This window comes from Phalangium opilio, unplaced genomic scaffold (genome assembly GCF_054372755.1).
Source record: "Phalangium opilio isolate 3A_F unplaced genomic scaffold, DU_Popi_V2 ptg000082l_1, whole genome shotgun sequence".
NCBI lineage: Eukaryota > Metazoa > Arthropoda > Arachnida > Opiliones > Phalangiidae > Phalangium > Phalangium opilio.
In genome coordinates, this window is record NW_028324189.1 from 16635953 (window position 1) to 16708041 (window position 72089).

Sequence of the window (72089 nt, forward strand, 5' to 3'; positions counted from 1 at the left end):
AAGAGTACTATAACATATCCAAAGGAGATCCCAGTATCTCTTGTAGAACAAGAGTTATGAGCCTCCAAAGCTTAGTGCAAAAATCATAAGTAACATAATAAAAATAAGTGAGACGATACCAAAGTTGACGAACATTTTGCTTAATATCTCGGCCCTTGTTTGTCGTAGCTCAATGTTTTTAATATGGTTAGATGGGCGACAATTTGGACTATAACATATCCTAAGGACATCCCCGTATCTCTAGTAGACACAGAGTTATGGGCCTGCAAAATATAGTCTAATGCATTTCCTATGGACGGGTTTTTTGTTTACGTTTAGCTTAATTACTCGGCCCCTGTTTGTCGTAGCTCAATATTTTTAGTATGGTTAGATGGGGGACAATTTGGACTATAACATATCCTAAGGACATCCCCGTATCTCTAGTAGACACAGAGTTATGGGCCTGCAAAGTATAGTCTAATGCATTTCCTAAGGACGGGTTGTTTGTTTACGTTTAGCTTAATTACTCGGCCCCTGTTTGTCGTAGCTCAATGTTTTTAGTATGGTTAGATGGGGGACAAATTGGACTATAACATACTCAAAGGACATCCCCGTATCTCCAGTGGAAACAGAGTTACGAGCCTGCAAAGTATAGTCTAACTCATTTCCTATGGAGGGGGTTTGTTTCTTTACGTTTCGCTTAAGTACTCGGCCCCTGTTTGTCGTAGCCCTAAGTTTTTAGTATGGTTAGATGAAAGACAAATTGGACTATAACATATCCTAAGGACATCCCGGTATCTCTAGTAGACACAGAGTTATGGGCCTTGCAAAGTATAGTCTAATGCATTTTCTATGGAGGGGTTTGTTTGTTCACGTATTGCTTAATTACTTGACCCTGTTCTTTCGATTAAAAATAATAACATATCTTTAGTGTAGCGGTTATCGCATCCGCCTCACTCCCGGAAGGCCACAGGTTCGAAACCGCGAAGTTTTTTTTTTGCTTGGAACATGCAAAGACCTTTATAATTATCCGAACATTTGTGTCAAGGTCACATTATTTACATCCCCGTATCTCTGGTAGAACCAGAGTTACCAGCCTCCAGAATTTAGTCTAATGTATTTCCTATGGAGGGGTTTGTTTGTTTACGATTAGCTTAATTACTCGACTACTGTTTGTCGAAGCCCTAATTCTTAGTATGGCTAGATGGGGGACAAATTGGTCTATAACATACTCAAAGGACATCCCCGTATCTCCAGTAGAAACAGAGTTACGAGCCTGCAAAGGTTATTTTCAAAAATCAAAAGTAACCATCTAACAATAAGTGAGACAAAAAATAAGTTGACGACGATATTGAGGTAGCCTCAAGTTTAAAGTATCCTTGTATGGGAAGCAAAGAGTACTATAACATATCCAAAGGAGATCCCAGTATCTCTTGTAGAACAAGAGTTATGAGCCTCCAAAGTTTAGTGCAAAAATCATAAGTAACATAATAAAAAAAGTGAGACGATACCAAAGTTGACGAACATTTTGCTTAATATCTCGGCCCTTGTTTGTCGTAGCTCAATGTTTTTAATATGGTTAGATGGGGGACAATTTGGACTATAACATATCCTAAGGACATCCCCGTATCTCTAGTAGACACAGAGTTATGGGCCTGCAAAGTATAGTCTAATGCATGGCTCTCGAAGTTGGGGACGCAAGCTAGATGGGGTGTATCTTTTTCCCCCCCTTGCTTTGGCTTCCCGCTCGCGTTTTTAACTTCACACACGCTAGCTTGGGTCCTCATCGATGCGGAGTATCACACCTCCTCGGTGGTGAGAGCTGGTTAACCACTACGTTGTGTGGGCTAAGCGGATACGCGCCCTTCCCAAGCCAAGGTGTTGAGGCATCGTGCCGAGGGCTGCATGGTACTGGGGAAGTAAAACTTCGGTATCGCTAACGATCCCCTCGGGGCACCGGGCGACACCCCGTTGTATCTAGCCTTCCACCCGGGTGGGGGACTACCGGGTGGTGACCTTTTACTTGCCCCCTTACTCGTGGGATTCCCATGGATAAACTAAATCAAAACAACTCTAACACTACCAAACCTACGGTGCAGGGGTCTGCTCAAGGCAGAACCCACACTGATACCACTTCACAAGGGCTTGTATCCAGCGAAACTCGTGACGATTTATCGTTGCGTGTGTCTGGCAAGCCCTCGAAAAGTACCTTGCGTCGTCGTCTCAAACGACGGATTGCTCGGCAAAAGGTCAAATCGGGGTCTGAAACGGCCTCCACCGCCGCTGGGGGTGCGATGGCTCGTGACAACCCAATGAAGAGGCCCAGAGCGGAGGATTCGACTCCCTCACCAAGTACCTCGCAGGCGGCGTCGAAAAAGGCTAAGTCCTATAGTGACGCCGCCAGCTCAGAAAAGATGGCCATTGTCAAAAAAGGCTATCCGACGGCGGTCATCACGGAGGAAGACGTGGGCCCAATTCAGAAGGCGATTCTAAGGGCGCTGGATGGGATACCTTCGGGGAGCCCTCTACCGCGCCTTGCGAACTTTAGCCTGACGACCGGGGCCCTAGTATACTCCTGTGAGGATTCGTTCACTGGGCAATGGTTGAAGGACAACTTAGCCTACTCGGTGGTGGGGGATGCGGTGCTCTCAGTAATGAGAGCTAGCGAACTCCCCAAGCCGTTTAAGGTAATGTTCCGCACCAAGGACCAGATCACCAAGGAGCCGGCGGTGCTGTTTCGGCGCCTAAAGGTCCTTAATGCAGGTTTTGCCACTGAACGCTGGAAATGTATCCGGACGTACGTGGACAGGGCCGTACGGTACTGGGTACTGCTAATTGATGGCTCCTCATTGGAAGCCATTAAGAATGCTGGTTTCGTGGGCTATACTGGAGTGGACAAGGGTTCCTTCAAACTCCTTCAGAACACGGAAACCACTAAAACCACTGTAGCCGAGTCTGCGGCGGGGGGTGGGACTAGCGAGATGGGGGATCTCGCGGAGGAGCTCTCTGGTGTCGCTCTAGGCACAGAGGGGGAGGGGGGGTGGCTCATTCGGAAGTCTGTTCTTCCATGGATGAGTCCACCCTACTGGAAGAATCGGATGGGACCCTTCGGGGTTCAGCCGATGAGCGTTCTAGTGGTCCTGGTGAGGGGGAGGATCTTGGGACTGGGAGCTCGCCTGTCGGGGGGGGAGGTGCCATTAGCCCTCTCGGGACCGATGAGGTGTAGCTAGGTCCCTTCTGAACCCCTCTCTTAGGGACCATGGGGACGCTACGTGCAATTCAAATCAACTTGCACCATAGTAAGGCGGCCTCTGCGGTACTCTGCAGGAGGTTTGCTATAGAGGGTCTTGATCTGGCCCTCATACAAGAACCGTGGATTTGCCATGGCAAAATCCTCGGTCTTGACGCGGCGGGGTCATTATTCTATGACCAAACTGCTGCTAGACCTAGGGCGTGTATTTTGGTTCGGAGGGATCTTTGTTGTATCTCTCTACCGCTGTACACATCCCAGGACACGGCGGCCGTGAATCTAGTCCTGGCCACTGGGCATGCCAAGTTGACTATCACGGCTGCCTCCGCATACTTTGCCCACGACGCGGACTCTCTCCCGACAATTGAGGTGATCAATTTGGTCAATCAATGTGAAAAGAGAGTAGACAAACTAATCATTGGCTGCGATGCCAATGCTCATCACATCACGTGGGGCAGCTCTGACTGCAACAAGAGGGGTGATGATTTACTAGAATATTTAGTTGGTTGTAAACTCTATATTCTTAATCAAAACAATGAACCTACTTTTGTTACTTCTAATAGAAGGGAGGTCATTGACCTCACGCTAGCCACAGAAAACCTCGTGTCTTCCGTGTCTAACTGGCATGTGTCAAATGAACCGTCTCTGTCGGATCATAGGCACATCTGCTTTACTGTCGCGATTACTTCTGTCCCGGCGGGGACGGAGATACGCAACCCAAAACGGACTAATTGGGCCGGCTATAGGGAAGACCTAATCCTACGCTACGGAGGGGGTCACACTCTTAAACTTACTTCACCTAAGGATCTTGATCGGGCTGCTGGTGATTTACAGTGCTCCATCATGGAGTCGTTCCACCGGAACTGCCCACTTAAGACCGTCAACCGCTCGAGGCTTGTCCCTTGGTGGAACGCGGATCTCAGCCGGCTTCGTAAATACACGCGCAGGCTCTTTAACAAAGCCAAGCGCACGGGTGACTGGGCTGGATACAGGCAGTCCCTTAACGCCTACAACAGGGCCATTAGAGCTGCTAAGAAGGACTCCTGGCGGACCTTCTGTGAGCAAATCTCCAATGTCCCTGCCACGGCTAGGGTCATGAAGATTCTAGCGCACGACAGCACACATCGACTTAATGCTATTAAGCTACGGGAGGGTGTGTACACTAAATCTGGGGCTGAGACTCTCAAGCATATGCTGGAGGTCCATTTTCCTGATTCTACTTTTATTAATCCAACAAACCCTGACTCTCTCTACCCTGTCCTGCACAGGGCTAAGAGGGAAGACTGGCTTGTAGCCAGACAGGTTGTCACGATTCCCAAGCTTCGGTGGGCTGTCAACTGTTTTGAGCCCTACAAGTCTCCGGGACCCGATGGGGTCTTCCCTCTGCTTTTGCAGGAGGGCTTAGACCACATCGCCTCTCCGCTATGCAAGATCTACAGACTTTGCATTGCTCTCGGTCACATACCTCGTGACTGGAAACGCTCTAGGGTCATCTTTATTCCCAAGCCCGGGAAGGCTTCCTATCTCGAGGCGAAAGCATTTAGACCCATATGCCTGACCTCCTTCTTCCTCAAAATTCTGGAGAAGTTGGTGGACAGGTACATCAGAGACGAGGTACTTTCGATAACTCCTCTCTCTTCTTCACAATTTGCCTACCAAAAAGGCAAATCCACTGAGACGGCCCTTCACGGCCTTACGAATTGCCTGGATAGGGCATTCGAGTTTCAGGAAATTTCACTGGCTGTCTTCCTCGATATCGAGGGGGCCTTTGACAAAGTCTCTAGCTCGGTTATTACTGAAGCTGTTGAGAGATTTGGCATCAGCGCCACTCTTGGCCGCTGGATCAAGTCCATGCTTACCGACCGCGAGGTGTCGGCGTCCCTCCTTGGGGACTCTCTAGGGGTGACTACCAGCAGGGGCTGCCCTCAGGGTGGAGTGCTCTCCCCCCTGTTGTGGTGCCTGGTGGTGGACGAGCTCCTGGGGAGGCTCGGGGGTGCTGGGGGCTGTTGCTGCTTCGGGTATGCGGACGATGTAGCGATAGTCTTTACGGGGAAGTTCCCGGATACTGTTACCGCGCTTATGAGATCTGCTCTCTCTAGCGTGGAGCAATGGTGTCAGGCGGTTAACCTCACCGTTAATCCTGATAAAACTGTCCTTGTTCCTTTTACGAGGAAGAATACTAAGGATCTGTTCAATGATATCTCTTTCTTTGGCCAGGTCCTGACAAAGTCCTCCGAGGTGAAATACCTGGGGGTGACTTTTGATTGTAGACTCACATGGAAGCCGCATCTTGATCGGTGTATTAAGAAGGCCAAGATGCTCTTCTGGAGGACCAGGAGCTCTGTCGGCCAGACTTGGGGCCTCAACCCCAAGGCTGTACACTGGCTCTATACTGGGATCATCAGACCCATACTATCTTACGGGGCACTTGTCTGGTGGACAAGGGTCCGGCTTAAGACGGTGCAGGCTGCCCTGCGCAAGCTTCAAAGGCTTGCCTGCATTGGTGTTACGGGGGCCATGAGATCGACCCCAACTGCTTCCCTGGAGGTGCTCCTTGACATGCTTCCTCTTCATCTCTTCATTGAGGAGGAGGCTGTCATGGGAGCCTACAGGCTCAACATTAGTGGCTGTTGGGTTCCAAGACTTTGGGATTACAGCCATACGAAGCTCTTTCGGGAGTACGCCGCACTTGAGCCGTCGCTTACGATGTGCTCTGACAAAACCGTTACCAGTTTTGATTTCACTAAGCCATTCAGTATCCACTTCCCCAGTCGGGCAGAGTGGACTAACCTGCTGCCTCTTGGCACTGGGGGTGAAACCATTTGGTTCACCGATGGCTCCAAGACTGATTCCGGCGCTGGCGCCGGCTATTACTGTCAAACCACAAGGGTCGGCTTTTCTGCTTGCCTGGGCACCTTCGCTAGTGTGTTCCAGGCTGAAATTGCCGCGATCTGTTATTGCGCAGATTACTGTATTAACAAAGGGTATACCGGACGGACTGTGAGAATTTATTCTGACAGTCAGGCTGCCCTGAACGCTCTGAACCAGTGTCAGATTTCTTCTCAACTGGTGCGTAGCTGCCTCGACCTGCTAGCGCGACTGGCATCCTGCAACAGGGTTCTGCTGTACTGGGTGCCAGGGCATAGCGGTTATTATGGCAATGAGCAAGCCGATAGATTTGCGAAAAGGGGTGCGGAGGCCAAGCTCTTGGGGCCGGAGCCGGCCGTCCCCATCCCTTACAGGCACGTCAAACGGTGTCTGCATGACAGGTTGACTGTCATACAAAATCAGCTCTGGCACAGCATGGAGGGCCAGAGACAGACAAAGTTGTTTGTCGATGGTCCCTGCAGGTCTCGTGCTAGGGACCTAATTTCGCTCGGCAGATGGGATATTAGGCTGGCCACCGGTCTTTTGACCGGGCATTGCCGGCTTAATAGGCACCTCCATCTGATGGGTTTTGCCGACGACCCTCTCTGTAGGTCGTGTCAGGAGATGGAAGAAACATCCGCCCACGTACTTTGCGAGTGCGACTACTTCGCCTCGCTTAGATTAGAATATTTTGATTCACACACCCTGGAACCCTTGAGGGTCTCCTCTCTCACGGTGGAGCGAATTCTTCGCTACGCTGCAGCTACAGGCCTATTCAAGGCCTGATTACGAGGATGCACAATATGCCTTTGGCATCGGTGCTAGGGCGCGTACCCTCCTCATCAACAATAATAATAATAGTCTAATGCATTTCCTAAGGACGGGTGTTTGTTTACGTTTGGCTTAATTATTCGGCCCCTGTTTGTCGTAGCTCAATGTTTTTAGTATGGTTAGATGGGTGACAAATTGGTCTATAACATACTCAAAGGACATCCCCGTATTTTTAGTGGAAACAGAGTTACGAGCCTGCAAAGTATAGTCTAACTCACTTCCTATGGAGGGTGTTTGTTTCTTTACGTTTTGCTTAAGTACTCGGCCCCTGTTTGTCGTAGCCCAAAGTTTTTAGTATGGTTAGATGAAGGACAAATTGGACCATAACATATCCTAAGGACATCCCGGTATCTCTAGTAGACACAGAGTTATGGGCCTTGCAAAGTATAGTCTAATGCATTTTCTATGGAGGGGTTTGTTTATTCACGTATTGCTTAATTACTTGACCCTCTTCTTTCGCTTAGAAATAATAACATATCTTTAGTGTAGCGGTTATTGCATCCGCCTCACTCCCGCAAGGCAACAGGTTCGAAACCGCGAAGTTTTTTTTTTGCTTGGAACATGCAAAGACCTTTATAATTATCCGAACATTTGTGTCAAAGTCACATTATTTACATCCCCGTATCTCTGGTAGAACCAGAGTTACGAGCCTGCAAAGTTTATTTTCAAAAATCAAAAGTAACCTTCTAACAATAAGTGAGACAAAAAATAAGTTGACGACGATATTGAGGTAGCCTCAAGTTTAAAGTATCCTTGTATGGGGAGCAAAGAGTACTATAACATATCCAAAGGAGATCCCAGTATCTCTTGTAGAACAAGAGTTATGAGCCTCCAAAGCTTAGTGCAAAAATCATAAGTAACATAATAAAAATAAGTTAGACGATACCAAAGTTGACGAACATTTTGCTTAATATCTCGGCCCTTGTTTGTCGTAGCTCAATGTTTTTAATATGGTTAGATGGGCGACAATTTGGACTATAACATATCCTAAGGACATCCCCGTATCTCTAGTAGACACAGAGTTATGGGCCTGCAAAATATAGTCTAATGCATTTCCTATGGACGGGTTTTTTGTTTACGTTTAGCTTAATTACTCGGCCCCTGTTTGTCGTAGCTCAATATTTTTAGTATGGTTAGATGGGGGACAATTTGGACTATAACATATCCTAAGGACATCCCCGTATCTCTAGTAGACACAGAGTTATGGGCCTGCAAAGTATAGTCTAATGCATTTCCTAAGGACGGGTTGTTTGTTTACGTTTAGCTTAATTACTCGGCCCCTGTTTGTCGTAGCTCAATGTTTTTAGTATGGTTAGATGGGGGACAAATTGGACTATAACATACTCAAAGGACATCCCCGTATCTCCAGTGGAAACAGAGTTACGAGCCTGCAAAGTATAGTCTAACTCATTTCCTATGGAGGGGGTTTGTTTCTTTACGTTTCGCTTAAGTACTCGGCCCCTGTTTGTCGTAGCCCAAAGTTTTTAGTATGGTTAGATGAAAGACAAATTGGACTATAACATATCCTAAGGACATCCCGGTATCTCTAGTAGACACAGAGTTATGGGCCTTGCAAAGTATAGTCTAATGCATTTTCTATGGAGGGGTTTGTTTGTTCACGTATTGCTTAATTACTTGACCCTGTTCTTTCGATTAAAAATAATAACATATCTTTAGTGTAGCGGTTATCGCATCCGCCTCACTCCCGGAAGGCCACAGGTTCGAAACCGCGAAGTTTTTTTTTTGCTTGGAACATGCAAAGACCTTTATAATTATCCGAACATTTGTGTCAAGGTCACATTATTTACATCCCCGTATCTCTGGTAGAACCAGAGTTACCAGCCTCCAGAATTTAGTCTAATGTATTTCCTATGGAGGGGTTTGTTTGTTTACGATTAGCTTAATTACTCGACTACTGTTTGTCGAAGCCCTAATTCTTAGTATGGCTAGATGGGGGACAAATTGGTCTATAACATACTCAAAGGACATCCCCGTATCTCCAGTAGAAACAGAGTTACGAGCCTGCAAAGTTTATTTTCAAAAATCAAAAGTAACCATCTAACAATAAGTGAGACAAAAAATAAGTTGACGACGATATTGAGGTAGCCTCAAGTTTAAAGTATCCTTGTATGGGAGCAAAGAGTACTATAACATTTCCAAAGGAGATCCCAGTATCTCTTGTAGAACAAGAGTTATGAGCCTCCAAAGTTTAGTGCAAAAATCATAAGTAACATAATAAAAATAAGTGAGACGATACCAAAGTTGACGAACATTTTGCTTAATATCTCGGCCCTTCTTTGTCGTAGCTCAATGTTTTTAGTATGGTTAGATGGGGGACAATTTGGACTATAACATATCCTAAGGACATCCCCGTATCTCTAGTAGACACAGAGTTATGGGCCTGCAAAGTATAGTCTAATGCATTTCCTAAGGACGGGTTTTTTGTTTACGTTTAGCTTAATTACTCGGCCCCTGTTTGTCGTAGCTCAATATTTTTAGTATGGTTAGATGGGGGACAATTTGGACTATAACATATCCTAAGGACATCCCCGTATCTCTAGTAGACACAGAGTTATGGGCCTGCAAAGTATAGTCTAATGCATTTCCTAAGGACGGGTTGTTTGTTTACGTTTAGCTTAATTACTCGGCCCCTGTTTGTCGTAGCTCAATGTTTTTAGTATGGTTAGATGGGGGACAAATTGGACTATAACATACTCAAAGGACATCCCCGTATCTCCAGTGGAAACAGAGTTACGAGCCTGCAAAGTATAGTCTAACTCATTTCCTATGGAGGGGGTTTGTTTCTTTACGTTTCGCTTAAGTACTCGGCCCCTGTTTGTCGTAGCCCAAAGTTTTTAGTATGGTTAGATGAATGACAAATTGGACTATAACATATCCTAAGGACATCCCGGTATCTCTAGTAGACACAGAGTTATGGGCCTTGCAAAGTATAGTCTAATACATTTTCTATGGAGGGGTTTGTTTGTTCACGTATTGCTTAATTACTTGACCCTGTTCTTTCGATTAAAAATAATAACATATCTTTAGTGTAGCGGTTATCGCATCCGCCTCACTCCCGGAAGGCCACAGGTTCGAAACCGCGAAGTTTTTTTTTTGATTGGAACATGCAAAGACCTTTATAATTATCCGAACATTTGTGTCAAGGTCACATTATTTACATCCCCGTATCTCTGGTAGAACCAGAGTTACCAGCCTCCAGAATTTAGTCTAATGTATTTCCTATGGAGGGGTTTGTTTGTTTACGATTAGCTTAATTACTCGACTACTGTTTGTCGAAGCCCTAATTCTTAGTATGGCTAGATGGGGGACAAATTGGTCTATAACATACTCAAAGGACATCCCCGTATCTCCAGTAGAAACAGAGTTACGAGCCTGCAAAGTTTATTTTCAAAAATCAAAAGTAACCATCTAACAATAAGTGAGACAAAAAATAAGTTGACGACGATATTGAGGTAGCCTCAAGTTTAAAGTATCCTTGTATGGGAGCAAAGAGTACTATAACATTTCCAAAGGAGATCCCAGTATCTCTTGTAGAACAAGAGTTATGAGCCTCCAAAGTTTAGTGCAAAAATCATAAGTAACATAATAAAAATAAGTGAGACGATACCAAAGTTGACGAACATTTTGCTTTATATCTCGGCCCTTCTTTGTCGTAGCTCAATGTTTTTAAAATGGTTAGATGGGGGACAATTTGGACTATAACATATCCTAAGGACATCCCCGTATCTCTAGTAGACACAGAGTTATGGGCCTGCAAAGTATAGTCTAATGCATTTCCTAAGGACGGGTTTTTTGTTTACGTTTAGCTTAATTACTCGGCCCCTGTTTGTCGTAGCTCAATATTTTTAGTATGGTTAGATGGGGGACAATTTGGACTATAACATATCCTAAGGACATCCCCGTATCTCTAGTAGACACAGAGTTATGGGCCTGCAAAGTATAGTCTAATGCATTTCCTAAGGACGGGTTGTTTGTTTACGTTTAGCTTAATTACTCGGCCCCTGTTTGTCGTAGCTCAATGTTTTTAGTATGGTTAGATGGGGGACAAATTGGACTATAACATACTCAAAGGACATCCCCGTATCTCCAGTGGAAACAGAGTTACGAGCCTGCAAAGTATAGTCTAACTCATTTCCTATGGAGGGGGTTTGTTTCTTTACGTTTCGCTTAAGTACTCGGCCCCTGTTTGTCGTAGCCCAAAGTTTTTAGTATGGTTAGATGAATGACAAATTGGACTATAACATATCCTAAGGACATCCCGGTATCTCTAGTAGACACAGAGTTATGGGCCTTGCAAAGTATAGTCTAATGCATTTTCTATGGAGGGGTTTGTTTGTTCACGTATTGCTTAATTACTTGACCCTGTTCTTTCGATTAAAAATAATAACATATCTTTAGTGTAGCGGTTATCGCATCCGCCTCACTCCCGGAAGGCCACAGGTTCGAAACCGCGAAGTTTTTTTTTTTGCTTGGAACATGCAAAGACCTTTATAATTATCCGAACATTTGTGTCAAGGTCACATTATTTACATCCCCGTATCTCTGGTAGAACCAGAGTTACCAGCCTCCAGAATTTAGTCTAATGTATTTCCTATGGAGGGGTTTGTTTGTTTATGATTAGCTTAATTACTCGACTACTGTTTGTCGAAGCCCTAATTCTTAGTATGGCTAGATGGGGGACAAATTGGTCTATAACATACTCAAAGGACATCCCCGTATCTCCAGTAGAAACAGAGTTACGAGCCTGCAAAGTTTATTTTCAAAAATCAAAAGTAACCATCTAACAATAAGTGAGACAAAAAATAAGTTGACGACGATATTGAGGTAGCCTCAAGTTTAAAGTATCCTTGTATGGGAGCAAAGAGTACTATAACATTTCCAAAGGAGATCCCAGTATCTCTTGTAGAACAAGAGTTATGAGCCTCCAAAGTTTAGTGCAAAAATCATAAGTAACATAATAAAAATAAGTGAGACGATACCAAAGTTGACGAACATTTTGCTTAATATCTCGGCCCTTCTTTGTCGTAGCTCAATGTTTTTAGTATGGTTAGATGGGGGACAATTTGGACTATAACATATCCTAAGGACATCCCCGTATCTCTAGTAGACACAGAGTTATGGGCCTGCAAAGTATAGTCTAATGCATTTCCTAAGGACGGGTTTTTTGTTTACGTTTAGCTTAATTACTCGGCCCCTGTTTGTCGTAGCTCAATATTTTTAGTATGGTTAGATGGGGGACAATTTGGACTATAACATATCCTAAGGACATCCCCGTATCTCTAGTAGACACAGAGTTATGGGCCTGCAAAGTATAGTCTAATGCATTTCCTAAGGACGGGTTGTTTGTTTACGTTTAGCTTAATTACTCGGCCCCTGTTTGTCGTAGCTCAATGTTTTTAGTATGGTTAGATGGGGGACAAATTGGACTATAACATACTCAAAGGACATCCCCGTATCTCCAGTGGAAACAGAGTTACGAGCCTGCAAAGTATAGTCTAACTCATTTCCTATGGAGGGGGTTTGTTTCTTTACGTTTCGCTTAAGTACTCGGCCCCTGTTTGTCGTAGCCCAAAGTTTTTAGTATGGTTAGATGAATGACAAATTGGACTATAACATATCCTAAGGACATCCCGGTATCTCTAGTAGACACAGAGTTATGGGCCTTGCAAAGTATAGTCTAATACATTTTCTATGGAGGGGTTTGTTTGTTCACGTATTGCTTAATTACTTGACCCTGTTCTTTCGATTAAAAATAATAACATATCTTTAGTGTAGCGGTTATCGCATCCGCCTCACTCCCGGAAGGCCACAGGTTCGAAACCGCGAAGTTTTTTTTTTTGATTGGAACATGCAAAGACCTTTATAATTATCCGAACATTTGTGTCAAGGTCACATTATTTACATCCCCGTATCTCTGGTAGAACCAGAGTTACCAGCCTCCAGAATTTAGTCTAATGTATTTCCTATGGAGGGGTTTGTTTGTTTACGATTAGCTTAATTACTCGACTACTGTTTGTCGAAGCCCTAATTCTTAGTATGGCTAGATGGGGGACAAATTGGTCTATAACATACTCAAAGGACATCCCCGTATCTCCAGTAGAAACAGAGTTACGAGCCTGCAAAGTTTATTTTCAAAAATCAAAAGTAACCATCTAACAATAAGTGAGACAAAAAATAAGTTGACGACGATATTGAGGTAGCCTCAAGTTTAAAGTATCCTTGTATGGGGAGCAAAGAGTACTATAACATATCCAAAGGAGATCCCAGTACCTCTTGTAGAACAAGAGTTATGAGCCTCCAAAGTTTAGTGCAAAAATCATAAGTAACATAATAAAAATAAGTGAGACGATACCAAAGTTGACGAACATTTTGCTTAATATCTCGGCCCCTGTTTGTCGTAGCTCAATGTTTTTAGTATGGTTAGATGGGGGACAATTTGGACTATATCATATCCTAAGGACATCCCCGTATCTCTAGTAGACACAGAGTTATGGGCCTGCAAAGTATAGTCTAATGCATTTCGTGTGGAGGGGTTTGTTTGTTTACGATTAGCTTAATTACTCGACTACTGTTTGTCGTAGCTCAATGTTTTTAGTATGGTTAGATGGGGGACAAATTGGACTATAACATACTCAAAGGACATCCCCGTATCTCCAGTAGAAACAGAGTTACGAGCCTGCAAATTATAGTCTAATGCATTTCCTATGGAGGGGGTTTGTTTCGTTACGTTTTGCTTAAGTACTCGGCCCCTGTTTGTCGTAGCCCAAAGTTTTTAGTATGGTTAGATGAAGGACAATTTGGACTATATCATATCCTAAGGACATCCCCGTATCTCTATTAGACACAGAGTTATGGGCCTGCAAAGTATAGTCTAATGCATTTCCTATGGACGGGTTGTTTGTTTACGTTTAGCTTAATTACTCGGCCCCTGTTTGTCGTAGCTCAATGTTTTTAGTATGGTTAGATGGGGGACAAATTGGACTGTAACATACTCAAAGGGCATCCCCGTATCTACAGTAGAAACAGAGTTACGAGCCTGCAAAGTATAGTCTAATGCATTTTCTATGGAGGGGTTTTTTTGTTCACGTATTGCTTAATTACTTGACCCTGTTCTTTCGATTAAAAATAATAACATATCTTTAGTGTAGCGGTTATCGCATCCGCCTCACTCCCGGAAGGCCACAGGTTCGAAACCGCGAAGTTTTTTTTTATAATTATCCGAACATTTGTGTCAAGGTCACATTATTTACATCCCCGTATCTCTGGTAGAACCAGAGTTACCAGCCTCCAGAATTTAGTCTAATGTATTTCCTATGGAGGGGTTTGTTTGTTTACGATTAGCTTAATTACTCGACTACTGTTTGTCGTAGCCCTAATTCTTAGTATGGCTAGATGGGGGACAAATTGGTCTATAACATACTCAAAGGACATCCCCGTATCTCCAGTAGAAACAGAGTTACGAGCCTGCAAAGTATATTTTCAAAAATCAAAAGTAACCTTCTAACAATAAGTGAGACAAAAAGTAAGTTGACGACGATATTGAGGTAGCCTCAAGTTTAAAGTATCCTTGTATGGGGAGCAAAGAGTACTATAACATATCCAAAGGAGATCCCAGTACCTCTTGTAGAACAAGAGTTATGAGCCTCCAAAGTTTAGTGCAAAAATCATAAGTAACATAATAAAAATAAGTGAGACGATACCAAAGTTGACGAACATTTTGCTTAATATCTCGGGCCCTGTTTGTCGTAGCTCTATGTTTTTAGTATGGTTAGATGGGGGACAATTTGGACTATATCACATCCTAAGGACATCCCCGTATCTCTAGTAGACACAGAGTTATGGGCCTGCAAAGTATAGTCTAATGCATTTCCTATGGACAGGTTGTTTGTTTACGTTTAGCTTAATTACTCGGCCCCTGTTTGTCGTAGCTCAATGTTTTTAGTATGGTTAGATGGGTGACAAATTGCACTATAACATACTCAAAGGACATCCCCGTATTTTCAGTGGAAACAGAGTTACGAGCCTGCAAAGTATAGTCTAACTCATTTCCTATGGAGGGTGTTTGTTTCTTTACGTTTTGCTTAAGTACTCGGCCCCTGTTTGTCGTAGCCCAAAGTTTTTAGTATGGTTAGATGAAGGACAAATTGGACCATAACATATCCTAAGGACATCCCGGTATCTTTAGTAGACACAGAGTTATGGGCCTTGCAAAGTATAGTCTAATACATTTTCTATGGAGGGGTTTGTTTGTTCACGTATTGCTTAATTACTTGACCCTGTTCTTTCGATTAAAAATAATAACATATCTTTAGTGTAGCGGTTATCGCATCCGCCTCACTCCCGGAAGGCCACAGGTTCGAAACCGCGAAGTTTTTTTTTTGATTGGAACATGCAAAGACCTTTATAATTATCCGAACATTTGTGTCAAGGTCACATTATTTACATCCCCGTATCTCTGGTAGAACCAGAGTTACCAGCCTCCAGAATTTAGTCTAATGTATTTCCTATGGAGGGGTTTGTTTGTTTACGATTAGCTTAATTACTCGACTACTGTTTGTCGAAGCCCTAATTCTTAGTATGGCTAGATGGGGGACAAATTGGTCTATAACATACTCAAAGGACATCCCCGTATCTCCAGTAGAAACAGAGTTACGAGCCTGCAAAGTTTATTTTCAAAAATCAAAAGTAACCATCTAACAATAAGTGAGACAAAAAATAAGTTGACGACGATATTGAGGTAGCCTCAAGTTTAAAGTATCCTTGTATGGGGAGCAAAGAGTACTATAACATATCCAAAGGAGATCCCAGTACCTCTTGTAGAACAAGAGTTATGAGCCTCCAAAGTTTAGTGCAAAAATCATAAGTAACATAATAAAAATAAGTGAGACGATACCAGAGTTGACGAACATTTTGCTTAATATCTCGGCCCCTGTTTGTCGTAGCTCAATGTTTTTAGTATGGTTAGATGGGGGACAATTTGGACTATATCATATCCTAAGGACATCCCCGTATCTCTAGTAGACACAGAGTTATGGGCCTGCAAAGTATAGTCTAATGCATTTCGTGTGGAGGGGTTTGTTTGTTTACGATTAGCTTAATTACTCGACTACTGTTTGTCGTAGCTCAATGTTTTTAGTATGGTTAGATGGGGGACAAATTGGACTATAACATACTCAAAGGACATCCCCGTATCTCCAGTAGAAACAGAGTTACGAGCCTGCAAATTATAGTCTAATGCATTTCCTATGGAGGGGGTTTGTTTCGTTACGTTTTGCTTAAGTACTCGGCCCCTGTTTGTCGTAGCCCAAAGTTTTTAGTATGGTTAGATGAAGGACAATTTGGACTATATCATATCCTAAGGACATCCCCGTATCTCTATTAGACACAGAGTTATGGGCCTGCAAAGTATAGTCTAATGCATTTCCTATGGACGGGTTGTTTGTTTACGTTTAGCTTAATTACTCGGCCCCTGTTTGTCGTAGCTCAATGTTTTTAGTATGGTTAGATGGGGGACAAATTGGACTGTAACATACTCAAAGGACATCCCCGTATCTACAGTAGAAACAGAGTTACGAGCCTGCAAAGTATAGTCTAATGCATTTTCTATGGAGGGGTTTTTTTGTTCACGTATTGCTTAATTACTTGACCCTGTTCTTTCGATTAAAAATAATAACATATCTTTAGTGTAGCGGTTATCGCATCCGCCTCACTCCCGGAAGGCCACAGGTTCGAAACCGCGAAGTTTTTTTTTATAATTATCCGAACATTTGTGTCAAGGTCACATTATTTACATCCCCGTATCTCTGGTAGAACCAGAGTTACCAGCCTCCAGAATTTAGTCTAATGTATTTCCTATGGAGGGGTTTGTTTGTTTACGATTAGCTTAATTACTCGACTACTGTTTGTCGTAGCCCTAATTCTTAGTATGGCTAGATGGGGGACAAATTGGTCTATAACATACTCAAAGGACATCCCCGTATCTCCAGTAGAAACAGAGTTACGAGCCTGCAAAGTATATTTTCAAAAATCAAAAGTAACCTTCTAACAATAAGTGAGACAAAAAGTAAGTTGACGACGATATTGAGGTAGCCTCAAGTTTAAAGTATCCTTGTATGGGGAGCAAAGAGTACTATAACATATCCAAAGGAGATCCCAGTACCTCTTGTAGAACAAGAGTTATGAGCCTCCAAAGTTTAGTGCAAAAATCATAAGTAACATAATAAAAATAAGTGAGACGATACCAAAGTTGACGAACATTTTGCTTAATATCTCGGGCCCTGTTTGTCGTAGCTCTATGTTTTTAGTATGGTTAGATGGGGGACAATTTGGACTATATCACATCCTAAGGACATCCCCGTATCTCTAGTAGACACAGAGTTATGGGCCTGCAAAGTATAGTCTAATGCATTTCCTATGGACAGGTTGTTTGTTTACGTTTAGCTTAATTACTCGGCCCCTGTTTGTCGTAGCTCAATGTTTTTAGTATGGTTAGATGGGTGACAAATTGCACTATAACATACTCAAAGGACATCCCCGTATTTTCAGTGGAAACAGAGTTACGAGCCTGCAAAGTATAGTCTAACTCATTTCCTATGGAGGGTGTTTGTTTCTTTACGTTTTGCTTAAGTACTCGGCCCCTGTTTGTCGTAGCCCAAAGTTTTTAGTATGGTTAGATGAAGGACAAATTGGACCATAACATATCCTAAGGACATCCCGGTATCTCTAGTAGACACAGAGTTATGGGCCTTGCAAAGTATAGTCTAATGCATTTTCTATGGAGGGGTTTGTTTATTCACGTATTGCTTAATTACTTGACCCTCTTCTTTCGATTAGAAATAATAACATATCTTTAGTGTAGCGGTTATCGCATCCGCCTCACTCCCGGAAGGCCACAGGTTCGAAACCGCGAAGTTTTTGTTTTTGCTTGGAACATGCAAAGACCTTTATAATTATCCGAACATTTGTGTCAAGGTCACATTATTTACATCCCCGTATCTCTGGTAGAACCAGAGTTACGAGCCTGCAAAGTTTATTTTCAAAAATCAAAAGTAACCTTCTAACAATAAGTGAGACAAAAAATAAGTTGACGACGATATTGAGGTAGCCTCAAGTTTAAAGTATCCTTGTATGGGGAGCAAAGAGTACTATAACATATCCAAAGGAGATCCCAGTATCTCTTGTAGAACAAGATTTATGAGCCTCCAAAGTTTAGTGCAAAAATCATAAGTAACATAATAAAAATAAGTGAGACGATACCAAAGTTGACGAACATTTTGCTTAATATCTCGGCCCTTGTTTGTCGTAGCTCAATGTTTTTAATATGGTTCGATGGGGGACAAATTGGACTATAACATACTCAAAGGACATCCCCGTATCTCCAATAGAAACAGAGTTACGAGCCTGCAAACTATAGTCTAATGCATTTCCTATGGAGGGGGTTTGTTTCGTTACGTTTTGCTTAAGTACTCGGCCCCTGTTTGTCGTAGCCCAAAGTTTTTAGTATGGTTAGATGGGGCAATTTGGACTATAACATATCCTAAGGACATCCCCGTATCTCTAGTAGACACAGAGTTATGGGCCTGCAAAATATAGTCTAATGCATTTCCTATGGACGGGTTGTTTGTTTACGTTTAGCTTAATTACTCGGCCCCTGTTTGTCGTAGCTCAATATTTTTAGTATGGTTAGATGGGGGACAAATTGGACTATAACATACTCAAAGGACATCCCCGTATCTCCAGTGGAAACAGAGTTAGGAGCCTGCAAAGTATAGTCTAACTCATTTCCTATGGAGGGGGTTTGTTTCTTTACGTATTGCTTAATTACTTGACCCTGTTCTTTCGATTAAAAATAATAACATATCTTTAGTGTAGCGGTTATCGCATCCGCCTCACTCTCGGAATGCCACACGTTCGAAACCGCGAAGTTTTTTTTTGCTTGGAACATGCAAAGACCTTTATAATTATCCGAACATTTGTGTCAAGGTCACATTATTTACATCCCCGTATCTCTGGTAGAACCAGAGTTACGAGCCTCCAGAATTTAGTCTAATGTATTTCCTATGGAGGGGTTTGTTTGTTTACGATTAGCTTAATTACTCGACTACTGTTTGTCGTAGCCCTAATTCTTAGTATGGCTAGATGGGGGACAAATTGGTCTATAACATACTCAAAGGACATCCCCGTATCTCCAGTAGAAACAGAGTTACGAGCCTGCAAAGTATATTTTCAAAAATCAAAAGTAACCTTCTAACAATAAGTGAGACAAAAAGTAAGTTGACGACGATATTGAGGTAGCCTCAAGTTTAAAGTATCCTTGTATGGGGAGCAAAGAGTACTATAACATATCCAAAGGAGATCCCAGTACCTCTTGTAGAACAAGAGTTATGAGCCTCCAAAGTTTAGTGCAAAAATCATAAGTAACATAATAAAAATAAGTGAGACGATACCAAAGTTGACGAACATTTTGCTTAATATCTCGGGCCCTGTTTGTCGTAGCTCTATGTTTTTAGTATGGTTAGATGGGGGACAATTTGGACTATATCACATCCTAAGGACATCCCCGTATCTCTAGTAGACACAGAGTTATGGGCCTGCAAAGTATAGTCTAATGCATTTCCTATGGACAGGTTGTTTGTTTACGTTTAGCTTAATTACTCGGCCCCTGTTTGTCGTAGCTCAATGTTTTTAGTATGGTTAGATGAAGGACAAATTGGACTAAAACATATCCTAAGGACATCCCGGTATTCTAGGAGAGCGATAGCTCTCTTAGATAAGACTTCATACCGACTTCAATGTATAAGGATGGTTTTTTGATTGGTTATAACTTTCTTTGTATCGTATTAACTGCTTTGAAAAAATTCCACAGAACTACAATTCGGGCCCTAAATATGTGGTTAAAATTTCAAAAAGATCCATCCATTAGTTTTTCTTATAAAAAATAAAGTTGCTAAGGGTGGTTTTCATTTCCATAAAAATAATCATAGATTTTGACGAAAACCTCGAAATTTTCCCATAGAAATAACATGGGAAAATATTTTACAGATAACCATCTTGTTGTAGCCGTCATGATATAACTATACGTTTGTTTGATTTGAAAACGGTTTTAAACGAAAGCCTCATATTTAGTATTTGTGCTTTCCAGCTTTGTGATTAATTTTAAGTTTAAGTATGTTTAATTTTAAATTTTCAAAATTACCCCAATCTGCGTTATTTAAGCATGGATAGACTGATTTACTAGAAAATATCAGCGCGACCAAAATTGGCCTTTTTTTGCGTTTAGTTGCGTCATATTAATCCGATTGTTTTTTCTTGATGCCTTTTGGTTGAAATGGCCTATCGGTAGTGAGATAAGACTGCTCTAATATTGCCGCCGTGACAATATTACCCAGTTTGTGGCGGCCGCCATTTTTTTAAGGGGGAAAAATTTGAGAGTGCGTCCTTTTTCGTTGTCATTTTCATATTTTTTGAGGATTTGCTGATGGATGGATTTTAAATATAATATAAAGTAGGTTTCAAGCTTTAATATAAGCCTAATTTCTTAATTTTCCACCTTTTTATTGTCCCACAATCTATTCCTAAACTTGCCACTTTTTTTAAGGCGGTGAAACCCGTGAAATTGCGCTAAGCCTTGGTTGCTTCAGCCTCGAAAACAGCTGTAGTATGTTATTTACTAAAATAAAAATGTATGCGGTCAGTGTGTTGTTTTTGCCTTTTAATGTAATCGTGGTGCGCGTGGTGAATTAATTTCTCTAAGCCTTGGTCAAAACAATTTCCATAGTACGCACGGTGCACCAGGCCTGTCAATCTTATTTCCCATCCTGGTTTCCTCATATTATATGCTCTGTCTTCGAAGTCTGCTTTGTATTATGCTATGAATTTATGCTTTATTTATTTCGTAAGCATAGGTAACAGACTAACAGTAGTGATAGTTAAAGATGCCGTTATTTATTTGCTCAAATCAGGGTTCCATTGTAATAATTAAAACCTTGTATTCTACCTAAATGATTAAAATGTTTCATTTGGTAATGCTTTATGAAAAACCACGCTTACTACAGAAGATTTATACACATATTCCTCACCAACGTAACACGTTTGTTTACCTAGTAAACTATTAAATACAATAAATACTATTGCCATTAACGGTGATTTTCTGGAAAGTACTGACAGCAAACCTTATTTTCTTAATAATTAATAGTTTACATATTTATAAATTAACTCAAACACACTTTTAACAAGTTATATTAATTGTGGTTATATGTAATATTTGATGGATGAAGCTCAGTTTCGAACAAAACCATTATTAGTGAGCCATCCAACAAATAATGGTTTGGAACTAATAATAATAATAATAGAAAGAAATGATTAACGCAAGTTGATAAAGAAATTAATAATCTTTTGATTAATTTTGTTTGGAAGGAAATGATTAACGCAAGTTGTTAAAGAAATTAATAATCTTTTGATTAATTATGTTAGGAAGGAAATGATTAACGCAAGTTGATAAAGAAATTAATAATCTTTTGATTAATTATGTTAGGAAGGAAGGAAATGATTAACGCAAGTTGATAAAGAAATTAATAATCTTTTGATTAATTATGTTAGGAAGGAAATGATTAACGCAAGTTGATAAAGAAATTAATAATCATTTGATTAATTATGTTAGGAAGGAAGGAAATGATTAACGCAAGTTGATAAAGAAATTAATAATCATTTGATAAATATCATGGGAAGAATATAACACTTCTTTTCCCCTTCTGAGACCGATATGGGAACTCATGACGGAGACAATAGCTTTTAGACCAAACTACATTTTAAATGGATAGGAAGCTTTGACTGTGATTGGATTTGGGAATATTTTGAGCTAAATAATAGTAATTCTACCCAAATGATTAAAATCTTTAATTTATTAGGTAAGGCTTTATGAAAGAAAACTATTTCTACAGAAGATATCCACATATTGTTCGCCAATAATAATAATTCTGCCCAAATGATTAAAATATTATTTTTGGTAAGGCTTTATGAAAGAAAACGCTTTCTACAGAAGATATCCACATATTCTTCGCCAACATAACATCTTTGCTTACCTTGCAAACTATTAAACATATGAAAAAGCACTAAGCCAACCAAAAAACAATGGTTTCAAACTAAATAGACCATTGTGAGTAAGTCAAAATGATAAATAATATCCCGGCTTGCTGCAACTATATTTCCTTCATTTCATAATAAAATACTTGCGTCAGTTTGGGCACTTTTTCTTGTTCACTACAAACTTATATAAAGATAGTTTTTGTTGGAAAGTATCATTGTTTTAAAATAAATGTCAAATTGGCTTAACATTAGTGTTTTCTTTGCTAAGTGCAGATTATTAAAACTTAACACCTCAACAACCTCGATTTTTTTCTATAATTCTTGAATGAAGTTCACAGAAAACCTATTCTCAACATATTCTTTTATTTTTCATAGTTTTTAAATTTTATTACATTTTAAATAAATATTTTTTGTTCAAACATTTTAAATGTTTTTGGTTATTATATTTATATTTTTTTGCTTAATACATTTTAAATATTTTTAGTTTATATTTATATTTTCTTGTTTATTACATTTTGGGTTTAATAAAATTTATATATATTTGGTTTAATACATTTTATATATTTTTCGTTTAATACATTTTAAATAATTTTTTTTATTACATTTAAAATTGTTTTGTAGTTTTTTACATTTTAAATTTTTTTTGTTTTATTGCATTTTAAATATATTTTTAGATATTTTTTGGTTGACCAAAATAAAACATTCTAAATGTTTTTTTTAAGTCAAAGATTAAAAGTTTTTAGAGATTTGTGCCCTTAATGGCCAAAGCCCCTTCCTTCCCGGCGGAAGACCCTTCCTTTCCAGCTGTAGCCACTTCCATGCCAGCCGTAGCCGCTTCATTTTCAGCCGTAACTGCTTCATTTTCAGCCGTAACTGCTTCATTTTCAGCCGTAACCGCTCCATTTGTGGGTAGAGCCACATCCAAAGATATATTGGCAACATCAGTTGCCAAAGTTCCAAGGTCACCTTGTGTTTGTTCAATTCCGTCTAAAAAATACAGAATGTTTCAAATAGGATATCAAAACATATTTAAATAAAGAAAAATTGTGTTACCTTTTTTTTCTGGGCAATCACGGATAAAATGCCCTGGTTTTTTGCAATTATAACACGTGCGCGGCTTACCACGCCAATAAGGTTTATTATTTTGAGTGCGCCGTCCCCCTCTACCTCTGCGTCCACCTCCGCCCCCATAATTAATTATCTTCACTCCCGTCATAGATCCACTAAAAGTCATATTCGACATTTTCTAACAAAAAATTAATTATTGATTATCTGCTCCAGTAAATTGTTAAACTAGATTATGATATTAAACATTCAAGTTCTTAACAATATTTTTAGCTTAAAAACTATATATTAAAATTTAAAAATTAAAAATTTTTAGCATGGAACTTACTTCAGATGTGGTTAGCTGAACCTTTTTGGCAGTTATGATTTTGAAATGATTTTTTTTAAAAAAAGCCGCTCTACAGTGCTGCCCCCAATAATTCGTCTTCAGCGCTAGCTATGTTATAGCGTTTTCCTTTGGGTCCTCGCGGAGCGCTCCCAAGGAGCAATAAAAATGGTAGTAGTAGTTTCCAGCTTCGTTAAAGACTGTTTTTGAAGAATAGGATCTCCTAGTTTTATTCCTCCATGGGAGCGCTCCGCGAGGACCCAAAGGAAAACGCTATAAGTAGTGGTCTTTAGAACTTTCGTAACCGACCAATCAAAATTGTTTTTGCTGGTTTGCAATACATAGTTTCCTTCTCGGTGTCGGGCTGCCAGATTCTTAGTGAGTCTGACGTAGCAGACGACAAATGAGTTTTCCTTTAAAATCCTCATAGAGCGGCACAGGCTTAGCAATTTTAATTAATATTTTAGTTAAAAATGGTTTATTGTTCGGTTTTTAAATGTAAAAGTCGCACGGAAAAAGATAAGGGGATTTCGTTTTACTCTTTTCCTGGTGTAAATAAGAAATATGGGCCATATATTGAAGAACTTTCGCGTAAAAGAAGGCAGGCTTGGGTTAACGCCCTTCATCTTGAAAAATTTTTTTCAACTTTTGATCTAATACAGAAATGGCCTAGAATATGTAGTCGTCATTTTATTTCAGGTAAGAAATACTAAAATTAAAGAAATGGTACAAGTTTTAAAATTTTTTCATTAATACAATGTATTTTAATTTAGGAAAACCATCAAGTTTGGAAGATGAGACACACCCTGATTGGGTTCCATCACTATTCCTGGGATATAGAAGTGTGCAAAGCTTAAGATCTCCAAAATCTAGACTAGATTTACATAATCGGTCTTTAGAGCGTTCTAAGAAGAAGAGAGAATTGGAATCACAAAGTGAAAATGCGATGTCAATGTCATCATTGGGAAATGATCTCTTCGTTTCTGTGTTAACGGAAGATAGTCAAGATGAGTCTGTGTTAACGGTAGACAGTCTAGATGATTCTATGATTATGGAAATAAGCATTCTTGAAGACAGTATTGAAGATTCTGGAAGAGCTGAAGTTCCTTGTCAATGCGTACCACTTTTTTTAAATGCATCTGTTCAAGCTAATGTTGAAATGGTGGAGGCATCGAGTCAGACAAGCAATAATAATTATAATACATACAAAACTGCCGAAACTCAAACTGATCTAACCATAGAAGATATAAATTTTTATGAAGACTTCAAAAAATCCAGAATGGATGAAGAATTCATTCAATCAAATGAAACGAGGACCGTTTATTATACTTGCCTTCCATCAATTCTGTAGTACCATTTGATTAGATTTACGATGTTCATAGTATATTTTTGCAAATTTTAAATTTTTTATTGCGCAATTAAGGTGGAAGGAATAAAAAATATCACAAATTAAGTTTTATCACTTTTTCTTTCCTGGTCTACATCTACCTCCTTTTTTGGGTTGGTTTTTAGAACAGTCTGGACAATACCAATATTTTGTACTTGGGGCCTTTGTAATTTTTAAAGATATGTAATGAAAGTTATTATGAAACTATTTCTATCACAGTTCTCGTTATCACAAGCTATCATTCTCCCCTCTTCCCTTTTACCGCAATAACAATACTTTTTATTGACCAGTTTTTACAATTGTGGCTAGAGAGTTCACTGGAATTTCTCTAATGCCATTACAGGAAACATTTTTTCTAAAATGCTTACAAACCAATTCTAATAATATGCACTTGTAAAAAATTTTTGTAAATTTTTGAATTATTTCTTTCCAAAGTTCAGAGTCAGGTAAAATTCTTTCAATTTTGACTTCATTCAGTGTCCAAATGACAAAAATCACAATAACTTCTATCACGGATCATCATTTGGGTTTGTACTTGATAATAGTAAGCGTAACTAGAGGACAGTTTATACTTCTTCGTTTGTTAACAATATTCCAAGCATGAAGATTTCGTAGTTGCATACTCTTCTATTTTTATTTCTCTTACTGAATAAGGGCATTTGATTTCTAATAATCCAAGACCGCAGCATTCGCAAGAAATTTTGTTATCAGGTGAAGCCCCCATGAATGGGAATCTGACATAAAACACAGATTTGCAGGATCATGTTTTGAAATTTCCAAAAATATTCAAACAAACATCTCACCTCATGTCATTGTTTTCAAGCAAATTGCTTTAATTTTTAAACCGTTTTCTTCCCTTTTATCATGACTGCATACTTATACTTTAAGACTTGGGCTCTTTCCACTAACATCTCTTTCTGCCACTTTCTACAAACTCTATATACTCCAAAATTTTCTCCAAAAGGAGAATAAACGTTTGTTCACTAACGTTCAATTCCATGATATAAATAATTTTGCCCGTTAAAACCTAAAAAACTACCCTTATGTGATAGGTTTAACCAAGGTTTAACTAGTAAAACTTCCTTACATATAGCCGCCATTTTGATTTTTAATAGGGCCCCTTCCAGACTTAGAAATAAGGATAATTTTTAAACTAGTCCTTGGGACCAGTGACCCCCTAGTGTCCTAAATAATAAACTGGTCTCCGGAGTGGTCCCAGCCTTTGTTCTCCTATAGATTTGCAATTAATAAACTGGTCCCGAGGACCAGTAACCCCCACTTTTTGAATTAAAAAACTAGTCCAAGCAATTAATAAACTGGTTTTGGACCAGTGGACGTGTGCTATTTCTAAGTCTGGCCCCTTCCCCCTCTTTAAAGTTCACTTTTTTTTTGGCTTTTCCCCCTTACCACACCCCACTCGATCACGCAAGCTGCACGGACTTGCGTGATCGAGTGGGCTGTGCCCTTACGAACCTTGCCCTCTTCAAAGTTCACTTTTGGCGGCAAATTTCCGAAGCCAGGCTTAAGGTTCGTATTCCTCTATTAAAAACCTGTATTTAATTATATCTATTACTTCAAATTATATTTAGAAGTATTTTATGGGTTAATAAGTTGGTTATTTAAACCAACTTCATACATCGTTTGTGCTCAATTATTTTTTTCTTTCCAATTTTCCTTTTGTTAAAGTTAATGATAAGCCTATTTTTTATTACTCACATTTCATTATTACCTTCATTATTGAAATCTGAGTGTTTTGCAAAGGGTTCTTTGTGTACCTTTGCAATTTCAAAGGGTTCTTCTTTGTGTACCTTTGCAAATTCTAGGGTTTCTTTGTGTACCTTTGCAAATTCAAAGGGTTCTTCTTTGTGTACCTTTGCAAATTCAAGGGTTTCTTTGTGTACCTTTGCAAATTCAAGGGTTTCTTTGTGTACCTTTGCAAATTCAAGGGTTTCTTTGTGTACCTTTGCAAATTCAAGGGTTTCTTTGTGTACCTTTGCCAATTCAAAGAGTTCTTAAAAAGTTCCTTGTGAACTGCTGGGTGTAACAAACATATTCGCAAAACCCGTTGCAATATATTATTAAATACATTATTGTGACAGCCATTCTTGACTATTTAAAATGGTTACTCGAGAACAAGCTAAGCGGAAAAAAAATATCCTTCTAATGCGAAAAATTAGAACAGAAGCTAAGTTGAAATTGGAAACTGAGAGGAAAGCTTTGCAAAAGAAGCAAAATAATCAGCTTCACTTTAAAAAGTACTACCTGAAAAACAAGGAGTACTTCAAGGAAAAAAACGCAAATACTCAAGTTGCTCGTAAATCTGGCCTTGGTATTGCGAAAAAAACAAATTGGACTAAACCACGTGGTGGCACTACTAATGTGGGTTCCCAATCAAAAAAATAAAAAAAAATATATGAAACCCACTAAACAAGATAAGTTTGGTTTTGCGAAAAAGCTTCTCAATGCGGGAATTTTCAAAACGAAAAACAAAAAAATTATAGCTGAAAGCTATAAAAGGTTTCTGGTCAAACGTCTAACTGAAAGACTGGCGGCGTCAGAGTCTTTCAACGGTGAGACTAAAAAACAACGCACGAAGTCTATCTCTCACAAGCTAAAATGCCAAGTGCTAGCTGGTAGAATATTGCATTTCAAAAGGCAATTATATTCAGCTTACCACGCCCAAGTAACGAGAATTGTTAGTGAATTTAAGGATTTTGTCAAAAAAATCAAAGAAATTGGGTCAGTCACTTGTGACAATTTGACGGAAGTTGTGGGTGGGAAAAGGCTTCACAGTAGCATGAAAGAGGCCTATTTCCATGAAACTACCTATTATCCGATTGGAAATAATGGTAAAATATTGAAAAATGACGATGAGTCACATTACGGCAAAATTTTTCAATTGGATTCTGATGGTCGTGTACGAAAAGTTCTGAGAGACCGTGCTACCAGTTCGACTAAAGAATTGTTTGTTGACGAAATGGGAAATATCGTTGACATGAAAAACAATAACGCAACTAGTAATGTTGAAATAGTTTTACAAGTTAATGAATCGGGAGATGTTACGAATCTCTTCAACATTGTTGAAACTGAAGAGAAGAATCCAAAAGCAAATTTTGTGATCAATGAAGGTGGGTTTATTGATACCAAAAACAAAACTGTATATTGGGAATGCAGTGATATTTGTAATGTTCGAACTCGAGCCATTGCAAAAGTACTAGCTTTCGTAAACGCAGTTGCAAATGCGAATGAAAAATCTTTGACTAAAATTTTTGACTCTGATTTGGACCTTTGCGAATTAAGAAAAGAATTTTGCCAAAAATCAAACGTGTCTATACCACCAGATGGAGACGAAATAGTGGTGAGAATAGTTCCGTTCCTAGGACACACTGCTTACTGCGCTGATAGCGAAGAGTGCCAAAGTTATTTGCGTGCTTTCGCTGAACTGGCTCCTCACTATTCGGGAATTAGAAATATTCTGAATAATATTTATCACATCAAAGCGTTACTCAACGCGTTAACTAAAATCTCAACTGAAATTGAAAGTGGTGATTACGAGTCTGTGACGAATGTCATGGCGGAATTAAGGAAAACCCTTGCTACACGTGGGAAAAATTTAAATAAGGAACAAAACGATGCTCCTGAAGGAAGCGTTAACGCTCCTCGGCCGAGTCTCGATGAAAGTGAAATCTTGAGTCTTTACGAGAATCAATTCGCTCGGGCAATGCTAAACACCAACGAGTTTCACGACACGCCCTGCGACTGCTGTTTAAGATTATTGAAAAAATCTGATTTAAGAGCAGTAGAAAAATTGGTAAACAGTGCTGTTTTTGAGAACGAGGCCTATCTGATTTTAAGAGCTGGCTGGATAATGAATAATTCGGACGCTAGAGAAGCGGACACGCTTCTATGTCGTTACTGCGCTACGGATTTGGGAAAGGGTAAAGTTCCCATTAGATGTTTCCTGAACAACTTGGCAGTTGACAATCCTCCGCCAGATGTCACCAATTTAAACATGTTCGAGAAAGTTTTAATTCAACTTGTGAAGGCCTTCCACACTGTGGTGCGGTTAGGCACTAAAACCAATTCCAACGTGAAGTTTGGTACGGTTAAAGCTTTAAAGGGAAGAGTAATTTATCTTCCAATTCCAGTGGAAAAAAATTTGAAGATGATTCCCAAGACGTTGCCCAAAAATCACGAACTGCATATCTTGGTGAACGGCCTTCCCACTGCGGACAAAAAGGTTTGGCAGCAGGTTGTTTGCCTCGAAAAAGTGTTGAAAGCATTCAGTGTGCTGAAAAAGATAAACCCTTTTTACAAAGACATTGATATTTCGACAATGAATGAGGAATATATTTGTGGCACGCAAGAAATTGATGGAAATGGAAATTCATTGACTCCCGAAGAATTACTGAGCGTAACAGATCCACTTGCGTTAATTAATGATGGATCTGATGCGTTGACACGCGCTCCCGCTGCGCTTCAAACAGAAGGGCCAGCGGATAGTAGTCACGACGTCCAAGGTGACCAAAACGCTTCGAACATACAGGAGCAGGATGAAAATCAGTCTAGCCTTGCCCCCGGCGACGCCTAAAAAATTTTAACACAGCCCGAGGCTTTGTTGCGAAAACTATCTGAGGGTGAAGCCAATGATCTGTACGATCATTACTCTATTCATCCAGTGAACGTTCAACCACCGAAAGATTTACTTGGCGCTTACCAAATGAAGCGCGTCGAAGCCGAGCCAGTTAGCACTTGGGACAAAAACTTGGAATACATGAGCTTTGTTCATTTGTTCCCCAAGGGTCGCTTTGGCAAGCAAGATGATAGACCATTTGGGAAAATAACGGAAACTGAGTATCGTTTATCCCGTCTTTTGAACAAGAGTCCAATTTTTAGACGAGATTACGCCTATCTGTTCCATTCTTATCAAGAATGCGAAATGAAAGCGATTTCTAGCAGTTTGAACTACGTTCTTCGTGTAAAAAAACCCATGCCTATTGGGGTTGAAAATTTGCTCAGTCGCGTTGAATCTGGCGATAAAGAACTTGATAGTAATTTAGCTACTTTCTTGGGTCATATTCGAGGAACTAAGGACTACTGGTATAAAGTTCTTAGAAACGTTTTAGCGATGATTCGGGAATTTGGTCCTCCCACCTGGCTTTTAACTTTTAATCCGGCCGAGTACGATGATATGGAACTGCACGATCACTTGAGAAAAGTGAATTCAGACGTTCCAGGAGTAGAGTCGATGACGGTGGCTGAATTGTTGAATTTGGATCCGCTTAGCGTAAATTTGCACTTTCACAACAAAGTGAGGTCGCTGCTAAACAACTTTGTCTTGTGTAAGCAGAATCCAGTTCTTGGCATGATAGAACATCATTTTTGGCGGGTTGAATACCAATCTCGTGGTTTACCTCACTATCACATGCTTTTGTGGGCCAAGGACGCTCCAAAGATTGGAACTTCTTGGGCCGAGACTATTTTGGATTACGTGCAAAAACACGTCACGTGTTCGATGCCAAGCGCATCGGTAAGTCCAGAATTGCACCGGCTGGTAAAAAAATTTCAATTTCACAAATGCACCTCCAGTTGTTATAAGAAGGTGAAAAATTCTAAAAAAGGATTGAAAGTGTGTCGTTACGGTTTCCCTCGAAACGTAACAAACATTGCTACTATGAATTCTGTTAGATCAGTTACTCGTCACCGTAAAATGAAAAAGGTGCAGAAACGACTGTACGACTTGCCGAGAAAACAGCACGAAGTTTTAATCAATGATTACAATCCCACGCTACTTTTGGCTTCCAAAGCCAACATGGATTTGCAATTTGTCGCTGACAAATCGGAAATAGTGGCAAACTATGTCACGGCTTACGTGACAAAGGGAGACCGGGCTGACATGGACCAAACTTTTGCCGAGTTAGGCAACTAAAGTTTGTCCAAAAAATTATTTGCCTATAGATTGAAATCTTTGACGTGCAAGCAAATAGGAATTTATGAAGCTCTCGATATGATGCTGGGCCAAGACCTTTACAACAAGTCTGACAGCACTAAATTTATAAACACTAACTTGAAAGAAAACCGATCGAGAATTTTGAAAGGTTTCAAGGAACTCGCTCGTTTGAGGGAAACTGACCCCGAAAGCAAGGACACTTGCCAAAAAGGGTTCGTCGACGACAAATATCCGAATCGTCCTGACAGCTTGGAAAATCTAAGTTTGCGGGAATTTGGTCAGTTTTACGATTATGCGATGCGCTCTGAGGGTGTCGAGAAAAATGCGAATGTAATCCAGTTGAAAAACAATCTGGGTTTCATGAGAAAGAGAATTAAGCCGTACATAATAGAGCACTTTATTCACGACCCGATAGAGGAGAAAGAACAGTATTGTCACGCTCTACTCATCCTCTTCAAACCGTGGCGTGACGAAACTGAGCTATTGGGCGATTTTGAAACATACGCCGATGCTTTCGAAAACTCGCTTTCGGTGTTAAAAGACATGAGAGAATATCACGAGAAGCTGTCGGTTTCCAAAGAAGTTGAAAAGAAACGGAAGGCTTCTAAAAAGGCGAAAGAGCCAGAAACCATAGTCTCGGAGACTGAAAGTGAGGACGATGAAAATGCCCTACAAGGGAAAGAAATTGTTATCGAAACTGAACACGCGATGGCTGATGTGGAAGCTGCCATGGAAATCAATTTCGAGACTGATGATGACAATGTGGCGTTACTAAACTCGGATCAAAGGCGAATATATGATCACATCATGGATCACTTCTCCCAAGAGGGAGAAAAATCTGGAAACAAGTGCCTTTTTGTGTCGGGACCTGGTGGCACTGGCAAATCGTTTCTTATCGACACTCTCGCTAACGCCGTAAGGCGACGCTTTCAAAATCCTGCTAGCGTGGCAACTGCCGCGCCAACGGGTTTGGCAGCGTTGAATGTTAATGGCGTAACGTTACACAGATTACTAATGTTGCCGGTAGATCATGGGCGTATTGCCGAATACCATTCCCTAAGTTCTGACAATATGAGCATTATGAAAGAAACTTTGGGAAATTTAAAACTGTTAATTATTGATGAAATTTCCATGGTCTCGTCGGTGTTACTGACTCACGTTCACTTGAGGCTGAACGAATTTTGGGAAATGAACCAAACATTTGGTGGAGTTGTATTTATCCTTGTTTTGGGAGACTTTTTCCAATTGCCTCCGGTTCAAGGAAATCCCGCGTTCATCAAAATCACTTCCGAAGAAGCCAGACTTAGATTCAATTGCATCGGAGGAAGTGATCTTTGGAAGTTTTTTAAATACGATGAACTAACGCAAAATGTTAGACAAGCCAACGACCAAATTTACGGCGACATTTTAAGCAGAGTTAGAATTGGGAATATTTCTAAAGCTGATGTTGCAACCTTAGAAAGTAGATTGGTTGCTCGAGGAAAAAACATCGAGGTGGCTATGGACCTTTTCATTAAACTGTCCAATGAAGGGTTTCGCCCAATTTGTTTGATGCCTAAATTAGCCATGTGCGAAAAATTCAACGGCGAAATGCTGCGAAAAAACGGCGTGAAAGTTGAAGTCATTCCTTGCCAGGATAGACTCGCTGACTATGGCAAAAAAATGAATAAAAACATTTTGAGGAGACTTCAAAGTCTAAAAAACGAACCGTCCAAAACGGACGGTTTGGAGAGCGAGTTAATTCTTTGCGTTGGCTGCCGTATAATGGTCAGAAGGAATATCAGTTTTGAAAAAGGCGTTGTAAATGGTACGATGGGTTTCGTAACTGGATTCAAGAAGGACGAACAAGGAAACGTTGTTGGTATTTTTCTCAGAGTAGATCGCGAACCGAATAACGACAACGACAACGCTAACACTGACTTTTTAGTTGAAAAAATTAGCGTCAAATTTTTGCTCATGACAAAGATTTACGTTAAGCGCTCCCAGTTTCCCGTCATCCTGGCATACGCAATTACGATACACAAAAGCCAAGGCATGAGTTTAAAATGCGCCATTATGGATTTGGGTCCGAATTTATTTGGAACGGGCATGGCGTACGTCGCTTTATCGAGAGTGACGTCCTTAGCCGGACTCCATCTATTACAGTTCGATCCGACTAAAATTAAGGCGGATGGACGAGCCATAATGGAATATAACAGGCTTCGCAAAAAATATAGGCCAGATATGCCTCTTTTGGAAATAACGGAGTCGAAAGAAAGTAGAGGTGGGAAAAGAAGTGCGCCTACACTATCTAAAAGCCTTTTAGAAGGCGAGGAAGTGAGATGTGAAGAAACACCGAAGAAGAAAAGGAAAGCCCAACAGAGTTTGGATAGTTTTCCCTTGAAAGGTTTAGCTAACGATGATCAAGTAACGTGCTATTCCAATAGCGTTTTGCAACTACTCTTATTAGTGCCGGAATTAAGGGAATTGGTTAAATCTTACAATGGATCATTCGTTGAAAAACCAGTTTTACGTTGCCTCCATGACACGATAAACGACATCGAGAGTTCTCAAGGAAGTTTCAGTCGTAAAGGGTTGGAACTGAGAATGGCTGTCGGAAATCATTTTACGCAAAACGATCAACAAGACGCCAGTGAATTTTTGATGGTGCTCTTGACGACACTAAGTCAAGAAATGGAAGCCGATTACTCTAAGGCTCTAAAAGATCTTTTTTGGTCAAAGTCGCGAAACGTTACCAAATGCCCCAAATGTCAAGTTGAACAAAATTCGGAAAATATTGTTGAAAGCAACATTTTCAATCTTCCACTAGAAAACCGAGATAAAATTGATTGAAATCTCTAGAAAAAAGGATGAGATTAACAGAGATGCGGTGCGTATTTTGTAACAACCCAAAAATACAAGAGCGTGATGTATTGATATCCAGCGGGAAGTACGTATTTTTGTGTCTTCTCCGTGGCGATTACAAAGATGGTCGTCCAGTTAAGATTTCGACCAAAATATCAAGTTTTGAAAATCAAAATGTCACTTTGAGCAAGATGCTTTTTAAAACTAAAGGGGTGATTATTCACAAAGGTCAATCGTTGGCCGAGGGACATTATGTGAACTTTGTGAGAAAAGACAACGGCTGGTACGAGGTCAGTGATGCAATGATCAGAAAAAGGGAGAGATTCGTCAGTAACTTGACTGACGTCACTGTTCTGCTCTTGGAAAGAGTCCAGACACATTAAAGGATCTAACGTGATTGAAGAATCCATATCAAATTTACCCCGGGTAAAGCTAAAAATTTCAATATTCGTACCAGAAAGGAGCATCATATCTGTCAAAGATATACTAATAGTTTCATATTCCCTTTAAAGTAATTTATGCTTGGGTAAGATTGGTGGCCCTAGACTAGAGCATGTGTAAGGTTTACAATGGTTTGAGATTAATTTTGATGTTGCCCAGACTATAATAACCGTGAATGGGAGAGGAGGGAGGATTGTAGGGCCATGCTATTGTTATGAAAAAAGGCGATGATTCTTGCATTAATTTGTAAATTTTCTAGTGAAGGGTTTTTAATACTCTGTATTAGTCTTGCCCCAATGGTATTTTATGTAAAAACAAGTTAAAAACGTAGCCCCTGTTGGTAATTCTATGTGATTAAATATAATTCTTTAATAAGCTGGTGATACTATTGAGACAAACTCATATTATCAGTTAACATTGAACCGATTTTTAGAACTGAGATTTAGACACTCGTATCCAAGTTTTAAATAAATACTGATTAAACTTAATATATTCGAAGAGTTTTCTAAATATCAGTTTCGCATTTTCCATTTTTTTTCTCTTTTAAGCGCGCTATATTTTTTTACATTAAGACGCCCATAAATTTTTTGCATTAACAATTTCAAACCGTTCAAAATAATCCACGAGATTTTATAAACTAAATTAATTTAATCTAATATTATACTGTTTTAATTTAAACCCCCCTGTAGCGAAGATTTTGTGTTTAAATATTATTTATTAATATAACCTTTTCTTTGTATAACTTATCAATAATGTGTACCCGACCCAATCTAATACCACTTACAAAAATCCATTTTTAAACTATTTAATGGCCATATGAACTAATTAATTTGTCCCACTAACTAATATCCTACTATTGTTGGAGAATTTGTTTTTATAAAGTTTGAGAATTATTTCCCCAATTGCGTTTACCAATATATATATATATATTACATTACCCTTGTAAATAAAATAACTAAACCATTTTTTTTTACAATTAATATTCCAGGAAGTTTTGCATATTCTCTATGTGTTTCTCACCAGCTGGAGTAGTCTGAGTGACGGGTGCCATTGAGTAAAACCAACAGGGGTAGAATTTGCAAAACTTCTCGAATAGCTTTTTTTTCTTCAAAATTTAATAACCTTTTCATTGTCCCTTTGGTAACCCACGCGCAAAACAATAATTCTCATGTTCTAGCAGCACTGTTTCCAAACTTAAAGCTAAGAGTTGCCTAACAAAATTTTAAAAAATTGACCCTCAAAATCTATTTTTAAATGAACATATAATAGCCAGTAAATAGTAAAGTTTTCTTTCGCCTCCTCCCCCTCCGCCCCTTTACATAACTAATATAACGAAGAACAAAATTATTTCGACATAAATGCTACAAGCAGTGCATATTTTCAACTTTGAAACATGCAATTTAAAGACTATTTTCGTACAATTATAAGCGTATTGTATCAACACGTGCCAGCTGCTAAGCTTCAACAGAAAGATAATTCATCATAGCCTTTACCAGTATAATAAAAGGTTAAAACTACTCTGCTAAAAAATATGATCATCATCATTATAAAAAACAACACCACAAGGCTTCGATAGACAGATCAAGAAATATAAATATTCAACTTCTATGCCGAAACAACAGACACTTTAGACTGGCGTGTTCAAAGAATGAGAGCGACTTTGGATTAAAAAAACCAAAGTTATCAAAGAAATAACCTTCGTATTGGTTGAGCGAGTGTCTATAGAACGTCAAGCTGTACCAAGGCCAAACAATACATGTCAATTATTTGGTTTCCCTGCATAATTATATAACGGCTTGGCAAGCCTTGCCTTCAAGTTCATCAACACAATAGAAGTTCACAATAGATATGAATTCGCAAAAAAAAACTTTTTTGAACAAAAGTTGCTTCAACGTTATTAAAATTTAGAACAGCAATGGTTTGTTACTAAAATTATGTACTCCACTATGTTGGGAGTTTGGGCGCACTCCTGTAAGCCAAGCTTCTGGGCGACAAAGTTTTGAGGGAATAAGGGACTTGTCAGCATGCCTACCCTACAGGAACTGACTACCCCGTGTCCGCGGGTGGTGAAATACCCCAAATCCCCCCTCCTTCACCACCCGATTAAACCTCAAGTACTTCACTCGTAACTCTAAAAAACCCAACTGTGATTAACCGCATAATCATCTTGGACTCCATCGAAACGCCTTGTGAACGTTATTTTACGGACGTTTACCAAACAAAACAAGCTCGATGGAATTAGTAAAATAAAGCTGCCAATTAATGACGTCAAGCAGTAATGCTATCTGAGTTCAAAAGTAAAAAATATATAAAAAAATAAAATGGACTGGAGATGTCGCTAACAAAACAAAATCACGCGCGATGGAGCTAGTAAAAAGCTACCGATTAATGACATTAACCACTAACGCCATCTTAGTTCAATAGTGAAGCACAAGGCTCCTCATTAACTGTCAATTGAACTGCAGACTCTACATCAATAAAACAAAACCAAGCACGATGGAACCAGCAAAAAAAGCTACCAATTTATGACATTAACCACTAACGCCATCTTAGTTCAATAGTATTAAATATTGAAAAAATAAAAATCAACTGGATTGAAGATGTCACTAACGAAATACAACGCGCTTCATTAACTCTCTGAGCTAAACTGCAGATTCTACACCAACAAATCACTACCCTTTTTAAAAAGCATCTTTGAGTATATTAGCAGTATTTTAACAAACTCCCCTTTCCCTTTTTTATACCTAAAATAATTTAACATTAAAACCCATGCTTACTATTTTTCTGGCTATTATATATTCTTAATTTTACAGTCCTAGGATTAAATGTGTATAAATATTTTTTCATCATTGAATTATTCACTTGAGAGATTAACAAAATGATTATTGGTGCTCTAACGTTAATGTTGAACTTTTCCCACTTTTTAAGTCCAACCTTCACGTATGACTGTCTTTGAACATTTTTTTTAATCCCTCTCATGTATTCATAGTGAAACTTACATTTTAGATTCAGTTAAAATTAATTATAGTTATTCATAGCTTTTCCCTGTTAAGGTCTATTTTTTGCCAGCCAGGACGCAATCACTAATTATTCTCAAAAGCCTTTCTGGTGTCAAAAATAATTTTCCTTCTAAAGCTATGAATGAAACCCTTTAAAAAAAACGCAACTATTAGCTTTGAACGTGAAAAACCAAATTTTTATTTACTGGAAAATAATTATAATGAATACCATAAATAAATAACAACCAGGGAAATTCAATTCCAAATTGCGTGCTATAAATAAACGTAGCAATTATCAATCCATATGTGTTTTTAAAATAAATCTTTAGCACATTCCAATAAAATAATCATGCGTGTTTAAACCTTGACAAAAAGTTTAACCAAAATATTCTTAAAGCAATTTATTGTTTTAATGACTTTTAAGTAATTACTGAACAGCCATAACTTTAAAAAATTACAATTTATATTTTAACTATTATATAAAATAAATAATATTATTAACCCTAACTTTTGTCATCAATAAACTACTGTAACTCTCATTTGACTTTATTTATCAAAGGTAAAATAGTTACCATTAGTTTCATAAATACTAGTAAATAATTTGTTGGTCCTGGTATTTCCTATATTCAATGATAAATCTAAGCACAGTTCCATTGCCAGACTACCCTAGTATGCTAGCTAATCATTTATCATCTATCCCAATGGCTAAATCCAATTAAGATTGTACTTAAGGACATAGCTAAAAATAAAATATGCCAAACTACCACACTATACAGAAGAGAAAATCTTTTTAAGACGCGCCAAAGGAGGGGCCCTTTGCATTAAAACTGAATGGCTAAATGTATTCCTGTTATTGTATATCAAATTATTATGAAATTGCCATCTTTTCCAAAATACTACAAAATATTATATTGCCAAATTATTGCTAGTTGTCTTATTTAATCATGTCATTTTTAACAAAAAAATTTACCATTTTATTTTCTTAAATTAGGTTAAAGTTAGAGCACCACAAAAGATGGTATTCTATGTGTTGAATCTTGTGTAAAGGTTAAGAGAAATATCCGTTCTGAATAAGATGTTGTTGACACAATGACATTGGAAATGGGGTTCAAAATTTGCCTGAAAGCAACTGGTATATTCTGGTCTGGGTTCATCACAAATAGTCAAACTAAAATCTTTGTCATGACATCACACCCTCGTATATCTTACTTCATCAGCTCAAATTAAGATTAAAAATATTGATGTGACGTCCCCTTAGCTACTAGCTCTCAGTCTATTGAATGACAAACTATTTCCTTTTCTGCAGCATGCGGGAATGAGCACTGAAATAAATTTACCACCACATGTACGCAAAATTAATAAAAATTAAGACCGAAGTAACAGATATTAATCAAAACGCGTCTTGGATTTAACCAAGACCTAAAAAGTATCGATAAGAACAAGGTTAATCACTTGACTGAATGCGCAGATATTGAAACTTTTTTTTAATTAAAACTTACATGCTTAAGAAAGTATGTTCCATCACCCTATTCCATTGAATAAACTTACTTTACTGGTAGTAAATTTTTTCCCTCTCAATAATTTGAAAAATTTACTTATCTCGGGTTTTCGAGCACAATTCCATTCCCCGAAAACATTTTATAACTACATTTATTATCACTTTTAAGAGTTTTCGTGTGGAAAAATACCTTATAACTAGTAACTACACGTAACAATGACAAAACGATTTAGGGTAGTCTGCTTTAGCTTCTGCTGCGCCCGATACGAACAAGGAAGGAGGATGTATAATTGTATACCCCCTTGATTGAAGTACGCCTTGTGCCATTCTCATGCCTTGTCTTTCGCTGGCCTCGTCACCAAGGCAATAGCCCACTCAATTGCGCGTTAAGCTGCTCGAGAATTCTGTGTGAATTACTTTTTAAGGTATTCGTCAGCAAATAGTAGTTGTTTTTGAGAGCATTCCTCGCCTTGAAATAGGACAACTACGAAATAATTCGACCAAATTGAAGTTTAAATATTCGAACAAATCTTATTTTATAAATATATTCTACCATTTCAATTTCTATAAAACTGTTCTACCAAATGCATAAAGAGTGCTACCAGAAGTCTCTGGGGCTAGTAGAAATACAACATTTACTATAGGAAGATTCGCAGCGACAAGTTTAAAAATCCCATATTCCTTTAAAAACCGTTAATGCATTATCCTTGTTCCTGAAGATATACAGACTAAGTGGCAGAGTCGAGCCACAGCGTCGTAGATCACGCGACTCGGTGAACGCAGGCTATTTTTCAAAATAACCAAGTCATAATTTTCAGGCTACGACCACGCTTAAGTTAACAATTACAACAAAGAAAATCAAAAAATTACGAATATCATGCACGCCCCTACTGCTTGCGAACCATAGAAACGCCATGGCAGAACCGTTTGACCACTGTCTGTCGTACACTGTAAAAAAAAGGGGTTCTTCGAGGGTTTTCAATAGAACTCTTACGTTCTAGTTGGAACGCTACTGGTTCCCAGACGTGGTTGAAGGTTCACAGTAGAACAGGAAGGTTCTTAGGAGATCGTATCTAATTAAAAGGGTTCTTGTAATAACGTGTGGGGTTTTAATAGATCCTTGAATGTTCTTGAAAGAACATTCGGGTTCTTGAAAGATCTTTGAACGTTCTTGAAAGAACATTTGGGTTCTTGCGAGAGCCTTCACGGTTCGTGAGAGAACATTCAGGTTCTCGATAGATCCTTGAGGGTTCGTGAAAGAACATTTCGGTTCTTGATAGATTCTTGAGGGTTCATGAAAAAAATACGGGTTCTTGAAAGATCCTTAAAGGTTCGTGAAAGAATACTGTTAGAAAAAAAGGTTATTCATGGGTATTTGGAAATACCTTGAGGTGTTTATTTACTCTTTTTAGAGTGTTTTGTAACTGAGATGGTGTTTTCTCCGTAAAAAGGTGCTAGTTGACTCTTTATAGGTAATTTTTAATGGAATTGGCGATTCACTGGTACTTAGAAACACCTTTAGGTTTTATTAACTCTTCCAGGTGTGCTGGGTGTTTTTGTTTCAGTTGGAAGGTGTTCTATCAATCGGTGCTTAGAAAAACGGCACGGTGTTAATTGACCCTTATTGAAATGTTTTTAAACGGAAATATAAGCCGCGTTTACACGAGCTTGCACAACCGTTGCCAACGCATTGGAAACGATTACACAACCGTTTATAACCGAATCAATTCCGAATCGCATTGTTGTTTGACATAAAACTGTTTGAATGGTGGGCATAAACACTTTTGGGCTTTACTTAACACTTTTTTGCTCATATGGTGTGTTTTTAAGTTAAAGGTTTTTCGATATGAACTTAGATCGTGAAGGGTGAAGAGAGAAATCATCTATTAATTCTACCTGCATAGTGAAACATTCCAAAAATATCCCAAAGATTTTAATAATCAAAATTAATTTATAATTCTTCGGACTACCTTATACTAAATATTTGAAGGAACTCACACTTATTTTGATTTTTAATTCATTGGGAAATAATTCTCGGAGAGTTCAATATGCTGGAATGTCTTCAAATTAGAGGAATTCATAAAATTACTAGAATTTTCCCTTAACACAGGTTTTTACCTCTCCGAGTGACGATGACGTCACGAAGAGGTATAACACTGGACGTGTCTGTGTGTGTGTGTGTGTGTCTGTCTATCACCGCGTTCGCAGTTGGCAAATCAGAGCAACCGTGTTCGCAATTTCCGGACCGCTTTCGCAGTTAACAGAAATTAGGAAAATTCTACTTCATTACGCTATCTCCACACTTGTCTTTCGTATGGTATATACCACATACACGCAAATCTGTACTTATTGGCCTCTGACAACACCATTGGTCTTCTGTGTATACCACATACAGTCCAATCTGGAACATTGGCTTCTACTACATTATCATCGTTGGGGTTAAGATGTACGCGCGATCGGCTACGGTTACGAGAAACGATTAGCCTCCCAATGGCAGGGCTTCCACCAAATGCTAACGCAATTGCTCTTATTTTTATCATTTGTGAATGAATCGCTTTATATACCCTAAATTTCCAAAAATTGTGAAAACGCTATACGCTAGAAGTCAAACGTCAACAATAGCTATGTTTAAATTCATTTTAAGAATAATGTTTCTTAAAACGGCTTAACTAGAATTAAGGTAAAATACTGACGATTAAAAAAATTAATATCAGTTATATTTATTTAATTATTTAAGATAATCTTCTTTTCTTTGGAACGGCACAAGTGAAAGTTTATATAGAACGAGTAATGAAGATAGCATATAAATAGAAACACAAGGTTAATATAAAGCGAGTAGGATGAATTGATCTCTTACAAAATCATAACATTTTCTTATTGCTGAATATTAAATGAAAATATGTTAAATATGTTTCGGCATTACGATTCCTTTAGTAGTTTTGTAGCTATAAAGCTCTGTTTCATTTCAATATTCCAAGAAATTATTTTATATTAATATTTCAAATTTGGTGTTTACTCTTTAATTCAGCTTTACTACATTTATATATAGTGTAAACTTATACTTTATGGTGAAGTGTTTTTAAAGAGTCACCAAGAGAGAAAAATTGAATATCATTGTCATGATTGCAACCTAACATTGTTAAAATAAGAACCTCTCTATGAGGTGGTCATATGCTATAGGGAGTGAGCGTTTGTCAGGGAGGGAAAGAACATCCGACGTCATTTTACACCTCTACTTAGGGGAGCGTTTGAAGGCGCGATGCTGAAATTCCCCCGTTAGGGGGATGGAATCGAGATAAGAGATATAAGCCTGTGACGTGGCAAGAATGGGTTTGCCCTCTCCCCATAATATATTTCCAACGGATTTGAAACAAACGAGGGTTCTGAGTCAAAATAAATCAGGTTCAGATTTGATCTAAAGCGGAGTCAGAGTCGAGCTACACGGGTTCTGGGTTGACTGCAACACGGTTCTTAGGCTAACTCGACAGGGTTAAGAGTCAAACTCGACAGGGTTCAGAGGCAAAATCGATAGCGTTCAAAGTCGAACTACACAGCGTTCTGATTATAACTAAACAGGGTTCAGAGGCAAACTCGACAGGGTTCAGAGTCGAACTACACAGCGTTCGGATTATAACTAAACAGGGTTCTGGGTCGAACTAAACCGGGTTCTGGGTTTAACGCAATACAATTCTTAGCCGTACGAAGCGGGGTTCAGAGTCGAACTCAACACGGTTCTCAGTCAAACTACACATGGTTCCGATTACAACTGAACAAGGTTCTGATGCACACGCCACATGATTCAGGGAGGAACCTAATACGGTTCCAAAAGAAACTAACTTGGTTCAAAGAAAAACCCCAGCTCGGATCGTAGATGAACTCTTTAGGGCTTTATGGAGAACTCATATCAAAGAGTTCTTTGTAGATCAAAAAAGGGTTTAAAATAGGGGACAAGCGTTAAGAACCCTTTTCTCGGCAAAGTAGAACCTTTTTTTCTTAGAGTGTACCGCTGCTATAGACCCTTTTTACGTAAAAAAGAGATGTCAATTCTTAGTATCGGGACATATATGAGGGGGGGGGGTTTCACCCCTTCGCCGTCTCTGCTCTATTTATGATCTTTCCATCGACTCGACTCACTCGAGCGAGATGGAAGGCAAAGTTTTACCCCCGTGTCTTTCCATGTCGAAGTGGTCTATTAACATAAGTCAGTTTAAAGGGGCTGTTCGGACAGTGGGACAAACGACGATCTTCCTCATAGAGATTAACATAGCGGGTGGGTAAAAAAGGAGAGGGGGTCGGACAGCCCCTTTAACCAAGAGCAAAAATCATAACGTCCCCATTGAATGTGCTGCCATTGTTGAAATTTGCACTAAAATTAACAAAAGGTTTCACTATGGAGCGTTCAGGGCATGAACGGGGATATGTTAGCAACCTATTGACGACACAATGTCATACACGTACTCTCTTAAAAGTGATAATAAATGTAGTTATAAAATGTTTTCGGGGAATGGAATTGTGCTCGAAAACCCGAGATAAGTAAATTTTTCAAATTATTGAGAGGGAAAAAATTTACTACCAGTAAAGTAAGTTTATTCAATGGAATAGGGTGATGGAACATACTTTCTTAAGCATGTAAGTTTTAATTAAAAAAAAAAGTTTCAATATCTGCGCATTCAGTCAAGTGATTAACCTTGTTCTTATCGATACTTTTTAGGTCTTGGTTAAATCCAAGACGCGTTTTGATTAATCTCTACACTCTAAGAAAAAAAGGTTCTACTTTGCCGAGAAAAGGGTTCTTAACGCTTGTCCCCTATTTTTAAACCCTTTTTTGATCTACAAAGAACTCTTTGATATGAGTTCTCCATAAAGCCCTAAAGAGTTCATCTACGATCCGAGCTGGGGTTTTTCTTTGAACCAAGTTAGTTTCTTTTGGAACCGTATTAGGTTCCTCCCTGAATCATGTGGCGTGTGCATCAGAACCTTGTTCAGTTGTAATCGGAACCATGTGTAGTTTGACTGAGAACCGTGTTGAGTTCGACTCTGAACCCCGCTTCGTACGGCTAAGAATTGTATTGCGTTAAACCCAGAACCCGGTTTAGTTCGACCCAGAACCCTGTTTAGTTATAATCCGAACGCTGTGTAGTTCGACTCTGAACCCTGTCGAGTTTGCCTCTGAACCCTGTTTAGTTATAATCAGAACGCTGTGTAGTTCGACTTTGAACGCTATCGATTTTGCCTCTGAACCCTGTCGAGTTTGACTCTTAACCCTGTCGAGTTAGCCTAAGAACCGTGTTGCAGTCAACCCAGAACCCGTGTAGCTCGACTCTGACTCCGCTTTAGATCAAATCTGAACCTGATTTATTTTGACTCAGAACCCTCGTTTGTTTCAAATCCGTTGGAAATATATTATGGGGAGAGGGCAAACCCATTCTTGCCACGTCACAGGCTTATATCTCTTATCTCGATTCCATCCCCCTAACGGGGGAATTTCAGCATCGCGCCTTCAAACGCTCCCCTAAGTAGAGGTGTAAAATGACGTCGGATGTTCTTTCCCTCCCTGACAAACGCTCACTCCCTATAGCATATGACCACCTCATAGAGAGGTTCTTATTTTAACAATGTTAGGTTGCAATCATGACAATGATATTCAATTTTTCTCTCTTGGTGACTCTTTAAAAACACTTCACCATAAAGTATAAGTTTACACTATATATAAATGTAGTAAAGCTGAATTAAAGAGTAAACACCAAATTTGAAATATTAATATAAAATAATTTCTTGGAATATTGAAATGAAACAGAGCTTTATAGCTACAAAACTACTAAAGGAATCGTAATGCCGAAACATATTTAACATATTTTCATTTAATATTCAGCAATAAGAAAATGTTATGATTTTGTAAGAGATCAATTCATCCTACTCGCTTTATATTAACCTTGTGTTTCTATTTATATGCTATCTTCATTACTCGTTCTATATAAACTTTCACTTGTGCCGTTCCAAAGAAAAGAAGATTATCTTAAATAATTAAATAAATATAACTGATATTAATTTTTTTAATCGTCAGTATTTTACCTTAATTCTAGTTAAGCCGTTTTAAGAAACATTATTATTAAAATGAATTTAAACATAGCTATTGTTGACGTTTGACTTCTAGCGTATAGCGTTTTCACAATTTTTGGAAATTTAGGGTATATAAAGCGATTCATTCACAAATGATAAAAATAAGAGCAATTGCGTTAGCATTTGGTGGCAGCCCTGCCATTGGGAGGCTAAACGTTTCTCGTAACAGTAGCCGATCGCGCGTACATCTTAACCCCAACGATGATAATGTAGTAGAAGCCAATATTCCAGATTGGACTGTATGTGGTATACACAGAAGACCAATGGTGTTGTCAGAGGCCAATAAGTACAGATTTGCGTGTATGTGGTATATACCATACGAAAGACAAGTGTGGAGATAGCGTAATGAAGTAGAATTTTCCTAATTTCTGTTAACTGCGAAAGCGGTCCGGAAATTGCGAACACGGTTGCTCTGATTTGCCAACTGCGAACGCGGTGATAGACAGACACACACACACACACACAGACACGTCCAGTGTTATACCTCTTCGTGACGTCATCGTCACTCGGAGAGGTAAAAACCTGTGTTAAGGGAAAATTCTAGTAATTTTATGAATTCCTCTAATTTGAAGACATTCCAGCATATTGAACTCTCCGAGAATTATTTCCCAATGAATTAAAAATCAAAATAAGTGTGAGTTCCTTCAAATATTTAGTATAAGGTAGTCCGAAGAATTATAAATTAATTTTGATTATTAAAATCTTTGGGATATTTTTGGAATGTTTCACTATGCAGGTAGAATTAATAGATGATTTCTCTCTTCACCCTTCACGATCTAAGTTCATATCGAAAAACCTTTAACTTAAAAACACACCATATGAGCAAAAAAGTGTTAAGTAAAGCCCAAAAGTGTTTATGCCCACCATTCAAACAGTTTTATGTCAAACAACAATGCGATTCGGAATTGATTCGGTTATAAACGGTTGTGTAATCGTTTCCAATGCGTTGGCAACGGTTGTGCAAGCTCGTGTAAACGCGGCTTATATTTCCGTTTAAAAACATTTCAATAAGGGTCAATTAACACCGTGCCGTTTTTCTAAGCACCGATTGATAGAACACCTTCCAACTGAAACAAAAACACCCAGCACACCTGGAAGAGTTAATAAAACCTAAAGGTGTTTCTAAGTACCAGTGAATCGCCAATTCCATTAAAAATTACCTATAAAGAGTCAACTAGCACCTTTTTACGGAGAAAACACCATCTCAGTTACAAAACACTCTAAAAAGAGTAAATAAACACCTCAAGGTATTTCCAAATACCCATGAATAACCTTTTTTTCTAACAGTATTCTTTCACGAACCTTTAAGGATCTTTCAAGAACCCGTATTTTTTTCATGAACCCTCAAGAATCTATCAAGAACCGAAATGTTCTTTCACGAACCCTCAAGGATCTATCGAGAACCTGAATGTTCTCTCACGAACCGTGAAGGCTTTCGCAAGAACCCAAATGTTCTTTCAAGAACGTTCAAAGATCTTGCAAGAACCCTAATGTTCTTTCAAGAACATTCAAGGATCTATTAAAACCCCACACGTTATTACAAGAACTCTTTTAATTAGATACGATCTCCTAAGAACCTTCCTGTTCTACTGTGAACCTTCAACCACGTCTGGGAACCAGTAGCGTTCCAACTAGACCGTAAGAGTTCTATTGAAAACCCTCGAAGAACCCCTTTTTTTTACAGTGTAGTAGACACAGAGTTATGGGCCTGCAAAGTATAGTCTAATGCATTTCCTATGGACGGGTTGTTTGTTTACGTTTAGCTTAATTACTCGGCCCCTGTTTGTCGTAGCTCAATGTTTTTAGTATGGTTAGATGGGGGACAAATTGGACTATAACATACTCAAAGGACATCCCCGTATCTCTAGTAGACACAGAGTTATGGGCCTGCAAAGCATAGCCTAATGCATTTCCTTTGGACGGGTTGTTTGTTTTAGTGTAGCGGTTATCGCATCCGCCTCACTCCCGGAAGGCCACAGGTTCGAAACCGCGAAGTTTTTTTTTGCTTGGAACATGCAAAGACCTTTATAATTATCCGAACATTTGTGTCAAGGTCACATTATTTACATCCCCGTATCTCTGGTAGAACCAGAGTTACGAGCCTGCAAAGTTTATTTTCAAAAATCAAAAGTAACCTTCTAACAATAAGTGAGACAAAAAATAAGTTGACGACGATATTGAGGTAGCCTCAAGTTTAAAGTATCCTTGTTTGGGGAGCAAAGAGTACTATAACATATCCAAAGGAGATCCCAGTATCTCTTGTAGAACAAGAGTTATGAGCCTCCAAAGTTTAGTGCAAAAATCATAAGTAACATAATAAAAATAAGTGAGACGATACCAAAGTTGACGAACATTTTGCTTAATATCTCGGCCCCTGTTTGTCGTAGCTCAATGTTTTTAGTATGGTTAGATGGGAGACAATTTGGACTATAACATGTCCTAAGGACATCCCCGTATCTCTAGTAAACACAGAGTTATGGGCCTGCAAAGCATAGTCTAATGCATTTCCTTTGGACGGGTTGTTTGTTTACGTTTAGCTTAATTACTCGGCCCCTGTTTTTCGTAGCTCAATGTTTTTAGTATGGTTAGATGGGGGACAAATTGGACTATAAAATACTCAAAGGACATCCCTGTATCTTCAGTAGAAACAGAGTTACGAGCCTGCAAAGTATAGTCTAACTCATTTCCTATGGAGGGGGTTTGTTTCTTTACGTTTTGCTTAAGTACTCGGCCCCTGTTTGTCGTAGCCCAAAGTTTTTAGTATATTTAGATGAAGGACAAATTGGACTATAACATATCCTAAGGACATCCCGGTATCTCTAGTAGACACAGAGTTATGGGCCTGCAAAGTATAGTCTAATGCATTTTCTATGGAGGGGTTTGTTTGTTCACGTATTGCTTAATTACTTGACCCTGTTCTTTCGATTAAAAATAATAACATATCTTTAGTGTAACGGTTATCGCATCCGCCTCACTCCCGGAAGCCACAGGTTCGAAACCGCGAAGTTTTTTTTTTGCTGGGAACATGCAAAGACCTTTATAATTATCCGAACATTTGTGTCAAGGTCACATTATTTACATCCCCGTATCTCTGGTAGAACCAGAGTTACGAGCCTGCAAACTTTATTTTCAAAAATCAAAAGTAACCTTCTAACAATAAGTGAGACAAAAAATAAGTTGACGACGATATTGAGGTAGCCTCAAGTTTAAAGTATCCTTGTATGAGGAGCAAAGAGTACTATAACATATCCAAAGGAGATCCCAGTATCTCTTGTAGAACAAGAGTTATGAGCCTCCAAAGTTTAGTGCAAAAATCATAAGTAACATAATAAAAATAAGTGAGACGATACCAAAGTTGACGAACATTTTGCTTAATATCTCGGCCCCTGTTTGTCGTAGCTCAATGTTTTTAAAATGGTTAGATGGGGGACAATTTGGACTATAACATGTCCTAAGGACATCCCCGTATCTCTAGTAAACACAGAGTTATGGGCCTGCAAAGCATAGTCTAATGCATTTCCTTTGGACGGGTTGTTTGTTTACGTTTAGCTTAATTACTCGGCCCCTGTTTTTCGTAGCTCAATGTTTTTAGTATGGTTAGATGGGGGAAAAATTGGAATATAACATACTCAAAGGACCTCGCCGTATCTACAGTAGAAACAGAGTTACGAGCCTGCAAAGTATAGTCTAATGCATTTTCTATGGAGGGGTTTGTTTGTTCATGTATTGCTTAATACTTGAACCTGTTCTTTCGATTAAAAATAATAACATATCTTTAGTGTAGCGGTTATCGCATCCGCCTCACTCCCGGAAGGCCACAGGTTCGAAACCGCGAAGTTTTTTTTTTGCTTGGAACATGCAAAGACCTTTATAATTATCCGAACATTTGTGTCAAGGTCACATTATTTACATCCCCGTATCTCTGGTAGAACCAGAGTTACGAGCCTGCAAACTTTATTTTCAAAAATCAAAAGTAACCTTCTAACAATAAGTGAGACAAAAAATAAGTTGACGACGATATTGAGGTAGCCTCAAGTTTAAAGTATCCTTGTATGGGTAGCAAAGAGTACTATAACATATCCAAAGGAGATCCCAGTATCTCTTGTAGAACAAGAGTTATGAGCCTCCAAAGTTTAGTGCAAAAATCATAAGTAACATAATAAAAATAAGTGAGACGATACCAAAGTTGACGAACATTTTGCTTAATATCTCGGCCCCTGTTTTTCGTAGCTCAATGTTTTTAGTATGGTTAGATGGGGGAAAAATTGGAATATAACATACTCAAAGGACCTCGCCGTATCTACAGTAGAAACAGAGTTACGAGCCTGCAAAGTATAGTCTAATGCATTTTCTATGGAGGGGTTTGTTTGTTCATGTATTGCTTAATACTTGAACCTGTTCTTTCGATTAAAAATAATAACATATCTTTAGTGTAGCGGTTATCGCATCCGCCTCTCTCCCGGAAGGCCACAGGTTCGAAACCGCGAAGTTTTTTTTTTTTGCTTGGAACATGCAAAGACCTTTATAATTATCCGAACATTTGTGTCAAGGTCACATTATTTACATCCCCGTATCTCTGGTAGAACCAGAGTTACGAGCCTGCAAACTTTATTTTCAAAAATCAAAAGTAACCTTCTAACAATAAGTGAGACAAAAAATAAGTTGACGACGATATTGAGGTAGCCTCAAGTTTAAAGTATCCTTGTATGGGTAGCAAAGAGTACTATAACATATCCAAAGGAGATCCCAGTATCTCTTGTAGAACAAGAGTTATGAGCCTCCAAAGTTTAGTGCAAAAATCATAAGTAACATAATAAAAATAAGTGAGACGATACCAAAGTTGACGAACATTTTGCTTAATATCTCGGCCCCTGTTTTTCGTAGCTCAATGTTTTTAGTATGGTTAGATGGGGGAAAAATTGGAATATAACATACTCAAAGGACCTCGCCGTATCTACAGTAGAAACAGAGTTACGAGCCTGCAAAGTATAGTCTAATGCATTTTCTATGGAGGGGTTTGTTTGTTCATGTATTGCTTAATACTTGAACCTGTTCTTTCGATTAAAAATAATAACATATCTTTAGTGTAGCGGTTATCGCATCCGCCTCACTCCCGGAAGGCCACAGGTTCGAAACCGCGAAGTTTTTTTTTTGCTTGGAACATGCAAAGACCTTTATAATTATCCGAACATTTGTGTCAAGGTCACATTATTTACATCCCCGTATCTCTGGTAGAACCAGAGTTACGAGCCTGCAAACTTTATTTTCAAAAATCAAAAGTAACCTTCTAACAATAAGTGAGACAAAAAATAAGTTGACGACGATATTGAGGTAGCCTCAAGTTTAAAGTATCCTTGTATGGGGAGCAAAGAGTACTATAACATATCCAAAGGAGATCCCAGTATCTCTTGTAGAACAAGAGTTATGAGCCTCCAAAGTTTAGTGCAAAAATCATAAGTAACATAATAAAAATAAGTGAGACGATACCAAAGTTGACGAACATTTTGCTTAATATCTCGGCCCCTGTTTTTCGTAGCTCAATGTTTTTAGTATGGTTAGATGGGGGAAAAATTGGAATATAACATACTCAAAGGACCTCGCCGTATCTACAGTAGAAACAGAGTTACGAGCCTGCAAAGTATAGTCTAATGCATTTTCTATGGAGGGGTTTGTTTGTTCATGTATTGCTTAATACTTGAACCTGTTCTTTCGATTAAAAATAATAACATATCTTTAGTGTAGCGGTTATCGCATCCGCCTCACTCCCGGAAGGCCACAGGTTCGAAACCGCGAAGTTTTTTTTTTGCTTGGAACATGCAAAGACCTTTATAATTATCCGAACATTTGTGTCAAGGTCACATTATTTACATCCCCGTATCTCTGGTAGAACCAGAGTTACGAGCCTGCAAACTTTATTTTCAAAAATCAAAAGTAACCTTCTAACATTAAGTGAGACAAAAAATAAGTTGACGACGATATTGAGGTAGCCTCAAGTTTAAAGTATCCTTGTATGGGGAGCAAAGAGTACTATAACATATCCAAAGGAGATCCCAGTATCTCTTGTAGAACAAGAGTTATGAGCCTCCAAAGTTTAGTGCAAAAATCATAAGTAACATAATAAAAATAAGTGAGACGATACCAAAGTTGACGAACATTTTGCTTAATATCTCGGCCCCTGTTTGTCGTAGCTCAATGTTTTTAAAATGGTTAGATGGGGGACAATTTGGACTATAACATATCCTAAGGACATCCCCGTATCTCTAGTAAACACAGAGTTATGGGCCTGCAAAGTATAGTCTAATGCATTTCCTAAGGACGGGTTGTTTGTTTACGTTTAGCTTAATTACTCGGCCCCTGTTTTTCGTAGCTCAATGTTTTTAGTATGGTTAGATGGGGGACAAATTGGAATATAACATACTCAAAGGACCTCGCCGTATCTACAGTAGAAACAGAGTTACGAGCCTGCAAAGTATAGTCTAATGCATTTTCTATGGAGGGGTTTGTTTGTTCATGTATTGCTTAATTACTTGAACCTGTTCTTTCGATTAAAAATAATAACATATATTTAGTGTAGCGGTTATCGCATCCGCCTCACTCCCGGAAGGCCACAGGTTCGAAACCGCGAAGTTTTTTTTTATAATTATCCGAACATTTGTGTCAAGGTCACATTATTTACATCCCCGTATCTCTGGTAGAACCAGAGTTACGAGCCTCCAGAATTTAGTCTAATGTATTTCCTATGGAGGGGTTTGTTTGTTTACGATTAGCTTAATTACTCGACTACTGTTTGTCGTAGCTCAATGTTTTTAGTATGGTTAGATGGGGGACAAATTGGACTATAACATACTCAAAGGACATCCCCGTATCTACAGTAGAAACAGATTTACGAGCCTGCAAAATATAGTCTAATGCATTTTCTATGGAGGGGTTTGTTTGTTCACGTATTGCTTAATTACTTGACCCTGTTGTTTCGATTAAAAATAAAAACATATCTTTAGTGTAGCGGTTATCGCATCCGCCTCACTCCCGGAAGGCCACAGGTTCGAAACCGCGAGGTTTTTTTTTTGCTTGGAACATGCAAAGACCTTTATAATTATCCGAACATTTGTGTCAAGGTCACATTATTTACATCCCCGTATCTCTGGTAGAACCAGAGTTACGAGCCTCCAGAATTTAGTCTAATGTATTTCCTATGGAGGGGTTTGTTTGTTTACGATTAGCTTAATTACTCGGCTACTGTTTGTCGTAGCCCTAATTCTTAGTATGGCTAGATGGGGGACAAATTGGTCTATAACATACTCTAAGGACATCCCCGTATCTCTAGTAAACACAGAGTTATGGGCCTGCAAAGCATAGTCTAATGCATTTCCTTTGGACGGGTTGTTTGTTTACGTTTAGCTTAATTACTCGGCCCCTGTTTTTCGTAGCTCAATGTTTTTAGTATGGTTAGATGGGGGAAAAATTGGAATATAACATACTCAAAGGACCTCGCCGTATCTACAGTAGAAACAGAGTTACGAGCCTGCAAAGTATAGTCTAATGCATTTTCTATGGAGGGGTTTGTTTGTTCATGTATTGCTTAATACTTGAACCTGTTCTTTCGATTAAAAATAATAACATATCTTTAGTGTAGCGGTTATCGCATCCGCCTCACTCCCGGAAGGCCACAGGTTCGAAACCGCGAAGTTTTTTTTTTGCTTGGAACATGCAAAGACCTTTATAATTATCCGAACATTTGTGTCAAGGTCACATTATTTACATCCCCGTATCTCTGGTAGAACCAGAGTTACGAGCCTGCAAACTTTATTTTCAAAAATCAAAAGTAACCTTCTAACAATAAGTGAGACAAAAAATAAGTTGACGACGATATTGAGGTAGCCTCAAGTTTAAAGTATCCTTGTATGGGTAGCAAAGAGTACTATAACATATCCAAATAAGATCCCAGTATCTCTTGTAGAACAAGAGTTATGAGCCTCCAAAGTTTAGTGCAAAAATCATAAGTAACATAATAAAAATAAGTGAGACGATACCAAAGTTGACGAACATTTTGCTTAATATCTCGGCCCCTGTTTTTCGTAGCTCAATGTTTTTAGTATGGTTAGATGGGGGAAAAATTGGAATATAACATACTCAAAGGACCTCGCCGTATCTACAGTAGAAACAGAGTTACGAGCCTGCAAAGTATAGTCTAATGCATTTTCTATGGAGGGGTTTGTTTGTTCATGTATTGCTTAATACTTGAACCTGTTCTTTCGATTAAAAATAATAACATATCTTTAGTGTAGCGGTTATCGCATCCGCCTCACTCCCGGAAGGCCACAGGTTCGAAACCGCGAAGTTTTTTTTTTGCTTGGAACATGCAAAGACCTTTATAATTATCCGAACATTTGTGTCAAGGTCACATTATTTACATCCCCGTATCTCTGGTAGAACCAGAGTTACGAGCCTCCAGAATTTAGTCTAATGTATTTCCTATGGAGGGGTTTGTTTGTTTACGATTAGCTTAATTACTCGGCTACTGTTTGTCGTAGCCCTAATTCTTAGTATGGCTAGATGGGGGACAAATTGGTCTATAACATACTCTAAGGACATCCCCGTATCTCTAGTAAACACAGAGTTATGGGCCTGCAAAGCATAGTCTAATGCATTTCCTTTGGACGGGTTGTTTGTTTACGTTTAGCTTAATTACTCGGCCCCTGTTTTTCGTAGCTCAATGTTTTTAGTATGGTTAGATGGGGGAAAAATTGGAATATAACATACTCAAAGGACCTCGCCGTATCTACAGTAGAAACAGAGTTACGAGCCTGCAAAGTATAGTCTAATGCATTTTCTATGGAGGGGTTTGTTTGTTCATGTATTGCTTAATACTTGAACCTGTTCTTTCGATTAAAAATAATAACATATCTTTAGTGTAGCGGTTATCGCATCCGCCTCACTCCCGGAAGGCCACAGGTTCGAAACCGCGAAGTTTTTTTTTTGCTTGGAACATGCAAAGACCTTTATAATTATCCGAACATTTGTGTCAAGGTCACATTATTTACATCCCCGTATCTCTGGTAGAACCAGAGTTACGAGCCTGCAAACTTTATTTTCAAAAATCAAAAGTAACCTTCTAACAATAAGTGAGACAAAAAATAAGTTGACGACGATATTGAGGTAGCCTCAAGTTTAAAGTATCCTTGTATGGGTAGCAAAGAGTACTATAACATATCCAAAGGAGATCCCAGTATCTCTTGTAGAACAAGAGTTATGAGCCTCCAAAGTTTAGTGCAAAATCATAAGTAACATAATAAAAATAAGTGAGACGATACCAAAGTTGACGAACATTTTGCTTAATATCTCGGCCCCTGTTTTTCGTAGCTCAATGTTTTTAGTATGGTTAGATGGGGGAAAAATTGGAATATAACATACTCAAAGGACCTCGCCGTATCTACAGTAGAAACAGAGTTACGAGCCTGCAAAGTATAGTCTAATGCATTTTCTATGGAGGGGTTTGTTTGTTCATGTATTGCTTAATACTTGAACCTGTTCTTTCGATTAAAAATAATAACATATCTTTAGTGTAGCGGTTATCGCATCCGCCTCACTCCCGGAAGGCCACAGGTTCGAAACCGCGAAGTTTTTTTTTTGCTTGGAACATGCAAAGACCTTTATAATTATCCGAACATTTGTGTCAAGGTCACATTATTTACATCCCCGTATCTCTGGTAGAACCAGAGTTACGAGCCTGCAAACTTTATTTTCAAAAATCAAAAGTAACCTTCTAACAATAAGTGAGACAAAAAATAAGTTGACGACGATATTGAGGTAGCCTCAAGTTTAAAGTATCCTTGTATGGGGAGCAAAGAGTACTATAACATATCCAAAGGAGATCCCAGTATCTCTTGTAGAACAAGAGTTATGAGCCTCCAAAGTTTAGTGCAAAAATCATAAGTAACATAATAAAAATAAGTGAGACGATACCAAAGTTGACGAACATTTTGCTTAATATCTCGGCCCCTGTTTTTCGTAGCTCAATGTTTTTAGTATGGTTAGATGGGGGAAAAATTGGAATATAACATACTCAAAGGACCTCGCCGTATCTACAGTAGAAACAGAGTTACGAGCCTGCAAAGTATAGTCTAATGCATTTTCTATGGAGGGGTTTGTTTGTTCATGTATTGCTTAATACTTGAACCTGTTCTTTCGATTAAAAATAATAACATATCTTTAGTGTAGCGGTTATCGCATCCGCCTCACTCCCGGAAGGCCACAGGTTCGAAACCGCGAAGTTTTTTTTTTGCTTGGAACATGCAAAGACCTTTATAATTATCCGAACATTTGTGTCAAGGTCACATTATTTACATCCCCGTATCTCTGGTAGAACCAGAGTTACGAGCCTGCAAACTTTATTTTCAAAAATCAAAAGTAACCTTCTAACATTAAGTGAGACAAAAAATAAGTTGACGACGATATTGAGGTAGCCTCAAGTTTAAAGTATCCTTGTATGGGGAGCAAAGAGTACTATAACATATCCAAAGGAGATCCCAGTATCTCTTGTAGAACAAGAGTTATGAGCCTCCAAAGTTTAGTGCAAAAATCATAAGTAACATAATAAAAATAAGTGAGACGATACCAAAGTTGACGAACATTTTGCTTAATATCTCGGCCCCTGTTTGTCGTAGCTCAATGTTTTTAAAATGGTTAGATGGGGGACAATTTGGACTATAACATATCCTAAGGACATCCCCGTATCTCTAGTAAACACAGAGTTATGGGCCTGCAAAGTATAGTCTAATGCATTTCCTAAGGACGGGTTGTTTGTTTACGTTTAGCTTAATTACTCGGCCCCTGTTTTTCGTAGCTCAATGTTTTTAGTATGGTTAGATGGGGGACAAATTGGAATATAACATACTCAAAGGACCTCGCCGTATCTACAGTAGAAACAGAGTTACGAGCCTGCAAAGTATAGTCTAATGCATTTTCTATGGAGGGGTTTGTTTGTTCATGTATTGCTTAATTACTTGAACCTGTTCTTTCGATTAAAAATAATAACATATATTTAGTGTAGCGGTTATCGCATCCGCCTCACTCCCGGAAGGCCACAGGTTCGAAACCGCGAAGTTTTTTTTTATAATTATCCGAACATTTGTGTCAAGGTCACATTATTTACATCCCCGTATCTCTGGTAGAACCAGAGTTACGAGCCTCCAGAATTTAGTCTAATGTATTTCCTATGGAGGGGTTTGTTTGTTTACGATTAGCTTAATTACTCGACTACTGTTTGTCGTAGCTCAATGTTTTTAGTATGGTTAGATGGGGGACAAATTGGACTATAACATACTCAAAGGACATCCCCGTATCTACAGTAGAAACAGATTTACGAGCCTGCAAAATATAGTCTAATGCATTTTCTATGGAGGGGTTTGTTTGTTCACGTATTGCTTAATTACTTGACCCTGTTGTTTCGATTAAAAATAAAAACATATCTTTAGTGTAGCGGTTATCGCATCCGCCTCACTCCCGGAAGGCCACAGGTTCGAAACCGCGAGGTTTTTTTTTTGCTTGGAACATGCAAAGACCTTTATAATTATCCGAACATTTGTGTCAAGGTCACATTATTTACATCCCCGTATCTCTGGTAGAACCAGAGTTACGAGCCTCCAGAATTTAGTCTAATGTATTTCCTATGGAGGGGTTTGTTTGTTTACGATTAGCTTAATTACTCGGCTACTGTTTGTCGTAGCCCTAATTCTTAGTATGGCTAGATGGGGGACAAATTGGTCTATAACATACTCTAAGGACATCCCCGTATCTCTAGTAGACACAGAGTTATGGGCCTGCAAAGCTTAGTCTAATGCATTTCCTATGGAGGGGTTTGTTTGTTCACGTATTGCTTAATTACTTGACCCTGTTCTTTCGATTAAAAATAATAACATATCTTTAGTGTAGCGGTTATCGCATCCGCCTCACTCCCGGAAGGCCACAGGTTCGAAACCGCGAAGTTTTTTTTTTGCTTGGAACATGCAAAGACCTTTATAATTATCCGAACATTTGTGTCAAGGTCACATTATTTACATCCCCGTATCTCTGGTAGAACCAGAGTTACGAGCCTGCAAACTTTATTTTCAAAAATCAAAAGTAACCTTCTAACAATAAGTGAGACAAAAAATAAGTTGACGACGATATTGAGGTAGCCTCAAGTTTAAAGTATCCTTGTATGGGGAGCAAAGAGTACTATAACATATCCAAAGGAGATCCCAGTATCTCTTGTAGAACAAGAGTTATGAGCCTCCAAAGTTTAGTGCAAAAATCATAAGTAACATAATAAAAATAAGTGAGACGATACCAAAGTTGACGAACATTTTGCTTAATATCTCGGCCCCTGTTTGTCGTAGCTCAATGTTTTTAAAATGGTTAGATGGGGGACAATTTGGACTATAACATGTCCTAAGGACATCCCCGTATCTCTAGTAAACACAGAGTTATGGGCCTGCAAAGCATAGTCTAATGCATTTCCTTTGGACGGGTTGTTTGTTTACGTTTAGCTTAATTACTCGGCCCCTGTTTTTCGTAGCTCAATGTTTTTAGTATGGTTAGATGGGGGAAAAATTGGAATATAACGTACTCAAAGGACCTCGCCGTATCTACAGTAGAAACAGAGTTACGAGCCTGCAAAGTATAGTCTAATGCATTTTCTATGGAGGGGTTTGTTTGTTCATGTATTGCTTAATACTTGAACCTGTTCTTTCGATTAAAAATAATAACATATCTTTAGTGTAGCGGTTATCGCATCCGCCTCTCTCCCGGAAGGCCACAGGTTCGAAACCGCGAAGTTTTTTTTTTTGCTTGGAACATGCAAAGACCTTTATAATTATCCGAACATTTGTGTCAAGGTCACATTATTTACATCCCCGTATCTCTGGTAGAACCAGAGTTACGAGCCTGCAAACTTTATTTTCAAAAATCAAAAGTAACCTTCTAACAATAAGTGAGACAAAAAATAAGTTGACGACGATATTGAGGTAGCCTCAAGTTTAAAGTATCCTTGTATGGGTAGCAAAGAGTACTATAACATATCCAAAGGAGATCCCAGTATCTCTTGTAGAACAAGAGTTATGAGCCTCCAAAGTTTAGTGCAAAAATCATAAGTAACATAATAAAAATAAGTGAGACGATACCAAAGTTGACGAACATTTTGCTTAATATCTCGGCCCCTGTTTTTCGTAGCTCAATGTTTTTAGTATGGTTAGATGGGGGAAAAATTGGAATATAACATACTCAAAGGACCTCGCCGTATCTACAGTAGAAACAGAGTTACGAGCCTGCAAAGTATAGTCTAATGCATTTTCTATGGAGGGGTTTGTTTGTTCATGTATTGCTTAATTACTTGAACCTGTTCTTTCGATTAAAAATAATAACATATATTTAGTGTAGCGGTTATCGCATCCGCCTCACTCCCGGAAGGCCACAGGTTCGAAACCGCGAAGTTTTTTTTTATAATTATCCGAACATTTGTGTCAAGGTCACATTATTTACATCCCCGTATCTCTGGTAGAACCAGAGTTACGAGCCTCCAGAATTTAGTCTAATGTATTTCCTATGGAGGGGTTTGTTTGTTTACGATTAGCTTAATTACTCGACTACTGTTTGTCGTAGCTCAATGTTTTTAGTATGGTTAGATGGGGGACAAATTGGACTATAACATACTCAAAGGACATCCCCGTATCTACAGTAGAAACAGATTTACGAGCCTGCAAAATATAGTCTAATGCATTTTCTATGGAGGGGTTTGTTTGTTCACGTATTGCTTAATTACTTGACCCTGTTGTTTCGATTAAAAATAAAAACATATCTTTAGTGTAGCGGTTATCGCATCCGCCTCACTCCCGGAACGCCACAGGTTCGAAACCGCGAGGTTTTTTTTTTGCTTGGAACATGCAAAGACCTTTATAATTATCCGAACATTTGTGTCAAGGTCACATTATTTACATCCCCGTATCTCTGGTAGAACCAGAGTTACGAGCCTCCAGAATTTAGTCTAATGTATTTCCTATGGAGGGGTTTGTTTGTTTACGATTAGCTTAATTACTCGGCTACTGTTTGTCGTAGCCCTAATTCTTAGTATGGCTAGATGGGGGACAAATTGGTCTATAACATACTCTAAGGACATCCCCGTATCTCTAGTAGACACAGAGTTATGGGCCTGCAAAGCTTAGTCTAATGCATTTCCTATGGAGGGGTTTGTTTGTTCACGTATTGCTTAATTACTTGACCCTGTTCTTTCGATTAAAAATAATAACATATCTTTAGTGTAGCGGTTATCGCATCCGCCTCACTCCCGGAAGGCCACAGGTTCGAAACCGCGAAGTTTTTTTTTTGCTTGGAACATGCAAAGACCTTTATAATTATCCGAACATTTGTGTCAAGGTCACATTATTTACATCCCCGTATCTCTGGTAGAACCAGAGTTACGAGCCTGCAAACTTTATTTTCAAAAATCAAAAGTAACCTTCTAACAATAAGTGAGACAAAAAATAAGTTGACGACGATATTGAGGTAGCCTCAAGTTTAAAGTATCCTTGTATGGGGAGCAAAGAGTACTATAACATATCCAAAGGAGATCCCAGTATCTCTTGTAGAACAAGAGTTATGAGCCTCCAAAGTTTAGTGCAAAAATCATAAGTAACATAATAAAAATAAGTGAGACGATACCAAAGTTGACGAACATTTTGCTTAATATCTCGGCCCCTGTTTGTCGTAGCTCAATGTTTTTAAAATGGTTAGATGGGGGACAATTTGGACTATAACATGTCCTAAGGACATCCCCGTATCTCTAGTAAACACAGAGTTATGGGCCTGCAAAGCATAGTCTAATGCATTTCCTTTGGACGGGTTGTTTGTTTACGTTTAGCTTAATTACTCGGCCCCTGTTTTTCGTAGCTCAATGTTTTTAGTATGGTTAGATGGGGGAAAAATTGGAATATAACATACTCAAAGGACCTCGCCGTATCTACAGTAGAAACAGAGTTACGAGCCTGCAAAGTATAGTCTAATGCATTTTCTATGGAGGGGTTTGTTTGTTCATGTATTGCTTAATACTTGAACCTGTTCTTTCGATTAAAAATAATAACATATCTTTAGTGTAGCGGTTATCGCATCCGCCTCTCTCCCGGAAGGCCACAGGTTCGAAACCGCGAAGTTTTTTTTTTTGCTTGGAACATGCAAAGACCTTTATAATTATCCGAACATTTGTGTCAAGGTCACATTATTTACATCCCCGTATCTCTGGTAGAACCAGAGTTACGAGCCTGCAAACTTTATTTTCAAAAATCAAAAGTAACCTTCTAACAATAAGTGAGACAAAAAATAAGTTGACGACGATATTGAGGTAGCCTCAAGTTTAAAGTATCCTTGTATGGGTAGCAAAGAGTACTATAACATATCCAAAGGAGATCCCAGTATCTCTTGTAGAACAAGAGTTATGAGCCTCCAAAGTTTAGTGCAAAAATCATAAGTAACATAATAAAAATAAGTGAGACGATACCAAAGTTGACGAACATTTTGCTTAATATCTCGGCCCCTGTTTTTCGTAGCTCAATGTTTTTAGTATGGTTAGATGGGGGAAAAATTGGAATATAACATACTCAAAGGACCTCGCCGTATCTACAGTAGAAACAGAGTTACGAGCCTGCAAAGTATAGTCTAATGCATTTTCTATGGAGGGGTTTGTTTGTTCATGTATTGCTTAATACTTGAACCTGTTCTTTCGATTAAAAATAATAACATATCTTTAGTGTAGCGGTTATCGCATCCGCCTCACTCCCGGAAGGCCACAGGTTCGAAACCGCGAAGTTTTTTTTTTGCTTGGAACATGCAAAGACCTTTATAATTATCCGAACATTTGTGTCAAGGTCACATTATTTACATCCCCGTATCTCTGGTAGAACCAGAGTTACGAGCCTGCAAACTTTATTTTCAAAAATCAAAAGTAACCTTCTAACAATAAGTGAGACAAAAAATAAGTTGACGACGATATTGAGGTAGCCTCAAGTTTAAAGTATCCTTGTATGGGGAGCAAAGAGTACTATAACATATCCAAAGGAGATCCCAGTATCTCTTGTAGAACAAGAGTTATGAGCCTCCAAAGTTTAGTGCAAAAATCATAAGTAACATAATAAAAATAAGTGAGACGATACCAAAGTTGACGAACATTTTGCTTAATATCTCGGCCCCTGTTTTTCGTAGCTCAATGTTTTTAGTATGGTTAGATGGGGGAAAAATTGGAATATAACATACTCAAAGGACCTCGCCGTATCTACAGTAGAAACAGAGTTACGAGCCTGCAAAGTATAGTCTAATGCATTTTCTATGGAGGGGTTTGTTTGTTCATGTATTGCTTAATACTTGAACCTGTTCTTTCGATTAAAAATAATAACATATCTTTAGTGTAGCGGTTATCGCATCCGCCTCACTCCCGGAAGGCCACAGGTTCGAAACCGCGAAGTTTTTTTTTTGCTTGGAACATGCAAAGACCTTTATAATTATCCGAACATTTGTGTCAAGGTCACATTATTTACATCCCCGTATCTCTGGTAGAACCAGAGTTACGAGCCTGCAAACTTTATTTTCAAAAATCAAAAGTAACCTTCTAACATTAAGTGAGACAAAAAATAAGTTGACGACGATATTGAGGTAGCCTCAAGTTTAAAGTATCCTTGTATGGGGAGCAAAGAGTACTATAACATATCCAAAGGAGATCCCAGTATCTCTTGTAGAACAAGAGTTATGAGCCTCCAAAGTTTAGTGCAAAAATCATAAGTAACATAATAAAAATAAGTGAGACGATACCAAAGTTGACGAACATTTTGCTTAATATCTCGGCCCCTGTTTGTCGTAGCTCAATGTTTTTAAAATGGTTAGATGGGGGACAATTTGGACTATAACATATCCTAAGGACATCCCCGTATCTCTAGTAAACACAGAGTTATGGGCCTGCAAAGTATAGTCTAATGCATTTCCTAAGGACGGGTTGTTTGTTTACGTTTAGCTTAATTACTCGGCCCCTGTTTTTCGTAGCTCAATGTTTTTAGTATGGTTAGATGGGGGACAAATTGGAATATAACATACTCAAAGGACCTCGCCGTATCTACAGTAGAAACAGAGTTACGAGCCTGCAAAGTATAGTCTAATGCATTTTCTATGGAGGGGTTTGTTTGCTCATGTATTGCTTAATTACTTGAACCTGTTCTTTCGATTAAAAATAATAACATATATTTAGTGTAGCGGTTATCGCATCCGCCTCACTCCCGGAAGGCCACAGGTTCGAAACCGCGAAGTTTTTTTTTATAATTATCCGAACATTTGTGTCAAGGTCACATTATTTACATCCCCGTATCTCTGGTAGAACCAGAGTTACGAGCCTCCAGAATTTAGTCTAATGTATTTCCTATGGAGGGGTTTGTTTGTTTACGATTAGCTTAATTACTCGACTACTGTTTGTCGTAGCTCAATGTTTTTAGTATGGTTAGATGGGGGACAAATTGGACTATAACATACTCAAAGGACATCCCCGTATCTACAGTAGAAACAGATTTACGAGCCTGCAAAATATAGTCTAATGCATTTTCTATGGAGGGGTTTGTTTGTTCACGTATTGCTTAATTACTTGACCCTGTTGTTTCGATTAAAAATAAAAACATATCTTTAGTGTAGCGGTTATCGCATCCGCCTCACTCCCGGAAGGCCACAGGTTCGAAACCGCGAGGTTTTTTTTTTGCTTGGAACATGCAAAGACCTTTATAATTATCCGAACATTTGTGTCAAGGTCACATTATTTACATCCCCGTATCTCTGGTAGAACCAGAGTTACGAGCCTCCAGAATTTAGTCTAATGTATTTCCTATGGAGGGGTTTGTTTGTTTACGATTAGCTTAATTACTCGGCTACTGTTTGTCGTAGCCCTAATTCTTAGTATGGCTAGATGGGGGACAAATTGGTCTATAACATACTCTAAGGACATCCCCGTATCTCTAGTAAACACAGAGTTATGGGCCTGCAAAGCATAGTCTAATGCATTTCCTTTGGACGGGTTGTTTGTTTACGTTTAGCTTAATTACTCGGCCCCTGTTTTTCGTAGCTCAATGTTTTTAGTATGGTTAGATGGGGGAAAAATTGGAATATAACATACTCAAAGGACCTCGCCGTATCTACAGTAGAAACAGAGTTACGAGCCTGCAAAGTATAGTCTAATGCATTTTCTATGGAGGGGTTTGTTTGTTCATGTATTGCTTAATACTTGAACCTGTTCTTTCGATTAAAAATAATAACATATCTTTAGTGTAGCGGTTATCGCATCCGCCTCACTCCCGGAAGGCCACAGGTTCGAAACCGCGAAGTTTTTTTTTTGCTTGGAACATGCAAAGACCTTTATAATTATCCGAACATTTGTGTCAAGGTCACATTATTTACATCCCCGTATCTCTGGTAGAACCAGAGTTACGAGCCTGCAAACTTTATTTTCAAAAATCAAAAGTAACCTTCTAACAATAAGTGAGACAAAAAATAAGTTGACGACGATATTGAGGTAGCCTCAAGTTTAAAGTATCCTTGTATGGGTAGCAAAGAGTACTATAACATATCCAAAGGAGATCCCAGTATCTCTTGTAGAACAAGAGTTATGAGCCTCCAAAGTTTAGTGCAAAAATCATAAGTAACATAATAAAAATAAGTGAGACGATACCAAAGTTGACGAACATTTTGCTTAATATCTCGGCCCCTGTTTTTCGTAGCTCAATGTTTTTAGTATGGTTAGATGGGGGAAAAATTGGAATATAACATACTCAAAGGACCTCGCCGTATCTACAGTAGAAACAGAGTTACGAGCCTGCAAAGTATAGTCTAATGCATTTTCTATGGAGGGGTTTGTTTGTTCATGTATTGCTTAATACTTGATCCTGTTCTTTCGATTAAAAATAATAACATATCTTTAGTGTAGCGGTTATCGCATCCGCCTCACTCCCGGAAGGCCACAGGTTCGAAACCGCGAAGTTTTTTTTTTGCTTGGAACATGCAAAGACCTTTATAATTATCCGAACATTTGTGTCAAGGTCACATTATTTACATCCCCGTATCTCTGGTAGAACCAGAGTTACGAGCCTGCAAACTTTATTTTCAAAAATCAAAAGTAACCTTCTAACAATAAGTGAGACAAAAAATAAGTTGACGACGATATTGAGGTAGCCTCAAGTTTAAAGTATCCTTGTATGGGGAGCAAAGAGTACTATAACATATCCAAAGGAGATCCCAGTATCTCTTGTAGAACAAGAGTTATGAGCCTCCAAAGTTTAGTGCAAAAATCATAAGTAACATAATAAAAATAAGTGAGACGATACCAAAGTTGACGAACATTTTGCTTAATATCTCGGCCCCTGTTTTTCGTAGCTCAATGTTTTTAGTATGGTTAGATGGGGGAAAAATTGGAATATAACATACTCAAAGGACCTCGCCGTATCTACAGTAGAAACAGAGTTACGAGCCTGCAAAGTATAGTCTAATGCATTTTCTATGGAGGGGTTTGTTTGTTCATGTATTGCTTAATACTTGAACCTGTTCTTTCGATTAAAAATAATAACATATCTTTAGTGTAGCGGTTATCGCATCCGCCTCACTCCCGGAAGGCCACAGGTTCGAAACCGCGAAGTTTTTTTTTTGCTTGGAACATGCAAAGACCTTTATAATTATCCGAACATTTGTGTCAAGGTCACATTATTTACATCCCCGTATCTCTGGTAGAACCAGAGTTACGAGCCTGCAAACTTTATTTTCAAAAATCAAAAGTAACCTTCTAACATTAAGTGAGACAAAAAATAAGTTGACGACGATATTGAGGTAGCCTCAAGTTTAAAGTATCCTTGTATGGGGAGCAAAGAGTACTATAACATATCCAAAGGAGATCCCAGTATCTCTTGTAGAACAAGAGTTATGAGCCTCCAAAGTTTAGTGCAAAAATCATAAGTAACATAATAAAAATAAGTGAGACGATACCAAAGTTGACGAACATTTTGCTTAATATCTCGGCCCCTGTTTGTCGTAGCTCAATGTTTTTAAAATGGTTAGATGGGGGACAATTTGGACTATAACATATCCTAAGGACATCCCCGTATCTCTAGTAAACACAGAGTTATGGGCCTGCAAAGTATAGTCTAATGCATTTCCTAAGGACGGGTTGTTTGTTTACGTTTAGCTTAATTACTCGGCCCCTGTTTTTCGTAGCTCAATGTTTTTAGTATGGTTAGATGGGGGACAAATTGGAATATAACATACTCAAAGGACCTCGCCGTATCTACAGTAGAAACAGAGTTACGAGCCTGCAAAGTATAGTCTAATGCATTTTCTATGGAGGGGTTTGTTTGTTCATGTATTGCTTAATTACTTGAACCTGTTCTTTCGATTAAAAATAATAACATATATTTAGTGTAGCGGTTATCGCATCCGCCTCACTCCCGGAAGGCCACAGGTTCGAAACCGCGAAGTTTTTTTTTATAATTATCCGAACATTTGTGTCAAGGTCACATTATTTACATCCCCGTATCTCTGGTAGAACCAGAGTTACGAGCCTCCAGAATTTAGTCTAATGTATTTCCTATGGAGGGGTTTGTTTGTTTACGATTAGCTTAATTACTCGACTACTGTTTGTCGTAGCTCAATGTTTTTAGTATGGTTAGATGGGGGACAAATTGGACTATAACATACTCAAAGGACATCCCCGTATCTACAGTAGAAACAGATTTACGAGCCTGCAAAATATAGTCTAATGCATTTTCTATGGAGGGGTTTGTTTGTTCACGTATTGCTTAATTACTTGACCCTGTTGTTTCGATTAAAAATAAAAACATATCTTTAGTGTAGCGGTTATCGCATCCGCCTCACTCCCGGAAGGCCACAGGTTCGAAACCGCGAGGTTTTTTTTTTGCTTGGAACATGCAAAGACCTTTATAATTATCCGAACATTTGTGTCAAGGTCACATTATTTACATCCCCGTATCTCTGGTAGAACCAGAGTTACGAGCCTCCAGAATTTAGTCTAATGTATTTCCTATGGAGGGGTTTGTTTGTTTACGATTAGCTTAATTACTCGGCTACTGTTTGTCGTAGCCCTAATTCTTAGTATGGCTAGATGGGGGACAAATTGGTCTATAACATACTCTAAGGACATCCCCGTATCTCTAGTAGACACAGAGTTATGGGCCTGCAAAGCTTAGTCTAATGCATTTCCTATGGAGGGGTTTGTTTGTTCACGTATTGCTTAATTACTTGACCCTGTTCTTTCGATTAAAAATAATAACATATCTTTAGTGTAGCGGTTATCGCATCCGCCTCACTCCCGGAAGGCCACAGGTTCGAAACCGCGAAGTTTTTTTTTTGCTTGGAACATGCAAAGACCTTTATAATTATCCGAACATTTGTGTCAAGGTCACATTATTTACATCCCCGTATCTCTGGTAGAACCAGAGTTACGAGCCTGCAAACTTTATTTTCAAAAATCAAAAGTAACCTTCTAAGAATAAGTGAGACAAAAAATAAGTTGACGACGATATTGAGGTAGCCTCAAGTTTAAAGTATCCTTGTATGGGGAGCAAAGAGTACTATAACATATCCAAAGGAGATCCCAGTATCTCTTGTAGAACAAGAGTTATGAGCCTCCAAAGTTTAGTGCAAAAATCATAAGTAACATAATAAAAATAAGTGAGACGATACCAAATTTGACGAACATTTTGCTTAATATCTCGGCCCCTGTTTGTCGTAGCTCAATGTTTTTAGTATGGTTAGATGGGGGACAATTTGGACTATAACATATCCTAAGGACATCCCCGTATCTCTAGTAAACACAGAGTTATGGGCCTGCAAAGCATAGTCTAATGCATTTCCTTTGGACGGGTTGTTTGTTTACGTTTAGCTTAATTACTCGGCCCCTGTTTTTCGTAGCTCAATGTTTTTAGTATGGTTAGATGGGGGACAAATTGGAATATAACATACTCAAAGGACCTCGCCGTATCTACAGTAGAAACAGAGTTACGAGCCTGCAAAGTATAGTCTAATGCATTTTCTATGGAGGGGTTTGTTTGTTCATGTATTGCTTAATTACTTGAACCTGTTCTTTCGATTAAAAATAATAACATATCTTTAGTGTAGCGGTTATCGCATCCGCCTCACTCCCGGAAGGCCACAGGTTCGAAACCGCGAAGTTTTTTTATAATTATCCGAACATTTGTGTCAAGGTCACATTATTTACATCCCCGTATCTCTGGTAGAACCAGAGTTACGAGCCTCCAGAATTTAGTCTAATGGATTTCCTATGGAGGGGTTTGTTTGTATACGATTAGCTTAATTACTCGACTACTGTTTGTCGTAGCCCTAATTCTTAGTATGGCTAGATGGGGGACAAATTGGTCTATAACATACTCAAAGGACATCCCCGTATCTCCAGTAGAAACAGAGTTACGAGCCTGTAAAGTATATTTTCAAAAATCAAAAGTAACCTTCTAACAATAAGTGAGACAAAAAGTAAGTTGACGACGATATTGAGGTAGCCTCAAGTTTAAAGTATCCTTGTATGGGGAGCAAAGAGTACTATAACATATCCAAAGGAGATCCCAGTATCTCTTGTAGAACAAGAGTTATGAGCCTCCAAAGTTTAGTGCAAAAATCATAAGTAACATAATAAAAATAAGTGAGACGATACCAAAGTTGACGAACATTTTGCTTAATATCTCGGCCCCTGTTTTTCGTAGCTCAATGTTTTTAGTATGGTTAGATGGGGGACAATTTGGAATATAACATACTCAAAGGACCTCGCCGTATCTACAGTAGAAACAGAGTTACGAGCCTGCAAAGTATAGTCTAATGCATTTTCTATGGAGGGGTTTGTTTGTTCATGTATTGCTTAATACTTGAACCTGTTCTTTCGATTAAAAATAATAACATATCTTTAGTGTAGCGGTTATCGCATCCGCCTCACTCCCGGAAGGCCACAGGTTCGAAACCGCGAAGTTTTTTTTTTGCTTGGAACATGCAAAGACCTTTATAATTATCCGAACATTTGTGTCAAGGTCACATTATTTACATCCCCGTATCTCTGGTAGAACCAGAGTTACGAGCCTGCAAACTTTATTTTCAAAAATCAAAAGTAACCTTCTAACATTAAGTGAGACAAAAAATAAGTTGACGACGATATTGAGGTAGCCTCAAGTTTAAAGTATCCTTGTATGGGGAGCAAAGAGTACTATAACATATCCAAAGGAGATCCCAGTATCTCTTGTAGAACAAGAGTTATGAGCCTCCAAAGTTTAGTGCAAAAATCATAAGTAACATAATAAAAATAAGTGAGACGATACCAAAGTTGACGAACATTTTGCTTAATATCTCGGCCCCTGTTTGTCGTAGCTCAATGTTTTTAAAATGGTTAGATGGGGGACAATTTGGACTATAACATATCCTAAGGACATCCCCGTATCTCTAGTAAACACAGAGTTATGGGCCTGCAAAGTATAGTCTAATGCATTTCCTAAGGACGGGTTGTTTGTTTACGTTTAGCTTAATTACTCGGCCCCTGTTTTTCGTAGCTCAATGTTTTTAGTATGGTTAGATGGGGGACAAATTGGAATATAACATACTCAAAGGACCTCGCCGTATCTACAGTAGAAACAGAGTTACGAGCCTGCAAAGTATAGTCTAATGCATTTTCTATGGAGGGGTTTGTTTGTTCATGTATTGCTTAATTACTTGAACCTGTTCTTTCGATTAAAAATAATAACATATATTTAGTGTAGCGGTTATCGCATCCGCCTCACTCCCGGAAGGCCACAGGTTCGAAACCGCGAAGTTTTTTTTTATAATTATCCGAACATTTGTGTCAAGGTCACATTATTTACATCCCCGTATCTCTGGTAGAACCAGAGTTACGAGCCTCCAGAATTTAGTCTAATGTATTTCCTATGGAGGGGTTTGTTTGTTTACGATTAGCTTAATTACTCGACTACTGTTTGTCGTAGCTCAATGTTTTTAGTATGGTTAGATGGGGGACAAATTGGACTATAACATACTCAAAGGACATCCCCGTATCTACAGTAGAAACAGATTTACGAGCCTGCAAAATATAGTCTAATGCATTTTCTATGGAGGGGTTTGTTTGTTCACGTATTGCTTAATTACTTGACCCTGTTGTTTCGATTAAAAATAAAAACATATCTTTAGTGTAGCGGTTATCGCATCCGCCTCACTCCCGGAAGGCCACAGGTTCGAAACCGCGAGGTTTTTTTTTTGCTTGGAACATGCAAAGACCTTTATAATTATCCGAACATTTGTGTCAAGGTCACATTATTTACATCCCCGTATCTCTGGTAGAACCAGAGTTACGAGCCTCCAGAATTTAGTCTAATGTATTTCCTATGGAGGGGTTTGTTTGTTTACGATTAGCTTAATTACTCGGCTACTGTTTGTCGTAGCCCTAATTCTTAGTATGGCTAGATGGGGGACAAATTGGTCTATAACATACTCTAAGGACATCCCCGTATCTCTAGTAGACACAGAGTTATGGGCCTGCAAAGCTTAGTCTAATGCATTTCCTATGGAGGGGTTTGTTTGTTCACGTATTGCTTAATTACTTGACCCTGTTCTTTCGATTAAAAATAATAACATATCTTTAGTGTAGCGGTTATCGCATCCGCCTCACTCCCGGAAGGCCACAGGTTCGAAACCGCGAAGTTTTTTTTTTGCTTGGAACATGCAAAGACCTTTATAATTATCCGAACATTTGTGTCAAGGTCACATTATTTACATCCCCGTATCTCTGGTAGAACCAGAGTTACGAGCCTGCAAACTTTATTTTCAAAAATCAAAAGTAACCTTCTAAGAATAAGTGAGACAAAAAATAAGTTGACGACGATATTGAGGTAGCCTCAAGTTTAAAGTATCCTTGTATGGGGAGCAAAGAGTACTATAACATATCCAAAGGAGATCCCAGTATCTCTTGTAGAACAAGAGTTATGAGCCTCCAAAGTTTAGTGCAAAAATCATAAGTAACATAATAAAAATAAGTGAGACGATACCAAATTTGACGAACATTTTGCTTAATATCTCGGCCCCTGTTTGTCGTAGCTCAATGTTTTTAGTATGGTTAGATGGGGGACAATTTGGACTATAACATATCCTAAGGACATCCCCGTATCTCTAGTAAACACAGAGTTATGGGCCTGCAAAGCATAGTCTAATGCATTTCCTTTGGACGGGTTGTTTGTTTACGTTTAGCTTAATTACTCGGCCCCTGTTTTTCGTAGCTCAATGTTTTTAGTATGGTTAGATGGGGGACAAATTGGAATATAACATACTCAAAGGACCTCGCCGTATCTACAGTAGAAACAGAGTTACGAGCCTGCAAAGTATAGTCTAATGCATTTTCTATGGAGGGGTTTGTTTGTTCATGTATTGCTTAATTACTTGAACCTGTTCTTTCGATTAAAAATAATAACATATCTTTAGTGTAGCGGTTATCGCATCCGCCTCACTCCCGGAAGGCCACAGGTTCGAAACCGCGAAGTTTTTTTATAATTATCCGAACATTTGTGTCAAGGTCACATTATTTACATCCCCGTATCTCTGGTAGAACCAGAGTTACGAGCCTCCAGAATTTAGTCTAATGGATTTCCTATGGAGGGGTTTGTTTGTATACGATTAGCTTAATTACTCGACTACTGTTTGTCGTAGCCCTAATTCTTAGTATGGCTAGATGGGGGACAAATTGGTCTATAACATACTCAAAGGACATCCCCGTATCTCCAGTAGAAACAGAGTTACGAGCCTGTAAAGTATATTTTCAAAAATCAAAAGTAACCTTCTAACAATAAGTGAGACAAAAAGTAAGTTGACGACGATATTGAGGTAGCCTCAAGTTTAAAGTATCCTTGTATGGGGAGCAAAGAGTACTATAACATATCCAAAGGAGATCCCAGTATCTCTTGTAGAACAAGAGTTATGAGCCTCCAAAATTTAGTGCAAAAATCATAAGTAACATAATAAAAATAAGTGAGACGATACCAAAGTTGACGAACATTTTGCTTAATATCTCGACCCCTGTTTGTCGTAGCTCAATGTTTTTAGTATGGTTAGATGGGGGACAATTTGGACTATATCATATCCTAAGGACATCCCGGTATCTTTAGTAGACACAGAGTTATGGGCCTGCAAAGTATAGTCTAATGCATTTTCAATGGAGGGGTTTGTTTGTTCATGTATTGCTTAATTACTTGACCCTGTTCTTTCGATTAAAAATAATAACATATCTTTAGTGTAGCGGTTATCGCATCCGCCTCACTCCCGGAAGGCCACAGGTTCGAAACCGCGAAGTTTTCTTTTTGCTTGGAACATGCAAAGACCTTTATAATTATCCGAACATTTGTGTCAAGGTCACATTATTTACATCCCCGTATCTCTGGTAGAACCAGAGTTACGAGCCTCCAGAATTTAGTCTAATGTATTTCCTATGAAGGGGTTTGTTTTTTACGATTAGCTTAATTACTCGACTACTGTTTGTCGTAGCCCTAATTCTTAGTATGGCTAGATGGGGGACAAATTGGTCTATAACATACTCAAAGGACATCCCCCTATCTCCAGTAGAAACAGAGTTACGAGCCTGTAAAGTATATTTTCAAAAATCAAAAGTAACCTTCTAACAATAAGTGAGACAAAAAGTAAGTTGACGACGATATTGAGGTAGCCTCAAGTTTAAAGTATCCTTGTATGGGGAGCAAAGAGTACTATAACATATCCAAAGGAGATCCCAGTATCTCTTGTAGAACAAGAGTTATGAGCCTCCAAAATTTAGTGCAAAAATCATAAGTAACATAATAAAAATAAGTGAGACGATACCAAAGTTGACGAACATTTTGCTTAATATCTCGACCCCTGTTTGTCGTAGCTCAATGTTTTTAGTATGGTTAGATGGGGGACAATTTGGACTATATCATATCCTAAGGACATCCCGGTATCTTTAGTAGACACAGAGTTATGGGCCTGCAAAGTATAGTCTAATGCATTTTCAATGGAGGGGTTTGTTTGTTCACGTATTGCTTAATTACTTGACCCTGTTCTTTCGATTAAAAATAATAACATATCTTTAGTGTAGCGGTTATCGCATCCGACTCACTCCCGGAAGGCCACAGGTTCGAAACCGCGAAGTTTTCTTTTTGCTTGGAACATGCAAAGACCTTTATAATTATCCGAACATTTGTGTCAAGGTCACATTATTTACATCCCCGTATCTCTGGTAGAACCAGAGTTACGAGCCTCCAGAATTTAGTCTAATGTATTTCCTATGAAGGGGTTTGTTTTTTACGATTAGCTTAATTACTCGACTACTGTTTGTCGTAGCCCTAATTCTTAGTATGGCTAG

General features: G+C 38.7%; 2 protein-coding genes and 1 long non-coding RNA gene across 3 annotated transcripts; 1 reads left to right on the forward strand and 2 right to left on the reverse strand.

Annotated features, from left to right (window-relative positions):
• Nucleotides 1–22772: 22772 nt before the first annotated feature.
• Nucleotides 22773–23276, reverse strand: LOC149653013 (uncharacterized). The gene is made up of 2 exons (XM_089846997.1): nucleotides 23087–23276; nucleotides 22773–23020 (listed from the first exon to the last, which is right to left on the reverse strand). Exons 1-2 carry the CDS (start codon nucleotides 23274–23276, stop codon nucleotides 22773–22775), a joined length of 438 nt encoding a protein of 145 aa, XP_089703123.1.
• Nucleotides 23277–23987: 711 nt separating this feature from the next.
• LOC149653014 (uncharacterized) lies at nucleotides 23988–24774 on the forward strand. The gene is made up of 3 exons (XM_089846998.1): nucleotides 23988–24014; nucleotides 24086–24122; nucleotides 24197–24774. The coding sequence occupies exons 1-3, from the start codon at nucleotides 23988–23990 to the stop codon at nucleotides 24772–24774; spliced, it is 642 nt and encodes a 213-aa protein (XP_089703124.1).
• Nucleotides 24775–37431: 12657 nt separating this feature from the next.
• Nucleotides 37432–38806, reverse strand: LOC149653015 (uncharacterized). The gene is made up of 2 exons (XR_016371364.1): nucleotides 38254–38806; nucleotides 37432–38188 (listed from the first exon to the last, which is right to left on the reverse strand). It is a non-coding gene; the product is annotated as an uncharacterized LOC149653015 (long non-coding RNA).
• Between the last annotated feature and the right edge of the window lie 33283 nt (nucleotides 38807–72089).

What these genes read in the sequence shown, in the direction of transcription:
- LOC149653013 (XM_089846997.1), bottom strand. Translation starts at nt 23,276, where the DNA reads ATGTCGAATATGACTTTTAGTGGATCTATGACGGGAGTGAAGATAATT. An exon ending in TGATTGCCCAGAAAAAAAAG is followed by an intron (nt 23,021 to 23,086) that starts GTAACACAATTT and finishes TGTATTTTTTAG; the next exon opens with ACGGAATTGAACAAACACAA.
- LOC149653014 (XM_089846998.1), top strand. Translation starts at nt 23,988, where the DNA reads ATGGGCCATATATTGAAGAACTTTCGC. An exon ending in ATATATTGAAGAACTTTCGC is followed by an intron (nt 24,015 to 24,085) that starts GTAAAAGAAGGC and finishes GATCTAATACAG; the next exon opens with AAATGGCCTAGAATATGTAG. An exon ending in TAGTCGTCATTTTATTTCAG is followed by an intron (nt 24,123 to 24,196) that starts GTAAGAAATACT and finishes ATTTTAATTTAG; the next exon opens with GAAAACCATCAAGTTTGGAA.